The sequence below is a fragment of the Artemia sp. Qi Xiang Cuo genome, chromosome 10, assembly GCF_049724085.1.
Source record: "Artemia sp. Qi Xiang Cuo chromosome 10, ASM4972408v1, whole genome shotgun sequence".
Taxonomy (NCBI): Eukaryota; Metazoa; Arthropoda; class Branchiopoda; order Anostraca; family Artemiidae; genus Artemia; species Artemia sp. Qi Xiang Cuo.
In genome coordinates this window covers 39,832,032-39,895,546 of record NC_142803.1, presented here as the reverse complement: position 1 = coordinate 39,895,546, position 63,515 = coordinate 39,832,032, and the positions used below count along the sequence as shown (strand labels likewise).

Here is a 63,515-nt window from a genome sequence, read left to right as displayed (position 1 = left end):
AAATCCTGGGTCACGAATTTGAGAAAATGTGTTAACAGCCTTAGTTTTTGAAAAAAAATATTCATGTGAGTGCCGTCATATTTGATATGATCATGCATCTTGGCCTTATCATGTTGAATATTTCAGGTGGTGGTTCCAAAGAATCGTTATTTTAATTCTCATCGCTATAATTTTCAATTTTAACACGTTTTGATTCCCGCTTATCTTTTAATCCTGGTTTTCTTTCTTCTTCAGTCTGGATTTTGATTACTTCAGCCAATTTGCCAATGCCCTTTGCTTTAGCTACCATTATATGTCTAGTCTGACATGATAGTCTGGGTTGTAGATTTGTTCATTTTTTAGCTGGCGGGAAAAATATTTCTTTTTCTTCCAATGAATTATCATTTTTAACAATTGTAAATATTTTTTTGGGGGGAGGGGTCTTGGCTCATTTGATGGTCCAGGTTGTTAATTTTCACCCATTGTGAATTTAATGCGAATATACTTTGGTTTAGCTGCCCTTATTGGTGCCTGGATTATATAATGGTCCATGTTGTAGATTTGTCAATTGTTCAGGAGGTAGGGCAAAAACTGCTTTTTCTTGCAACGAATTTTTATTTAAAATACCTATAAATTTTCGTTTTCTGGATCTACTTTTAGATAAGTTTTTCATATTGATATATCTTTGCTACTGCACTCTTTTCAGGTCGGATTTCTAACAGCGATTGTCTATTAAGCTTCAAACTTTTGGTTTTATTTTTACAGGTTTTTGAATTATTGTGATCCCTTGATAAAATGTATACACATATTTTTGCAATTACAGGTTTCTGGCTCATTAAGCAATTTAATATCTTTTCATACTGTTTCCTTTTCAAAGATATTTGATTATTCAAGTAAGTCTGATTTCTAACAAAGATTTCTACTTAGCTTCAAACTATTTTTTCTTAAGGGTTTTGAATAGTTTTAATGGTCTCTTAAAGTATACACAAACATTTTTGCAATTACCCGTATTTCTATCATTTATAATAAATTGCTATCATTTGCTAAAGTATCCCAGTTTCATATTAACTAAAAACAACTTTCCAAAAAATAAATTTTTCAAAGAAAAGTAAAGGCCATTTTTAAATTTTTACTCCCAGAGTATAACTTATAAAGCCTCTTCCTGGGGGATTGTGTCGGACCCGGAGTTTTAATATCTCATGTTTAAACTATTTTTAACAAAATAGTCACCTCAAATTTTTATCAGATGGGTTTATCCATCCGTTAAACCAAAAGGAGTGGAGGGCGGGATGAGCTACTTGTCCTCTTATGTTTTTTACTCTGAGATATTGACCTAGAACTTTTAATGTTTATTCAAATGGTCCCTCTCTGAAGTTTATACGAGCATCTCTTTCATAAGAATCATATACGGTCCCAGGCCTTAGCTTACAATGCCTGTCACCAGTGCTCTGGGGGGTTGTGGCTACACCAGAGTCAGTTATTCTGACCTTTGAACTATTTAAGAAAATGACTAATAGGGAGTCTGTATTGAGAAGTTATAGATGTTTGGTCTCTTGACCTTTACGAAGAATACAAGTAAGCTATTATCTACATTCGAGTGAGATTATTTTTCCAGTAACCTAGTCCTTTACCCTCCAAAGACATAGTCAGAAATATTAGGGGTGACCCAAGTGCCTTTAGCCTAGAGAGTTGGTCGTATGAACTTTCAGTCACGTCACCATACCCTGGGTCTGGGTATACTGTTATAGGTTGTTAATATATTCTATAGCTACGGTACAATAGTGGTAACCGCGAGACACTCCATTGCAATATTTGCGTTAGCGAGGCTTTCCCCTCCAAATAAGTAGCGGACCAGCATTTCCGCACCAATATATGGTGACAACAGTGGTTACCAGTACAATAATCTCACATAGAGGTTTTTAAATACCCGCATAACTGAACGATTGAGACATAGCTGCTGTGTACTATACAACAAATGAGAATGCATAAAAGAATCGAAAGCAAAAGATATATCGTGAGCCGCAAGAAAGAGAAACGTCACTATTCTCTGTGTTCATAATGACGTTGGCAAGTATATAATGGACTTTTTATCGACATATCCTTCCTTAAATCCAAACTGGTTGTCTAGAGTTGAACAAGCCTTATTTACATCCTTAATCGCTGGTAACACCAGCAATTTACAGAAAACAGAAGAAACTGTTATAGGCCTATAGGAACAACACTACCGGCTATCTTTTTTTCATAACAGGAGTCAATGTACCATTACAAAACGAATCGGGGACAATACCAGAAATAAAAATAATTTGGTACAACAAATTTAGATAATGCAGCAGCTAATCACTTGCATATGATAAATGAAAACCACATAATTGATCATTACCGTGTGAATGATAGTAATGCACTCATAAACAGGCGAATGATAGCAATGTAAATATCAAAGGCCGTAACTACAAAACAAATATCTGATTCAGTATCAACTAGACTAACCACTAATAGTGATCCATAGTTGGGTTCTAACAATGGATTAATGGGAGCAAATTCGCCAGTGAAATAGCTGATCAAGTCACTCTCATATGAAAGGACTGAAGCAACACCTTTTGACTCCCCCTCCTCCATGAATCTGCATATAAAGTTTAAGTTAATTGTGAGACGCTTGATCCAGCATGCAATAATCTCAGCTTTTTGATTGGCAAGAAAATTAACAAAACAACGTTTGGTATATAACCGTAGGTCATTAACGGTACCAGATTTCGGCTGGTCGCAATCCTTCCATATTCGGTGCCAAACCTTTGAAGGTTTGCAATTTTGCTGTAAAAGCAGATTTATTGACTAGCCACTTATTTATTAACCCAGAGAAACTTTACGTACAGGGAAAGCACAACGCTCAGCATAGCGCATTGTATGTGTGATTTCACTGTAGTAGATGATGATTATAATTTTTTTTCCAACTCGGTGAGTTCCGAGGGTTGTTGCAGCAGTTGGAAAGGGATCTTAATTTGGTCAAGCGTGGCATCAAGCTATGCTTTATATACGACAGTATTTAATTTTTCCAGTCACATTTTATTTCCCACTTCCGTTTCTTTTCGTCTTTTTTAAAGAGAAAAATATTAGTAACAAAACAGTTGGAGATAAATAAATGATCCGATACCGATACGTGAAATTCATCTTGAACCATTCACAATCATGCCGTTCGAGCAGAGCATGAAATCAAAGAAACTTATCGCTCCGGAGTTATGGATATGCGTATACGAATGGTCATTTGGGACAACATACAGATTGCACAGAGCGGACAGAAGTATTGGAGATCTCAACTGATCAGGCACTGAGAGGTCGCAGTTCACGTCCAGAGTGAGGATAACACGATGAGATCCATAAACACACTAATGCAAAGATTTTGCAAGCTCTAATGTTGCACGGGAGAAATTTTCTTTGGAAGCCAAGTTCTTGTCATCACTTAGTAGGTAGCACCAATTTACTATCAGATTTGCAGCTTTTATACCAAGTAAACACTTGTTCTCGACAACTGATGCCGAAAGATGAGAACTGATAAGTACCGCCAGTCCATCGGAAGGTCTTCCTCTGCCTGAATGCTTAGCTGGCACTGCGAAAAGGCGATTTTTGTTATTCACTTTTAACAGGGAAAGCGAATCAGCTGATAGCAAATATTCTAGTAGACACAAAACATTGTTAAAACACATCAAGCTTTCAATCAGTGGTAGTTTATTGATTACACCGCCACTCAAATTCAACAAAGACACTTTTAGCTCAGATTTGGTCATTGCTTCATCATGACCTTTCTGGCTACGGGTCTTTTAAAACAGTAGCACGGATTGTCTGTCTGCTTACGGAGAGCACACTTCATTGCAGCATTTCAGGGTTTATCTTCATTGTTGAGGATTATCTTCAACTTGGGTAGGACTATATTCTTCTCGTCGCAAGTCCGGATGTCTCCTATCAGATTAGCAACTATTGCCCGGGGCGTAAAATGATCTGTAGAACGGGTAAACACAGCGTCGAAGTGCCATAATTCATCATTTGTCTCAATCAGAATATCAGCTTTGAAATACTGTACTGCCCTTGCAGCCATTTCATTATACTTGTTACCCGCTTTGATTGCTTCGAGGATGCAGTAATTATATATATATATATGATATATATATATATATATATATATATATATATATATATATATATATATTTTTTTTTTTTTTTTTTTTTTTTTTTTTTTTTTTTTTTTTTTTTTTATATATATATATATATATATATATATATATATATATATATATATATATATATATATATATATATATATATATATATATATATATATATATATATATATATATATATATATATATATATATATATATATATATATATATATATATATATATATATATATATATATATATATATATATATATATATATATATATATATATATATATATATATATATATATATATATATATATATATATATATATATATATATATATATATATATATATATATATATATATATATATATATATATATATATATATATATATATATATATATATATATATATATATATATATATATATATATATATTTCCTAATCTAACCCCTTTCCAAGATTATAAAAAGTAACTAAACTAAAATTTACCCTTATTTTTTACTAAAGCTTGATTTATAGAATCTAGTGTTAAAAATAAAGAAATTACCGATTTTCTGAAATTAGAGCATTTTCACCTACAAGTTCTACACAACAAAAAAAGGTACCAGTTTTTGAAGCAAGTAGGAACCCAATTTGACGCATGTCAAAATACTTGGGGAATACCTGTTGGCCAAACTTGGTGTATTTGATGCATATTGGTGTATTGAAATACTTGGGGAATAGGCTACCTGTGGGCGGAACCTGGTGTATTCAACATGTATAGAATAGAATTTATTGACACAAAAGCCCAAAGGGCTGTGGTCACAAAAACAAAGGCACTTTCATATAAACTTAAAATGGCACAAAAGTAGAATCTAGGCTAGTGAACTATCACCCTCATCCTAATCTTCAAAAAACCTTTTCTATGTTATATACCCATCGTCAGGTAGCTTCCAATACCTCCCATATCATTCCTTGCTAATAGATTTATTATGTCATCTCTCTCTGAAACCTCAAACCCAAACAATTCTTTTCTTAAATCTATTAATTCACTACACTTCCACACAAAATGAACCAAATCTTCCTCTTTCCCGCACATGGGACAGAAGTAAGGACCAGAAACTTGCTTAAAGCCTCCCAGATACTTCCAAATCCCACCTAGTGGTAAACCATCTGACCTACCACAAATAATAAACTTTAGCTGCCTCTTTTGAAGCCCCACCTTAAAATACAATTCTTCTCCCCACTGCTCCTTAGCCTTTGCATATAACTCCAGTGATTGGGTCTCATTCACTCGTACATGCCACATCTGGATTTAATGGTCCCTTATATTCTTGTTTCTTTGTTTTTCTTCAACTCCATTTAATGTATAAAACACTTCAAAAAGTAGAAGTAATAATAATAATAATAATATAATGCAAAACAAATAGGCCACAGGGCCTCTACAAAAGTCTTTTAAATCGAAAAAAATTGTAGGCACCTTCACCATAGTATTTGTCCAGTTCCTGCTTGAACGAGTTTAATGAGTTGGCATTGATGACTTCAAAGGGGAGCCTGTTTCAGTGCTGTGATACTCGGTTCTTAAATGCCCAACGGCCGATGTCCTTCTTGAACATCTCCTTTTGAAGCTTGAGATTGTGACCATGGAGGTTCGTGTGGCTGAAGCTGAGAACATCGGTAGCCTGGATGTTTTCGTAGGCGCGTAGCAAAGCTTGTATACCTCAATGAGGTCTCCTCGGTGCAGTCGATAAGCTAGTGAAGGGAGTTTGAGCTTCCGGAGCCTATCTTCTTAGGATAAATTTCTCAAAGTCGGACAGAACTTTGTTATTCGTCTTTGAACTTTTTCAAGAGATTCAATGTCTTTGTTGTCAAAGGGACGTGTAGTGCAATGACCATATTCAAGGATTGGCCGTACCAAAGCTTTGTAGAGAAGGCAAAGGGTCTTATCATTTCCAAAAGTGAAGTTGCGCCTTAAAACTCCTGCAACACGGTTTGCCTTCCCAATAATGCTGTTGTAGTGGGCCTGGAAGTCGAGGTTGCTGTCAATGACAACTCCCAAGTCGCGCTCCTCCTGGCATGATGTAATCGGTAAGTCTTCTAATCCATATTCATAATGGATAGTAGGGTTCCTTATTGTTAGCTCTTGGCTTTTGTTGATATTGATTTCAATCAGCCAGTTGGATATCCAACTATTTAGCTTGTCAACATCCTCTTGCAGAGATTGTGCATCGGCAGCTGTTTTAATCAAGGAGGCACACTTGTGCCTCTATAAAGAGGCGACCCACCACAATGTTAAGTGATTTCAGGTCCTAGAGGTCACAGAGAGACGGCGGTGATCGCATTTTGTAGCCCAAGCTCAAACTAAGAAACGTGCAAAATTTCATCCTCCTCCGACTTTATCTTCATGGGGTAAACTGGGCCGGAAGTTTCGACCCTCCCACCACAGCCCCCCTTTAACGTTGTCCGATTGGGCTGAGATTTAGAGGTTCAGCTTTCCTAGGGCCCGGGAGCTTATCCTCTAAATCTCAGCCCAATCCGATAACTCCTTCCCTGTTTTCAAAAAAACAAATAGAGCCACTTAAACTTCATTTCTCTTTTTTTTTTGTTATCCACGCCTACAGGACACAGTTGGCAACTGATCCGGGTGAATGAGGACTCATTCGAAGCAGAATTCGACCTGTTAGGGCCTTTTGATATTTTCAGACCGAAAAAATTATCCCCTGAATTTACATTTACGAAAAACCTCGTTTTCCTATAATAGCCCATGTTAATTTTTCCCATCCCAGCCCCCCTGTAGCGTCGTTGGATCAGGTTGAACTTTAGAGTATGGGTTTTCCTTAGACCTGGAAGCATATCCGTAAAATTTCAGCTCCATTCAATAACTCCTTCCTTGTCTTCCAAAAACCAAATTTCAAGTTTTGTGGGTATTTGCTTGCCTCAAAAATAGATTCTGCTTACTAAAAAACAATTAAAGTTGTGTCTCTTTAGTCCAATGGTCGAGACTCCTGACTGTCAGGCGGAAAAACCGGGTTCGATTCACCGTCAGAGGAAATTTTTTATATACTGAATTTAAAGTTTAAAAAAGAAACTCAGTTTCTTTTTTAAATGTACAAAAACGTGCAGAAATTATTTGAAAAAAACTACGTTTTCTAAAGAGTTAAGGAGGCTGAGTTACAAGGTCGAACCTTAAAACGTACAGGGATTAGGAGGCACAGTTGGGGGCTGCCGCCCCCAAACCCCCGCTTTCGCAGCCTTTAAATAAAAAAAAGTTTTTTAAACTGAAAGTAAGGAGCGACATTAAAACTTAAAACGAACAGAAATTATTCCGTATATGAAAGGGGCTGTGCCCTCCTCAACGCCTCGCTCTTTACGCTAAAGTTTTTTATTGTTTAAAAAAAAGAGTTGTGAGAAATTCAAACTTTAGCGTAAAGATCAAGGCGTTAAGAGGAGGGCACAGCCCCTTTCATATACGGAATAATTTCTGTTCGTTTTAAGATTTAATGTCGCTCCTCACTTTCAGTTTAAAAAACTTTTTTTTATTTAAAGGCTGCGAAAGCGGGGGTTTGGGGGCGGCAGCCCCCCAACTGTGCCTCCTAATCCCTGTACGTTTTAAGGTTCGACCTTGTAACTCAGCCTCTTTAACTCTTTAGAAAACGTAGTTTTTTTCAAATAATTACGTTATACAGCTTGGTATCGTCTGCGTGCTGTAGAATCTCTGAATTGATACCTTCTACTAGATTATTGAGATAAAGTTTCAATAAGAGAGGGCCAAGAACCGAGCCCTGGGGAACACCGCTGATTACCTCTACTTCAAGTGTGCTCAAAACTCCGTCTACTGATACTGTTTGAGACCTTTCAATAAGAAACTTCAATCCAATTAACTGTGGCTCCTAGGCCAAGGTTGCGGAGTTTTTATAAAAGGCAACGATGAGGTACTTTGTCAACGGAATTTTTAAGGTCTATGTAAATGGCAATAACTTGATAACGCTTATCTGCGTGTATTTTCCAGTTTTCCACCGCCATAAGAAGCTGTGACTCTGCAAACCTTCTCTTCAAGAACCCAAATTGCTTGCTAGTGATTATCTTTCTTTTACTCACGTACTCAAGGATATGGTAAGATATGATAGATCCCAGTATTTTGCAGGTTAGACTGATCGGGCGGTAATTTAGAGGATCTTGGTGGTTTCCCTTTTTGTGCAATGGTATCACCGTTGCCTTTTTCCAGATACTAGGGAGTTGGAATGTCTGGCTTCGCAATGTGTTTAGAATTTATGTGGTTCCAAAACATTCTGGGGTTCGTCTTGATAGATTCTGCAAGGTTTTGCTCTCGCATGCTAGCTGCTTGCCTGGTTTGTCGCCTCACCTTATTTTGTAGCTTTCGGTAGGCTCTTGCTTTGAGGGGGCTCGACTGGTCAGCTACATAATTTTTCCAACAGGCTTGCTTTTTTTTTTATGAGGTCCAAAACAGCGTGAGGTAGGGTTGGTCTTTTATAATGGTTGGCAGCTGGTAGCCTACTTGTTTCTCCTCCGCCTGAGACATGACAGAGAGGAATTTGGAGTACATTTCCTTACAGTTTTCAGTCAAACTTAACTCTTTTCCCCAATCCACTGTGCTGAGGTCATTGCGCATCGCAGCGAAGTCTGCTCTGTTGTAATTTTTTCTTGGTGTTTTTTTGTCTTTTCTGCCATTAGCCAAAACCTGGAAGCCTACTATACAGTGATCAGACTTTTCCACTGGTGCTAGTAGGCGGATGTCCTCTATCAGTTCTGAATCATTTGTCAGTAGCAGATCCAATATACTTGGTCTATCCCTACCTCTGGTTCGGGTGGGCTCTAAGATCAATTGGTTCAGATGAAAGTTATTCACCACTTCTAAGAATTTCGCCTCGGGTGATGTTGGATTGGTCGAGTGCATGTGCTGTCTAGTCCAGTTGATATTTGGTGGGTTGAAATTCTCAATAATGACTACATTCGATAAATTATCACTGCAAATCTCAGTGATTTCTGCAAGCAAGTGCGAGTCATTTTTAACACTTCTATTGGGACTTCTTTAGTAGATTCTTAGTTTGATATTTACTCTATCAGCTGTTGTTATATTTAACCAGATACTTTCTTGGGATAGTTTATTTCCTCTGGGACTTACTGGGGTAGCTTGGATGTCCTGTCTGTAATAGCAGAGAATTCCCCTTCCAGTTCGCTGTTCAATTTTTCTCTCTTGGACCTTGTAATTTGGAATCTGTAGCTCTGGGAGTGTAGGCAGGTATCTGCTATTTTTTGGTTTCACCGCAGCTATTCCGAATATTTGCGGATTTTCAGCACTGATAACATGTCTGACTTCATACATCTTGTTTAGTAGAGAATCAGAATTAAAATAAAGACATTTTAATTCCAGTCAAGGCCTTTTTCTGGAACCTGCGGCCTACGCCATGTCACTGACGACGTGGGCTGGGATAGCATTGAATGGCAACTAAAGAGCCTGCATCTGGTTGGTTGTCGGAGGACTGTGGTCTCTTTGCATGGCGTCTAGCAGCTTGTTCAGTTCTTTGCATTAGCGTGAGATCTGGATTCACATAGACGCATTGTCGGACATGGTTGTCAGTGGCTCTTCGGAGATTTGGTGCACCCTTCAAGATTTTCGATCGCTTTCTCCGGGTTTCTTCTGAGTCCTTGCACAGTTTCACGAGTAGGTGCCTTTGGCCTTGCTTGTTATCCGAGTCTGAGAGGGGGGGCCCAGTCTTGCTGTTTCTAGGATGTCTGTAAGTTGTAGTTGAGCACCAAGGTCATTGCTAGAGACCAGCCGCACAACTTTCTCAGCATCAGACTCTTTATCAGATTCTAGAATGCCAGATATTACAATGTTCATACTTTTCTCCCCTTGTAGTTTCCTCTTTTTCGGCTTGCAGTAGGACGCTAACGGTGACGGCGCTTGAGTTTTGAATTCTGTTAGTTGCTGGTGACTGAGATGGGCCGATGTTGATGTCGGTAGTTGGTTGCATTTCTGGCTGCTGCTGTTGCTGCCGTAAAGGTGCCATGCTACGGTTAGTTTGTGTCATTTGAAGTACTGCCAATTGAAGTTTGGAAACGCTTCGCTTACTACAGCATACACATTCGTATTTGAGTACTAGTGAGCTCTTATCATGGGCTTTCAGCGCTAGGAATAAGTCTAGGTGTATCCTTTGGCAAGAAACATGTTCATACTCGCTGCAGAAGAAGCACTTGAGTGCAGTTGAGTCTTCAGCTGCCAGGTGGCAGTAGCTGCATAAGCTACCGGTAGAGCCTTCTTGTGATCGGGATGATCCAGAAGTCTCTGAAGACTGGAATTTTTCAGGATCCAGAGCTTGCGGATAGGGAGACTGTTTTAACTCCTGTGAGCTGCTAGCGATGGTCTTCTTCGAGCCACCTTTCGATCTTGATTGTGGTAGTGGTAGTGGAGAGGAGGAAGAGCAGCTCCCATACTTCCAGTTCGCTGCAATTATTTTGGCATCATATGCGGTTATCTTGAGGCATTTCAAGTGTGACTGCTTGTTGCAAATCTTGCAGCAAAGAGCGTCATTTGGCTTTGTAGTCTGTTTGCAAATGTTACAGTTCATTCTGGTTTGAAGTGTGATGTAGTTAAGTTTGCGGATATAACTAGGGAAGTGTAAAGCCCTGTTTGCTTGTCTCCTACCCTAGAGCACTTGCCACAGGTACTTTCCCTTCTTCTGCTAGCTTTTCCACTCCTGGTGCTCAAATGAAAGTATTGTATTTCGTCGATGCTCAGAACGCTAAATTTATTGCCTTGACAATTCTCGAGGTAGACAGAATTTGGGAAGTGCAATACTCAAATCACCTATTTTCAGCAGTTTAAGGATTAAAATCCCGCTGGTACCAACTCTGCCTCTTGTTTGTTTGCTATTGCTCCCTTCTGCACAAATTATCCACCAAAAATACGCAAAAGCGGACGAGCCAACGTAATCAATGGTTTTTTAATATTTAGCGTTTGGCAACTGTGCTTTATTGCTGCCTGCAAATTCGGAAGAAGGAGAAGGACACTGAATTCAGCTTGGCTTTTATTTACAATTAAACAAACAGCTGTTTATTAGCAGACGAAGGACAAGTCCATTGGGAATAGAAAATAAAAGTTTTCTAACATAAAAATTCAGGTAAATAAAGTAACACACCAGGGAAAACCTCTTAAAATGACACTTAATATCAAATATAAGCAGATATGGGTAGAAATAAATTTTCTTTCTCACAAATTTGGTCAACAATCCTTTATTCACTTTCACACCTCCCAGTTGGTGTTGTAGACATTCAAGCTTTGCCTTGAAAGAAAAAAATGTTTAAAACTAAAATAAAACAAAAAAAATGTTTTAAGTATGTAGTAGCCTATTTAGCACAACAAAATTGGATCATTATAAGGAGTGTGATATTGTGGCCTAGATCACATAAATCTTCTTCTTTCTAAGTGTTGTATATATCCCACATGCATAGTATCTCCAAACGCTATCTAGAATGGACCACTTCCTGCCAGTTTTAATTGCCCCGCAAATATGTGTTCATTGCTGACTGTGTAAATCTCATTAACATTTGGCCATTTCAAAGTGTGATCTGCGATTTTAATCCACTTGAAAAACATTAGTTTGGACTGTCCTTTGTCAGGAAAGTCCAGAAACCTAACAGCAAAATATGCTAACAAAAACCATGCTTTGTTTGTTACTAAAGAAAACAGCATAGTATTTGTCAAGCTGCTGTTCAACTTCCAACCCAAATTGGAGAATTTTTTTTTTTAGTTTCATTGACAAGTGCTAAGGAAAGGGAAAAATGACTTCCATATGAACCTCTGCAATTTTTGGTAGTAGAGGGTACTCATAAATTTGACAGCTATATTTTTGTCAGTGGACCCTGGAATTTCGACACCAATTATTTCTCATTTTTTTACATGTTCAGTGAGGTTTGGACAGAGTCACCTATAGTTTGGCAGGGCCTGTTGCTGTCTGTTAAAAATTTTTACAAGGTTACTACAAGATATTTGCAAGAGAAATAAATCAATTTATTGAAGCCATTATTGACACTTGAATTTGACTAAAAGAACATTTTTAGTGCGCCTGGTATTCCACTACTTTAAACAAGAATTTTCAACACTTTGAACCTAGTTTTGACAATGTAATATTTGTTGCCATTTTAATTTTATGAAGAAAAAGCTAATGTGACTAAAATTCAGATGTATCTTGGCAAATTGGTGCTAATCCCAATTTTTTTTTGCAATAAATAACCAGGTAACAGCGGTTTGAACATTGCATACCTCAAAAATTATCGGGAGCTCCTTTCTTGTTGAAAACAGGAAACTGACTGAATTAAATGTTCATTTTCATCTGGGTGTACTGGATATTGCATCAATGTTTTCTATTGCTGAAATACAAAAACGGCTTCAAGAGATTGCACTCCAAGTCAAGGCTGAGCAGAGTTATTTTGTTTTGAAGGAAAGTTTTGACAAGGGTTCCTAAATTGCACTGTCAAATCATTGGTACCTTTACACTATTGTACATTTCTATTTCTTCTGATCTTAAGTGTAGTATGTCCTATACTTTTCTTTGAAAAACTTTCGTTTGACAATTTTTTTTAAAAATTAATTCTTTTGAAATATACTCATAAACATTACCTCAATCATATGAATTTATTTCCAAAATTGAAGCTCTGAACAAATTTTCTCAAACTTGAGATCTAATAGGTTGTTTTTGCAGGCCAGAAAATCCCAGGATACAAATTTTCCAAAATACTTTTGACAAGTTCTTATTCTCACTATAGCTTGTAATTCTTGCTGCCATTTAAATTCTAACCAGATATTTCTTTGTTCTTAATTTTCAATTTTGCCTCATTGTAACTGTTGTTGTTGCAAATATTCTTACTGTCTATTTCTTGTTACTTATTCAATGGTCTTCTTGGCATTATGAAACTGCATAAAACATTTTTAGCAAAAAGACTTATAATGCTTAATGTTGAATACTTATCTATGTTTCTCTTGTAATTTTTGCTACATCATAGACACTAAAAATGATACAACCACTACCAAGAAAATTATTATGTATGTTCTTGAAATTTGTTGATAAATATGATGTAATTCATGTGAATTTTTTTTTTAAAGCTAAGACTCTTAACAAATTTTCTGAAACTTGTTACCCAGACTTGCCAAAAGCTGTGTAGTATGGTCAAAGTTCTAATTGGCAGTTTTCATGGCCTTATAAAATTCGTCAGCAGATTTTGGCACAATATACAATCCACAAATTTCCAGGGATTTCCTCCTAAAATCTCTATTTCCCACCCCAAAAAAATTTGTTGTCTGAAAATAATTTTTTGCCCTTGGTAGCCATCCCTAAGGATTTATTACTAGCCACTATCTACCCCTAGTGACTATCACTTTTACTTTACTTGACATAGGGATGGCTTGTAATTATTCATTACTTTCCAAAATTTTTGTCCCAATTAATGTTTAACCATCAAAAACCAGACTAAGATCATGGAAATATAGAATTTTTTTCCTATGTTAGTAAAAGCATAATGCTCATAAGATTATTCCATTTTATTTCATATTCTCTTGAGACTTGTGGTAAAGAATTTTATTTGAAAGCGTTTATGTTCAGTTTAACTCTGAAGACTGATGCTAAGAGGGTTATTTAGACAGCTGGATTGTGAGTTTTAATTTTCTCTTCTTTTGCAGTTCTTTTTAATTTTCAAATGTCTGAAAATATAAAAAAATAATAAAAAATCATTCTGAAATGAAAAAGGTATATTTTATATGACTATTGTAAAATCAAAGGGTAGTACCTATTTAGAAAAGGGGAGGTGGGTCTTATGGTGAATTTAGAGATATTTTTATAACTGAGCTATGGAACATACCACTCAATGCCTTTTTTATGTTCTTTCAAAATATAATGGTTAGTTTACTTGGAAACTAAATGGACCCTATAAGATAATACCCCTTTCTCTTCCTTTTGGCTATAGAAAAGCACTAGAATATTGGTTAAAAACTTACTATCTGATTATAATTCCATTTTGTTGAAGTTATATTATTAAGAGTCCTTGATTCTTTATGAACAAATTGAAAAAAAACACAATTGAAAACTCTTAAATATTTTCATATTTACTTTAATTTATTAGCATCACTCTTGTTTAAACCTGTGTACCCATAACTGAACTAACTCTGCCAAAATCAAGAAACAGAAAAGCTAACAGGAAATATTTAATTTGGGTTTGGCCTATATATTGGAATATTAGGGAGAAAGGATGCTAAAGCATAGTGTATCTGCTGTCAAAATTTGTAACCACAATAATTTTGCATATTATGAAGTAAGAATTGTTCTCTTAATATGCTTTCTTCTCAATAACGCCAATTATCAGCTTTTACAAAGTTTTTTGTTTAAGAAAGGTAATTTAAGGTCCTTCAATTGAATTCAGAGCTTAAAATATCTCCATCAAAAGTGTTTTCAAGCTTCTACCTTTACCTCTTCCATATCTCCCTTCCTTAGGCTTCAGAAAATGCATGAAGACAAGTCTATACCTATTTTATCTTGGCAAAAAAAAATATTTTATGTAATCTTAGTTTGAGTCTGATTTTCTTTTACTCTAATTTTTGGACTTAATATATTAATTTTAAAACGCCTACATTACATTGGTTGTTCAAAGAATAAAGGAATAGATCTTTTTGCCAGAAATCCTCAGAGTCAAAAATTTTGATTAATTTTTTTATGTGAAAATTAGATATTTTTCTTTTTTCCTTGAGAATATTATTTTTCGTACAAACTTTTATTTTTAATGTATCCCATTCCTTCCTGAAAAATTATATGTTATAGCAAAAATTAATGATTTGGCTGCTAGTCAGGGGCGTTTCTAGCCAAAATGTTGGGGGAGGGAGAGCCAATAGATTTTACCAACTGGCCTGTCATTTTTACCAACTTTTTTTATTTTGTTAATAATTAGAAAAAAAACTTGAGTTTAACTTCTTATGCTTTGTGTTAATACCAAATCGCTATCATAGGAACTCTAACGGTTTTCCTGAATTAATTGAGCCCAATCCGCCCCAAGAGGCACATCTTTAATAGGCTATACTATCTTCTGATATAGCAAACCATTTTGCTCTTTTCTTGTGGAATGAAGCAATTGATGAGGAGAGGTATGATGATATTATGGTTTATATAAGCCAAAGTAAGAAATTTCGAATTTCAATTAGTATATATAAAAAGAGTCGGAATGAAAAAAAAAACTAACTTGAATTAAAAAGCCAACCGTCTTGGCTTGGCAGGCAACCAGACTTCTAGCAGTTTGTCAAGTTTCAGCTCGTCAGCAATGTCAGTCTTGCAGTACATCATGAGGAGATGATCCAAATGGTCGTGATCCATTGTTGCATGTAAACGTGTCATAACCAATTTTTAGTTTCCTGATACTTCTTTCTGCCATTGCTGCAGTTGGTGGCGCTGTTGCGATCCACTGGTAAACTGACCAGAGAGTTGGGAATATTGTCTTGACAGAATAAATTTCTTTAAATAGAGCATCAAAAATGGTCCGATCAATGGCTTTACTGCTTTCGACCTCAGTGCTGGTCAAAAAGCATTTGAAGGCCTTAAGCTCTAACATGAGTTCTGCAGGATCTAGGCCTCTTCCCGGAAACAGCTTTGCTACGTCCGAAAGGCTTTCTTAGCTGTCATCCATTTTGCCCAATAGACACTGGTACGCTGGCTTTAGAAAAGAGGAGTCGTCATGGATTGAATCTTCCAAGCCGTTCACAAGGATTCTGAGGATACTGCAGAGCTCCTTAACATAAAGCGATATCCAGTCATCTGACATGTCGGCTCCAGAATTAGGAATCACCTCTGAATAACGAGAAGGTGGATGTCGAGGACAGTGCTTAAGTTGGAACTCGTCTTTGGCTATTGAACCAAATTTTTCTGCTGCTGCTTTTGTTGCCTCAATTTGCTTCTTCTTCTTCTAATTCACAGCAGGCGGGCTATTCAGTTAGTACTATTTAGCCCTTTTCTTTTTGCTTCACTCTGTGGGCTACAGAGCTACTGGCTTGGTCGTCTCTTATTTATTAGATATTCTCAGATATCTTTCAGTAGATCTTTTGACTCAAGGAGTTCAAATATAAGATGATAGATATCGATTTCTGTGCTCTGTGTGCAGGCATAGTTGTCTAGGCTCTTGGCTGATAGTGAGATTTTGTGGTGTTTGAAGCACTTTAACAGTTTACAGTGCAAGGTATGTTTTGCAGACGTCAGCATATTACATTCAAATAGGCAATGGTCAATTGTTTCATTATTCATATTACAATGCCTGCAAAGAGGGGACAGGGGAATTGAACCACTAATTAGAAAACTTATATGAGAATGCAAGGAAATTTAGTCCATTTGTTCTAGAACGAATTCTATGATAAATTTTAGAAACATACTTATTGGGAAAGGGGGAAAGGATAGGGTCAATCTTATTAAAATTAATATCTGATAGCCTCCATCGGTAAATATCTCTAATTGGGATTGGTCTCCCACTTGGCTGGTCAATGTTTATAGCATTTTTTGCTATTTCATCAACCTGATGATTACCACTTATGCCAGAGTGGCTAGGAATGTACTGAAAATAAGTTTTTATGCCACTTGAAGCAAGATTATCTATAATACTGTGACAATGATAAGTGTCAATGTCCAACTTATATTGAGGAGCTGAGGCCAGCAACTCAAGGCTTGATAGAGAATCGGAATATATGATAATATTATTTGAATTTGTAATCAAAGGTTGGTTTTCCTCAAGGTGTTCTAATGCCATGATTATGGTATTTAACTCAGCAGACATTATAGATAAATTATTATATAATCTCTCGCCCATTGCAATTTTCAGGTGAGGAAGGAAAACACCACTTGCAACCTTCTCGTTCATTTTTGACCCATCAACAAATATATGGAAATGATTATTATAGGTCATAGTATGAAGTTTGGCAATTTTTTTCTGGACAAAAGTAATGGGGGTTAAATCTTTATTCCACTTTGAGAAGTCATTATTTATTATGGGACTTGACTAATTCCATGGGGGGGGATCGGGGAAAGTGAGTGCAATAGACTTTGCTGGTATGGGGAACTTCTTCTGAATATTGGCATACTCATCTGCAATGCCTCTATACATGGCTGGATTTCTTAACCAATTATGTAGTGTGTGTGAGCTATTTGATTCAATTTTTGTAAGATTTTTTGTCAAGAGAAAGCTACGTCTCTCCCTTTTTGTTGTTATTCCACTCTCCATAAGCAGAAACCTGGTGCTTCTGGGTTTCCTAAGACCAAATATGAGACGTATTATAACATTTTGTGTTGTTTCAATTCTTTGCATCTGGGTCTTTGCACAAGCACCATAGACGATGAGCCCAAAGTCAATATGGGGTCTTATATGTGATTTATAAAACTGGATTAAGGTTTTCTCCTTACACCCCAGGGTGTGGAAAGAAGTTTTTTTAGTATATTTGTTTTTCTATAGCATTTTTTTATTGTTTTTGAAATGTGGAGGTGGAAATTAAGTTTTTGGTCAAGCATGAGACCTAGGTAATTAATATTTTCTTCCTTAATAGTTGTTTTATTTAGAGTTAGTTTTGCATTAACATGGTTTCGCTTCCGGTGAAATTGGATTATTTTTGACTTGGTGGGTGCAATGGGTAAATCTGAATGTTGAGAGAATTTTTCAAACTGGAAAAGTGACTTTTGCAGATTTGACTGTGCTATATGAAAGGTTTTGCCAGATGACCATAGCACCAGAACATCAGCATATTGTAGATTCGTGTGGGATAGGTTCATGTCCCATAGATATAGGGCAAATAGGAGGCAACTGAGGACTGCTCCCTGAGGTAGGCCTTTGTTTATTGTCTTTTGGGGTGAAGAGGCTGAACCAACACAAACGATGAAACTTCGCACTTCTATGAAGAATTTAATAAAAGATACTAGCTTAGGGGGGTACTCCAAGGTTTGCAAGTTCGTTTAAAAGGATTTGGTGGTTCACATTGTCATATGCCCCTTCAAAATCTAGGAAAGCTGCAACTAGGACATTATTTTTTGAGAAAGATTCATTTATTGCATTTGTTAGCAAAATGAAAGCATCTGTTAAGGAGTGGTGTTTCCTGAATCCAGTTTGAGTGTGAGGGATCATATTATTTTTTCCAACAAACCAGAGGAGTCTGTGATTGATCGTTTTCTCCATTATTTTCCCCCTCACAGGAGTAATCATTATAGGCCTATAAGACTCAGGGTTATCTTTGGGTTTATTTTTCTTTAGGATTGGTAGGAGGGACGAACATTTCCATATATTGGGAACATAGAAGATGCCCAAGCGTGATTATAACAATTTAGCAGTTCTTGTTTGTATGAAGGTGTGAGATTCTTTATCCATGTAGGGTGTATATTGTCATGGTTGCCCCTAGTTTTGGTCCTAATATGATGTATTGCATTATTCAATTCCTGGATTGAAAATGGATTAGTTATGTACTCGGATCCTGGGCTTGGTTGGTAACTTGGGTTCATAGGAATTGGGGACAGTTTGCTTTGATTATTTGGTGTTAGCTTATTAACAAAAAGAGTTGAAAATGGGTTAGCTTTTTCATTATCATTGTCATAATGGGTATTATTATGTATAAGCTCATACAGGAGTGGGTTGGGGGAAGTCTTTTTCCCACAGATGTGGCTTATGACTTTATGTATAATTGGCTCATGTGTTTCTCTGGAGAGATTATTTGCAAAATTATTCCAGTATTTATATTTAGCATCTATTATAGTCCTTTTTAGATTAGATTCTGCTTGTAACTTTTTTAAATATGTAGTAGGTACTTTTTTAAATATGTAGTAGGTGATGGTTTTTTATGAATTTTGTCCTAGCTGCCTTTTTTATTCTCCATTTATTTAGGCACTCATTTGTCCACCATGCTTTAGAAATTTGTTTAGGGAATGTTTTCTTAGGTGTTGTCCTGGGGATAGCATGATTAGCTGTATTTATTAGACTTCTCTATCTGAGCTGTATCTTGGAGGAGAGCATCTAAGATGTCACGTGTTGACCAGAGTTTTGTATTTGCAGTCATCAGATTGAGCTGTTCATCCTGCAGCTTTTCTGCAAGAACCTTTGTCCTGAACATGACTTGTTGCATGAACATAAGTGTAACAATAAAATCAAAGCAACTAATTTGGCGATGCAGAGCTCGAGCTTTCTCTTTTATTATTTTGTCCTCATCTTGTTCTATTAGCTCTTCAAGGACTTCAACAATGGTGTCAAAGCTGGCCTACAACGCTGTCAAGCTCTTGGACCTGGACGTCCATCTTGTCATTGACAGATTTTTTAGCTTGAGCATCGACTCGGCTCTCTCAAGTGCTCGTTTGTAAGCTATAACTCGCTTCGTTCCACCAGTAAAGAAGACATAGAGCTCCTGCAAGAATTCAAACATTTTTTGAACTATGGAACTGCTACTGCAGGCAAGTTCAACAATAAGATTTTCTCTATGAGCCATGCAGCAAATATAGCGTACTTCCCTTCCCACTTCGGCTGATATATGTGCCTGGACCCCCTGACGAACACCAGACATGTTGTTCGCATAATCATAACTTTGGTACATGAGTGCCTCTTTGGTTACTCCTCCCTTTTCTAAGACTTCTAGGATTTTATCGGCAGTTTCTTTCCCTTTTTTTGATTCAACTGGTACTATGGCTAAAATTCTCTCTTTGATGGTGCCATCAGAACCAACAAACCTGACGCAAATCACAAGTCTTTCTTTGTGTGTGCAGTCCAGCATGGTATCTGCAATAATTGAACATGCGCCACTAGCATTCACAGCGGTTACAATCATGAGCTTAATTTCGTTACCCAGTACTTTAAGGAATTGGTTTTGCGAGACACCGCTAAGGTAGTTTACCGTGTTCTTCTTCATTGTTCTTTCACGCAACCAATAACTGAAATGTGGATCACAGCGAGCAACTAGGTTTACAATTTGAGGAAAGTTTCCATCATTGTCATCAGCCACACCACAAAGGGCTATCTGTTGTTTTCCCAGTGTCTTCACTATGTCCATTAGGGCCTTAACCCCTCGTCACTCTTCAATTGCTTCCTATTCTTGTTGCCTTTTCAAGGCCTTAGTTTGTTCATCAAACATTTTTTCAATTTCAATCGAGTTTGCTATAAACTGCCATGTCAATGACTGCTGACTGATGAGCAGCGCTTTCAAAATGTTCTTTCAGCTTGCCAGGGTTCTCAGCCCCTTTACTCATCATCTTGTTCCAAGAACACAGTCCACTTTTAGCCCGAGTATCTTCTGAATTTTCGCGTTTCGGTCCGAAAGGACACAACATGCATACAAAGCAGTAGTTTTGGTCCTTGCTGACGCTATATTCAAGGTACCTGTACTTTTTGTACCAACCAACGTTCATTCTCTTCTGATGTCTGGTGCCTATCGTTGTGTTTTTCTGCTCCGGAAAAGCTGCTAGATACGGCTGGTTACGACCCATTGTAAGTAAATAGCGTTTCTGATGCTCTTTAAGTGGGACTGGTTGCTTTCCAGGATCATGATCGACACGACAATCAAGAGGCAGATTTTCGAAAGTCATGCTCTTGTGAGTTTCAGCTTCAATTATAGCTGGTGACAAAACTTCAAGTTCTTTTGAGCTTTCACCTTCAAATTCACACATACTGGCAGTATCGATGGCAAGAGTTTTTATTTTATTGCCCGAGGCACTGTCAAAGTGAAACTTTGCTCGGCACTCACCAATTAAATCATACGCAACATCTATCAAGGCCATGCACTTTGTAAGTAGCTCTTTGTTGTCCTCCGACACACTAACGCTTGACTTTCTTGTGTCACTAAGAGAAGTAGAGTAAGAGGTACCATTTCCGTACCCTGTATAGCAATTTCTACGTTATTCTATGGAAACTTTTCACCTTTCCAAAAAGATTCAGAGCTCCCTCACATGGCCTTATACTATGTTCCATCTTTTGCTAGTTAGGACCTTGCATAATATGTTATGAAGGACAAGTTTTTCTGACATAATTTACGTAGACTAGATTTTCTACTTCATGATATACATATCTTTTAGGGTAAATCCGTGTCAGAAAACCGGCGCGTCTTGTTTAGCTGCCAATATATTCAATTATTTTTTTTTCGTATATATTCAAGTTTCAGAGCAAACAAGGATTCGAAAATTGGACACTATGAACGATATTAATTAATGTTTTGAATAATAGGAGTGTGAATGGTTCTAATTAGTGACTGGATTGTATGAAGGGGTAGAAAAAAAAGGATTAAACTGATTAGCAGTTAAGGTAACCCCGAAGGAGTTGTTAACTCAGGTAATTTGTTATAAATTTGAAACATCATCAGTCTATGAAATCAGTCTATGACCGTATTTTCTATAATTTCGTCTGAAAAATAGGAGTTCACACTTAAAAAGTTCTATTAGGAGCTATTTTTTACGGAAATGGTTTATTTTTGAACAAAAAATTACGCTTTTCTGACTGAAAATATACATTATAATCAGAGAAATGTGTTTTGATAGTATTTTCTATAGTCTCATTGGAAAAAATTGGAGTTCATGCTTAAACAGTTCTATTGAGAGCTATAGCTATGGAAATGATTCATTTTTTGAACCAAAACCACGCTTTTCTGTCTGAAGATGTACATTATAAACAGAGAAATGAGTGGGACCATCAAGCACAGTGCTATGAGCTAGACTCCTATTGCGCATTTTCATTTTAAATGTTATTACAGATCCGAGTAAAACCATTATCAGTATACCTCATTCTTTCATTCTAACTTAACTTGTAGGAATAGGACTTCATTCAAACAAGTAAATCAGTTTTATTCAATTTATAATAGTGTACAAAAAGACTATTATTTTTCCTCATTCTCCCCCCCCCCCCATGACCAGGTGCTATTGTCTCCATCTCGCTCGCGCTCAATTTTCTTCTTAATATACGGTAGAAATTGAGGCTAAGCCATTTCCATATTTCGTAATATCCATCATGTGTAATGTAGTGATAATCGTCCAATCTAGGTTCCCGATCTAAAAAAAAAATTAAAATTAAACAGTTTAAAATATATGGAATTTGTATATGATGTAATGAAAAAAAATTATTACTGGCAAAACCCCTATGCATTCCCAAGACCAGTGTGGGACGTTGGGGGTTAGGCGGGAGGTTATAAATAAATGAAACCCAAACAGAAAAGAAATTACAATAAATAATCGAGTCAAACTCAAAACGAGCAGAAAATAACATAAGTTGGGGGCAAAACCCCTATGCCTTCCCAAGGTCAGTGTGGGGGGTTAGGTGGGAGGATCTTTCCATGGAGGGGGCTATGGATTTCCCAGCTGGAAATTAAGCCTCTTCTTATCATTATTCTGCAATTCAAACACTTAATACCCCAAGCATATGCGAGTCAAATTTCACTTTAAAGTGCTGGCGTATCTGATGAAATAATTTAAGTCGTATGATCAATTTAGTAAGGACACTCGATATCCTTAAAATGTCCGATTCAGACTATTAAACCTAAGAAAATTCATATATTTGGAATCAGTATACAAAGCCAAGGTATTTTTTTGGGGGGGGGACAATGATAGAGTGGATGTCTTTTTTTTCTTTTTTTTATTTGTTATTTAAATTTTGAAATATATTCTTATGCATACCGATACTCCTATTGATGAGGACTGATGGTTCTCATTCAATATTTTTTCATGAAAAACAAACTATTTTTTCTTTAACTAAATTTTTTTTTTGGACTTCGACATTATTCAGCTTTTTGACTCTTTTGATTTAAATGTTGAAACATATTCTTGTGCATACCCATACTCCTATTGATGAGGACTGATGGATCTCATTCAATATGTTTTCATGAAAAACAAACTATTTTTTTCAACTAATTTTTTTTTTTACTTCGAAATTATTCAACTTTTTGACACTTTTGATTTAAATGTTAAAACATATTTTTGTGCATATCCATACTCCTATTGATGAGGACTGATGGTTCTCATTCAATATTTTTTTTATGAAAAAAAATTATTTTTTTTGTACGCGCGCGTACATAGGCTAACCTAACCTATGATTTTGGTATTTCTGTGCAATAATGTGGAATTTTGTAACATGTGTGTATGTTTGTTCGTGTGTCTGTGTGTGTTTGTGTGTGTGTGTTCCGACTCTTGCATAAGAAAACATTAAAATTTAGTAAATTGTCAAACGATGTCAAAATGTAACCTCTTAGTTTAACTGAGTTATTGGACCTTTCATCCATGCCGAACAAAAAAAAAAAACTAGTTGAAGATGTGTTTAAATTCTTCATCAACATAATATCAAAAACATGAAAATTAAAAATGTAAATGCGTATTTTCAATGAAATAATAGCCTTCTTAACAACTTAATGTCGATAAATAGTGGAAATAATATTGAATGAGAACCATCAGTCCTCATCAATAGGAGTATTGGTATGCACAAGAATATGTTTTAAAGTTTAAATCAAAAGTGTAATTCTATTTTTCTGATATGATTTAGAGATGTAAAAAAAAGTTGAATAATTTGGAAGTCCAAAAAAAAAATTTAGTTAAAAAAAATAGTTTTTTTTTCATGAAAAAATATTGAAGGAGAACCATCAATCCTCATCAATAGAGTATTGGTATGCATAAGAATATGTTTTAAAATTTAAATCAAAAGTGTCATTCTATTTTTCTGATATGATTTAGATGTAAAAAAAAGTTGAATAATTTCGAAGTCCAAAAAAATTTAGTTAAAAAAACAGTGTTTTTCATGAAAAAATATTGAATGAGAACCATCAGTCTTCATCAATACGAGTATGGGTGTTCACAATAATATGTTTTAATATTTAAATAAAAAGCGTCATTCTATTTTTCCGATATGATTTAGAGATGTAAAAAAAAGTTGAAAAAAATACCATGTAAACAAATAAAAAAAAGAAAAAAAGTTGAATAACTTCGAAGTAAAAAAAAAATAGTTTTTTTTAATAAAAAAAATATTGAATGAGAACCATCAGTCCTCATCAATAGGAGTATGGGTATGCACAAAAATATATTTTAACATTTAAATCAAAAGTGTCAAAAATTTGAATAATTTTGAAGTCCAAAAAAAAAAAAGTTGAAAAAAATAGTGTGTTTTTCATGAAAACATATTGAATGAGAACCATCAGCCCTCATCAATAGGAGTATGGGTATGCACAAGAATATGTTTCAACATTTAAATCAAAAGAGTCAAAAAGCTGAATAATGTCGAAGTCCAAACAAAAAAAATTTAGTTAAAGAAAAAATAGTTTGTTTTTCATGAAAAAATATTGAATGAGAACCATCAGTCCTCATCAATAGGAGTATCGGTATGCACAAGAATATGTTTCAAAATTTAAATAACAAATAAAAAAAAGAAAAAAAAAGACATCCACTCTATCATTGTCCCCACCCCCCCTCCAAAAAAAAATACATTGGCTTTGTATACTGATTCCAAATATATGAATTTTCTTAGGTTTAATAGTCTGAATCGGACATTTTAAGGATATCGAGTGTCCTTACTAAATTGATCATACGACTTAAATTATTTCATCAGATACGCCAGCACTTTAAAGTGAAATTTGACTCGCATATGCTTGGGGTATTAAGCGTTTGAATTGCAGAATAATGATAAGAAGAGGCTTAATTTCCAAGGCATAATGTATACTGATAAGAAGAGGCTTAATTTCCAAGATATAATGCTATAAAATGCCTTAAAAATGGGATGATGTATGTTCAGTTCATTCTTACAATTTGGAGCATGAAGTGGAACGCAAATAGACGATTTTATTTCGCTAAACTTGGTGAGTAGCTTTATGCATATTTTCAATGAAATAATAGCCTTCTTAACAACTTAATTGCGATAAATAGTGGAAATAATATTGAATGAGAACCATCAGTCCTCATCAATAGGAGTATGGGTATGCACAAGAATATGTTTTAAAATTTAAATCAAAAGTGTAATTCTATTTTTCTGATATGATTTATAGATTTAAAAAAAAGTTGAATAATTTCGAAGTCCAAAGAAAAAAATTAGTAAAAAAAAAATAGTTTTTTTTTTATGAAAAAATATTGAATGAGAACCATCAGTCCTCATCAATAGAGTATTGGAATGCACAAGAATATGTTTTAAAATTTAAATCAGAAGTGTCATTCTATTTTTCTGATATGATTTAGATGTAAAAAAAGTTGAATAATTTCGAAGTCCAAAAAAATTTAGTTAAAAAAAAAGTTTTTCATGAAAAAATATTGAATGAGAACCATCAGTCTTCATCAATACGAGTATGGGTGTTCACAATAATATGTTTTAATATTTAAATAAAAAGCGTCATTCTATTTTTCCTATATGATTTAGAGATGTAAAAAAAAGTTGAAAAAAATACCATGTTAACAAATAAAAAAAAAGAAAAAAAAAGTTGAATAACTTCGAAGTAAAAAAAAAATAGTTTTTTTTCATAAAAAAAATATTGAATGAGAACCATCAGTCCTCATCAATAGGAGTATGGGTATGCACAAAAATATGTTTTAACATTTAAATCAAAATTGTAAAAACGTTTAATAATTTCGAAGTCCAAAAAAAAAATTAGTTGAAAAAAATAGTTTGTTTTTCATGAAAACATATTGAATGAGAACCATCAGCCCTCATCAATAGGAGTATGGGTATGCACAAGAATATGTTTCAACATTTAAATCAAAAGAGTCAAAAAGCTGAATAATGTCGAAGTCCAAAAAAAAAATTTAGTTAAAGAAAAAATAGTTTGTTTTTCATGAATTAATATTGAATGAGAACCATCAGTCCTCATCAATAGGAGTATCGGTATGCACAAGAATATGTTTCAAAATTTAAATAACAAATAAAAAAAAGAAAAAAAAGCACATCCACTCTATCATTGTTCCCCATCCCCCCCCCCCCCCAAAAAAAAATACCTTGTCTTTGTATACTGAGTACAAATATATGAATTTACTAAGGTTTAATAGTTTGAGTCGGACATTTCAAGTATATCGAGTTTCCTTACTAACTTGGACATGCAACTTAAAATAGTTTTTAAGATATTCCATCCCTTCAAATTGAAATTTGACTCGCATTTGCTTGGGGTATTAAGCGTTTGAATTGCAGAATAATGATAAGAAGAGGCTTAATTTCCAGCTGGAAAATCCATAGCCCCCTCCTTGGAAAGATCGTCCCACCTAACCCCCAACCCCCCACACTGACCGTGGGCCGGCCTATTGGTTATGCCCCCGACTTATGTTAATTTCTGCTCGTTTTGAGTTTGACTAGCTTATTTATTGTAATTTATTTTCTGTTTTGGTTTCATTTATTTGTAACCTCCCGCCTAACCCCCAACTTCCCACACTGGTCTTGGGAATGCATAGGGGTTTTGCCAGTAATAATTTTTGTTCATTACATCATATACAAATTCCATATATTTTAAGCTTTTTAATTTTCATTTTTTTTTTAGATCGTCAACCTAGATTGGACGATTATCACTACATTACACATGATGGATATTACGAAATATGGAGATGGCGTAGCCTTAATTTCTACCGTATATTAAGAAGAAAATTGAGCGCGAGCGAGATGGAGAAAATAGCACCTGGTCATGGGGGGGGGGAGAATGAGGAAAAATAATTCTTTTTGTACACTATTATACATTGAATAAAACTGATTTACTTGTTTGAATGAAGTCCTATTCCTACAAGTTAAGTTAGAATGAAAGAATGAGGTATACTGATAATGGTTTTACTCGGATCTGTAATAACATTTAAAATGAAAATTCGCAATAGGAGTCTAGCTCATAGCACTGTGCTTGATGGTCCCACACATTTCTCTGATTATAATGTATATCTTCAGTCAGAAAAGCGTAGTTTTGGTTCAAAAAATTTATCATTTCCGTAGCAATAGCTCTCAATGGAACTGTTTAAGCATGAACTCCAATTTTTTCCAATGAGACTATAGAAAATACTATCAAAACACATTTCTCTGATTATAATGTATATTTTCAGTCAGAAAAGCGTAATTTTTTGTTCAAAAATAAACCATTTCCGTAAAAAATAGCTCTTAATAGAACTTTTTAAGTGTGAACTCCTATTTTTCAGACGAAATTATAGAAAATACGGTCAAAATACACTTCTCTGTTTCAATTGTGTACATTTTCACTTTTTCTGATTCAAATGTGTATCTTCAGTCAGAAAAGCGTAGTTTCGATTCAAAAATTAACCATTTCCATAGCAATATCTCTTAATAGAACTGTTTAAGTATGAACCCCAATTTTTTCCAGCGATACTATAGAAAATAATATCAATATACGATTTTCTGATTATAATGTATATTTTCAGACAGAGAAGCATAGTTTTGGTTCAAAAATGAACCATTTCCATAAAAATAGCTCTTAATAGAACTTTTTAAGCGTGAACTCCTATTTTTCAGACAAAATTATAGAAAATATCGTCAAAACATACTTCTCTGTTTCAATTGTGTACATTTTCGCATTTTCTGATTCAAATTTGTATCTTCAGTCAGAAAAGCACAGTTTCAATTCAAAAATGAGTCATTTCCATAGCAATAGCTCTTAATAGAACTGTTTAAGTATGACCTCCAATTTTTTTTTCCAACGAGACTATGCAGCTCAACTGCATTTACTAATCCCCATGTAACTGAATCCGCATGTAACTGAACCCCCATGCAACTGAACCCTCGTGCAAATCAACTCCCGCGCAACTCAAACCTCATTTGACTAAACCCCCGTGCAACTGAACCCCCCATGTAACTGAACTCCTGTATAACCGAAACCCCATACAACTGTACCCTCGTGCTACTGAACCCTCGTGCAACTTGACTCCATTTAACCAAAACAATTTGTCATCGCTCCATCCCCCCCTCCCAAAAAAAAAAATACTTTTCAGACATTTCTTGTTAAAACTTTATTTTCAACTAATTCATTTGGGTTTTTCTCAAGCGATTCGTACCACAGTACAGCACTATCACTAGTCTGAGACATTCAATCCGTCATCGCCCCCACCCCGCCCCTTGAGGCAGATCCCGTTTATTTTCGATTCTGAGTATTTTTGGTTTTCCCTCTGAAATTGACTCCCCCTCCCCTGCCCACAGAAATGGTGGAACGAAGGACCTCTGAGCTTTGCCCATGAGACAGATCCTGTTTATTTTCGATTCTTAGTATTTTTGGTTTTCCCTCTGAAATTGACTCTCCCTCTCCCTCCCCTGCCCTCAGAAATGTGGGAACGAAGGGTCTTTGAGCCTTCCCCTTGAGGCAGATCCCGTTTATTTTCGATTCTGAGTATTTTTGGTTTTCCCTCTGAAATTGACTCCCCCACCCCGGCCCTCAGAAATGGTGGAACGAAGGACCTCTGAGCTTTGCCCATGAGACAAATCCGGTTTATTTTCTAGTCTGAGTATTTTTGTTTTTACCTCCTAAATTGACCCCTCCCCTGCCCTCAGAAATGGGGGAATGAAGAGACCGTTAGATTCTATTTTAAATTGACAATAATTATCAAACATCACTTGTATATTATACAGACCATATCGGAAAGGTAAAGCTAGGTCAAGTCACAATGTCATTCTATCGTCGTTAGTCATTTTCATAGACTGATGATGTTTTAAATTTATAACAAATTACCTGAGTTAACAACTCCTTCGGGGTTACCTTAACTGCTAATCAGTTTAATCTTTTTTTTCTCTCCCTTCATACAATCCAGTCACTAATTAGAATCATTCACACTCCTATTATTCAAAACATTAATTAATATCGTTCATAGTGTCCAATTTGCGAATCTCTTTTTGCTCTGAAACTTGAATATATACGAAAAAAAAAAAATTGAATATATTGGCAGCTAAACAAGACGCGCCGGTTTTCTGACACGGATTTACCCTAAAAGACATGTATATCATGAAGTAGAAATCTAGTCTACGTAAATTATGTCAGAAACACTTGTTCTTCATAAAATATTATGCAAGGTCCTAACTAGCACAAGATAGAACATAGTATAATGCCATGTGAGGGAGCTCTGAATCTCTTTGAAAAGGTGTAGAGCTTCTATAGAATAACGTAGAAATTGCTATACAGGGTACGGAAATGGTACCTCTTACTCTACTAAGAGATTGTTCACTTACACTGATGTTTTCGTTGAAGTTTGTCTTTACAGGCTGTACTGGGTAATCTTGTTCTGGTAAAGGAGTTAACGGCTCTGATACAATCAACGAAGCCATATCTTTAACTTCTTTTATTATTTCTGCATTCACTTTGATCATATCTTCAACAATGGAACGTTCAACTTCGGTTCCTAAGGGATCTTTATTGGTGATCGATTTTGACGGCTCTACGGATACCTGCGCAACGGCTGATGATGCCACTCCATCATCAACTAAAAGTATAAAAATATTAAAAGTTTAAAAATACTAAAAGCTAAAAAGTTGATAAAAATATTCATTCACCCCCCCCCCATAGTCTGGAAGCATCAGGGGCGTAATTTCAGAAAAATTCTGGGGGGGGGGGAACTTAAAAAAATTTTGCCACGTCATTGCGGAAAACTATGCAAATTCCCCACAAAAAAATGGATTTTATATTATATTTACAACTTAGAAACAGTGGCAGATCCGAGATTTCAGGGGAGGGGGATTGACGCTCGGTTGCCCAATAAAATTATACTCTTGTCTCAAATACTTCTAGTTGTAGCCAAGGCCAGGGGCGTTGCTTGCAATTTTCCTTTAGCGATGGGGACGACGAAAGTGTACAGACAAAAATTGACATCGCACCGACGAATTTCTAAAAAAAAAAAAAAAAGGCTCGGATCATTTAACGTTTCTCTTTAATAATGGCAAGCAAATGATAAGAAAACAAATATTTCTGCTGCGAAGTGGCGAAAACTTCGATAATATAACTGTAATAGTTTGCCACAAAGGGTCAACATTTTATAAATTCAGGTCAAGAATATTTTCATTTTTGTTTTATTACTAGTTCCTCAATAGGCAAAATAACTGGTTGGTCTGAAGCAGCATGTTCAAGAGCTTATGGATTTGTATGACAAACTGCCTTTCTCAGTACCTTCAGGGGGGAGTACCCCCTTTGGAACACCCCGGACCAAGGCCGTCACTAGCCCTTTTCCTTTGGGAGCGGACAACAAAATGTGCTTCGAAAATCATAAACATGCCGACTATACTCTATTTAAAAAGGCTTTCGTCTTCCAATCTTATCATAAAGGCAAAGGTATGCTAAAGAAAAGCGATCTGTTTCTGTGGATGCTTGAATTCTGAAGGCTTATCTTAGTTTCGACGAGAGCTTCGAAGACGCAAAATTCCAGCAGGGGGGGGGGGTCAAGCATCAAGCTGGGGGGGGGAGGCAAACTGGGGTCTGGAGGGGGAAGTTGCCCCCCCCCCCCTGCCCTATAGCAAATTACACCCCTGTCCGGTATTAACCTTTGAATGTAAATCGCTGCGCTAGTCAAGTGGAATCGTGTAGGATATATGTACAGCCTACCCACTGGTCGATTCGTAGTGAACCATTTAATTGTATAGGCTTTGTCTCGCCTTTTTCTCTGTTGGAATGAACTGCCAATTTAATTTTCTTTGGAGCTTATGCAGCAAAGGCGTTATTCACTACCTTCTCAGTCGCTAGGATCCATTTCGGCTCAGGTTCATTTTTATGAAAACTGGCGTTATGACGCTTGCGGTAATCCTTATCGAAAATATTCTTACACGCCAAGCACTTTATTTTCACCCGATTTGTCCTTAAACTTGACATATTTTTTTATTGTTAATATGTTCTTTGCAATCGAAATCAATCTTAAAACTGAACTGAACTCCCGATGATTCACAAGCCGGAAGTTCTCAACAAGTTGCTACCGAATAAATTTTTATCGAGTCATCCATTGTTTCCGGTCGATTTTGCTGCTCCAATTACCGAATGAGATCGAGATAGCGGCCCCTTTCAATCAAATCTAAAAATTGAGTCGGTAAAATAGTCTGTCTCATTTACCGACTGACACCGAGGTTTTTGAGACTTAGGGAGGATCTAGATTTCAGTGGATGTCACGCCAGTGTTTTCATCTTCTTTCAGTAATTTCATTCATCTCATGTATTTATTTCAAAAATTGAGTCCATTAAACCGCTGCGCTTCGTTCTGCGGTTTTACCGACTCAATTTTTTTTACCGAGTCACCGAAAATATGGGGAGGGGCGTCCCCCCTCCCCCCATACGGGATGCCCCCGATGCTAGTACCAGATTGTTTTCTTGTGAAGTTTTAAATTATTTTCAGACTTATTTCTCATGAACTATTGCTCTTTATTTTGTACTCTGCTTCCTTAATTCTGTTTTAGAGGATATATTAAACAGTTCATGGTAAGGAACTTTAAGTAAAGAGCGGCTTGACTCAAAATAACTAAAATTCTAAAAAAAGTAACTGTAAAACAAAAAAAGAGCTGTTTTCGTTTTTGATGTTCCTTTTTTACTTAGTGACATATCTTACTGGAATACAGCCAAACTATTGAAAAAATACATTAAATAAAAAACATTGCAATAGGGTCTACTATGAAAAAAGTACATTACTTTGTAATTTAAATTTAAGCAGTAACTCAATAGACTAGGCTACATATTATGAAGGTCTGGTTAAATTCAAAGATAGTTTTTATATCTTAACATGTGAGAGAAAGGAAGGGGAGGGCTAATATTTTTGAAAAGTTTTGGTTTGTGATGTGTGGGAATGGAAAGTTTTGGCTCTAGGGTTTGAAAACATCAAATATAGAGCAGATTCAGTTTCAATCTCAATATTTAAAAATTTTGTTTTAAGTCATTGTTATTGATAGGTTTTTACTTAGCCAACTTGATTTCTCTTTAACTGCAAGTTAGTATTTGCTCAAGTATGGAACAAATTCTCTCAAAACTGTTTATTTGTCATATAGAAAGAGTCTAAAATGGGCTATTGGCTATCAAGGTGTACCTATAGTTAAAGCAGGAAATGAGAAAGCTGAAATGTGGAAGATTAGTAGCCTAAAACAGCAATAGGCTACTACAATTTAGCAGCACTTGTGTTTCTTTTGTTGATTACATTAGTGCAAAACTAATGTCACAGATTAAGAATACATGTGACTGCCTGGATGCCAATCAAGATGATTCTCCCAGAACATCTAGTTGTGCTTTTTGCAGTTATAGTGATCAATGAGTATCAAGCATGCTCTTGGGTATGCAATTGGTCAGCAGTCACGTGAGAGCAAATATCAGAAAGCGTCAAAAATGAAAGTGAAGAACAAAGAACTGTGCTATTAGAAGACCAAAGACTGTGAGAATAAGAACGAATCAAAAATGAAAGTGAAGGAGAAAAAAATATTGCGTTTTATTAACAATGCCATCACAATCATCAATATCACTAAACTCTGGTTAAAAACCCAGCTCAAAACTATTAAGATGCAGTAGATTACGCAAGTGTCAGTCAAGAATAATTTGGACCGTTCAGGTTTTTATGTATTCACTGTGGAGTCCTAAGTTTTCCCAAGGAAAGAGTAGCCTACAAAGGTGATTCATCTGGAGGCTACTGTTTGCTTGGTTGAATTGTATTGCCATCTCCACAATTTCAAAATGAATTGGCCTAACGTTCTCTATTATGTCACTTGATCACTAAAGAGTTCTACAAACAAATCAAAAATTTGAATTAGAAAGAAATATTTTGCAAGACACAAACAACTATGCCAAAGGTTACATGAAGATGTGAGAAGTGGAGGATTATATAAATGACAACTCTAGCTATAACCCACTGTTACAAAATATTGTGTTTTACAGAAAACGCATCAATTTTGCAGAATAGTGAATTTTTACAAAAATTGCATTACAGCTTGTATTTTTCCATATATTACAGCTTGTGCCAACAGAGGATGATACATCGTGTTGGATGATATTCAATATTAATATTGATCGATCGATATTTTGGAAAAGATATCGAAAACGATATTTGAAAATGTTTGACTATTTTTGGCTTTTTCTTCTATCTACCGGTAAATGTCCTGCAGAAAAGATCCAACATACAAAATTGTTAACAAAATGGCCGAAAATCAGAGTATACATGCTCATACAAAGCATTCATACCTGCATCCTTAAGTTGGTATAGCCTGTTCTCAAACTCAAATTAAGTTTAATGAGGGGGGTCTGTCAAATGTTACTGAGGACCTCCAAAAGGGTTTGGCTGTATAAAATGCCTTCTAGGCTTATAGACCTTGCTCATATAACATAAAATCGGTTTTTTATGCTGATTCTAAATATATAAGATTCATTCAGCTTAGTGTTCCTCTCAAAAGATACAAACCTGAGAAACTGTTTTATTTAAAAAAAAAGAAGGAGAAAACCCCAAAAAGTCAAGGAATCTTAATGAAAAGCGCACCATCAGTTTCAGCATATCATGGAACCCTACTTGCTAAGATTTCAACCTACCATTTGCAAAAACGTGGAATTTTTTATTTTTGTCAGAAAAAAGATGTGTGTTTATTTATTCTTTTTTTTCTTTTTCTCCTGGGTGATTGTATCAAAATAATGGCCCAAGAACATTACAAAAGGGCTCATTCGAACAAAAATAAAAGTTTTAGCGCCCTTTTAAAGTGACCCAAGACATTGGAGGGAAACTAGCTCCCCTCCCACGCCCTTTTTTACGTGAGGTAATTGGATCCAAAGTCTCAGATATTTATTTTATTAACAATAGCTGCCGATTCAATTTTTCATGTAGAGATATTCCGAGGAAATTTTCATGATCTCCCTACAATACCTGGTGGAATGGCTCTGAATTTTGCCTATTGTTTACATATAATAGTTGTTATTTGGAAGTAAACAGATATTTTTTAGGAAGAAGAATTTTCTGCAGGGGGATTCTCCACGGCTAGAATTTTCCATGGACACGGACGTTTCCGGAGATAAGCCTAAAAGGGAAAATATTACACCGGAGAATTTTCCAGAAGAAATATATCTTATTTTGTTTTTGCTGATTCAATTTTACATCTTGAGATGTTCCAGGGAAATAGTTTGGGGGAAATTTTCAGATAGGTTAAAATTGTCAGGGAGATTTTTTTGTTGAAGGGGAGGATTTCACACGGGAGAAAAGTAGTGTAGGTATAACAGTTTCAAGCAGTGTCTCCCCATATGGCTATAACAGTTCCGAGTAGACAGTCCCACCATATAGCTATAATGATAAGCAGCGGACAGTACTCCCGTCATACAAGCAGACAGTACAATGACCGGATTCAACCTACCATGAAAATTCATGCTGTTCACGAAACCCTGGTTTTGGGTCATGGCCGTTCACATATCTAATGTTAAACATGATTCTTGATTATGGTGTGATTATAGGCGTTGACAGAAATGAAAATGGTAAACGATCTGAGGGAATGCTAACTCCTATTCAGAGATACATATTTTTTTATTTGTGTGATTCTCAACTGTTCTCGGTATAATACACAACTACCATTTGAACAGTGTTGTTAGGTCCCCAACCCCAAGGACCCCTCCCCCCCCCGCTACTTTTTGCCCCCCCCCTCCAACTTTTTGCCCCCCGTCCCAACTCCTGCCCCCAACTCCCCCTCTCCCTCCCTCAAACCCCTCCCCCTCCTCCCCACCCCCAGCCCCAACTTTTTTTCTTTTTTTTAACATGATATATCTTTTTAACTTTTTTCTATATCTCTTAGAATGACATGTAACATACTTACTACATAAAAAAATTACATTTAATATTTTCTGAACTCAATGAAAATCATATAGAAATGTTAGTCGTGACTTTTACTAATAGAAAAATAATATTTGCAGTGACCATTTTTTTTGACAGTTTTTTTTTTAGTTTTTTTTCGACTTTTTTTTACATGACTAAAAATCAGCACTCTACATATTCGATCTACAAATTGTTTTCACGAGGAAAAAATAAAAAATCAATGTACAAAATTCACGAAGAAAAAAAAACAACATGCAATAAGTTTCACAAATAAAAAAAATTAACATGCAACAAGTTCCATGAACAAATCCAGTTTCATTTGGATAAAAATCAATGTATAGGTGTCGCAAAGATTAACATCAATATGTAACAAGGTTCATGAAGAAAAACCAGCATGCAACAAGTTACACATACAACAAAAATCGGCGCGCAACAAGTTCCATGGAGAAAATCAGCTTCAAGAGGAGAGAAATCAATGTGCAGGTTTCTCAATGAGAAAAGTCAACATGCAACAAGTTACACGAACCAAAAAAATATGCAACAAGTTCCATTAACAAAATCAGCACGCAACAAGTTCCTTGAACAAAAACAGTTTCATGAGGAGAAAAATCAATGTACAAGTTTTGAGAAGAGAATGAACAAAATCACACTGCAACACGTTTCAAGAACAAAAGATCATCACTCCACAAGTTCCACGAACATAAATCAGCGTGCAACAAGTTCCATGAACAAAACCAGTTTTCTCAATGAGGAAAATCATGAAGAGAAAAATCAACATTTAACATGGATCACGAACAATGTAATATGCACGCAATAAATTCCATGTACAAAATTAGTTTCACTAGGTAGAAAAAAAAAATCAATGTACTTGTTTCACGAAGAGAAAAAATAAACATGCAACAAGTTTCAGGAATAAAAAATCAGCACGCAACAAGTTCTACGAACAAAATCAGTTTAACTGGGAGAAAAGTCATTGTTTAAGTTTCGCTAAGAGAAAAAAAATCAGCATGCAACAAGTTTCGCGAAGAAAAATCAGCACTCAACAAGTTCCACAGGCATAAATCAGCACGGTCAAATTCCACGAACAAAATGGGCTTAGAGAGAAGAAGAAAAAAAATCAATGAGCAAGTTCCACGAAGAGAGAAATCAACATGCAACAAGTTTCATGAACAGAAAACAATCCTGCAACAAGTTCCTTGAACAAAATCCGTTTCACGAGGAGAAAAATCAGTGTACAAATTTCGTGAAGAGAAAAAAAGCAACATGCAAGAAGTTTCACGAACGAAAAAAAATCAGCACGCGATACAAGTTTCACGAAAAAAAACAGTCAGCACACAAAAAAAATCCACGATTAAAAAATATGCATGCAGTATGTTCCATGGGCAAAATTGGTTTCAGGAGGAGAAAAAAAATCAATGTACATGTTTCACGAAGAGAAAAAATCAACCTGCAACAAGTTTCACGAATAAAAAAACAGCAAGCGAAAATCATTGTAGAAGTTTCATGAAGAGAAAAATCAACATTTAACATGTATCACGAACAATGAAATATGCCTGCGATAAGCTCCATGAACAAAATTAGTTTCACTAGGTAGAAAAAAAATCAATGTACTCGTTTCACAAAGAGAAAAAATAAACATGCAACAAGTTCAGGAATAAAAAATCAGCACGCAACAAATTCCACGAACAAAATCAGTTTAACTGGGAGAAAAACCATTGTTCAAGTTTCGCGAAGAGAAAAAATCAGTATGCAAAAGGTTTCACGAAGAAAAAACAGCATGTGACCAGTTCCACAGGCATATATTAGCACGGTCAAGTTCTACGAAAGAAATTAGTTTCAAGAGAAGAAGAAAAAAAAATAAATGAGTTAGTCTCACAAAGAGAAATATAGCCATGCAACAGGTTTCCCGAACAGAAAACCATCAAGCAACAACTTACATTAAAAGAGTCAGTTTCACGAGGAGAATAATCAGTGTACATATTTCACTAAAAGAAAAAAAGCAACATGCAACAAGTTTCACGATTGAAAAAAAAAATCAGCACGCGATAAGTTCCTTGAACAAAATCAGTTTCACGAGGAGAAAAATCAGTGTACGAGTTTTGCAAAGAGAAAAAAAAATCAACATGCAACAAGTTTGACGAACAAAAAAAAACAGTCTGCACAAACAAAAATCACGATTAAGAAATATGCATGCAGTATGTTCCATGAACAGAATTGGTTTCAGGAGAAGAAAAAAAAATCAATGTACATGTTTCACGAAGAGAAAAAATCAACCTGCAACAAGTTTCACGAATAAAAAAAAAGCAGCAAGCAACAAGTTCCACGAACAAAAAAAACAATCAGCACGCAACAAGTTCCATTAATAAAATCAGTTTCACGAAAAGAAAAATCAATGTACAAGTTTCGAGAAGAGAATAAACAAAATCACACTGAAACACGTTTCCCGAACAAAAGATCATCACTCAACAAGTTCCAAGAACATAAATAAGCGTGCAACAAGTTCCATGAAAAAAACCAGTTTTCTCAATGAGGAAAGTTATTATGGAAGTTTCACGATGAGAAAAATCAACATGTAACATGGATCACGAACAAAGAAATATGCATGCAATAAGTTCCATGGACCAAATCAGTTTCACTGGGTAGAAAACAATCAATGTACTTGATTAACGAAGAGAAAAAATAAACATGCAACAAGTTTCAGGAATAAAAAAATCAGCACGCAACAAGTTCCACGAACAAAATCAGTTTAACGGGGAGAAAATCATTGTTCAAGTTTCGCGAAGAGAAAAAAAAATCATCATGAAACAAGTTTCACGAAGAAAAATCAGCGCTCAACAAGTTCCATAGGTATAAATCAGCATGGTCAAGTTCCATTAACAAATTTGGCTTCAAGAGAAGAAGAAAAAAAATCAATGTGCAAGTTTCACAAAGAGAAAAATCAACATGCAACAAGTTTCATGTACAGAAAATCATCATGCAACAGGTTCCTTGAACAAAATCAGTATCACGAGGAGAAAAATCAGTGTACAAATTTCGCAAAGAGAAAAAAGCAACATGCAACAAGTTTCACGAACAAAAAAAAAATCAGCAAGCAACAAGTTCCAGAATCAGAAAAATATGCATGCAGTATGTTCCATGGACAAAATTAGTTTTAGGAGGAGAAAAAAAAATCAATGTACATGTTTCACGAAGAGAAAAAATCAACGTGCATCAAGTTTTATGAATAAAAAACTGCATGCAACAAGTCCCACGAACTAAAAAAAAAATCAATCAGCACGCGACAAGTTCCATTAACAAAATCAGTTTCACGAGGTAAAAAAATCAATGTACAAGTTTCTCGAAGAGAAAAAAACAGGCTGCAACAAGTTTCACAAACCAAATATAATCATCCCTCAACAAGTTCCACGAACATAAATAAGCACGCAACAATTTCCATGAACAAAACCAGTTTTCTCAATGAGAAAAATCATTGTAGATGTTTCACGAAGAGAAAAATCAACATGTAACATGAAACACGATTTTAGAATATGCATGCAATAAGTTATATGAACAAAATCAGTTTCACTATGGGAAAAAAAAATCAAGTTTCATGAACAAAAAACCAACATGCAACAAGTTCTAGGAACAACAATCTGCACACAGGAAGTTCCTTGAACAAAACCAGTTTCACGAGGAGAAAAATCTGTGTACGAGTTTCGCGAAGAGAAAAAAATCAACATGCAGCAAGTTTCACGGACAAAAAAAAACAGTCAGCACACAAAAAAAAATCCACGATAAAAAATATATGCATGCAGTATGTACCATGAACAAAATTAGTTTCAGGAGGAGAAAAAAAATCAATGTACATGTTTCACGAAGAAAAAAAAATCAACCTGCAACAAGTTTCACGAATAAAAAAACAGCAAGGAACAAGTTCCGCAAACAAAAAAAAACAATCAGCATGCAACAACTTCCACTAACAAAATCAGTTTCACGAAGCGAAAAATCAATGTACAAGTTTCGAGAAGCGAATAAACAAAATCACACTGCAACACGTTTCACGAACAAAAGCTCATCACTCAACAAGTTCCACGAACATAAATCAGCGTGCAACAAGATCCATGAACAAAACCAGCTTTCTCAATGAGGAAAATCATGGTAGAAGTTACACGAAGAGAAAAAATAAACATTTAACATGGACCACGAACAAAAAATATGCATGCAATAAGTTCCATGAAAAAAATTAGTTTCACTAGGTAGAAAAAAAATCAATGTACTTGTTTCACGAAGAGAAAAAATAAACATGCCACAAGATTCTGAAATAAAAAATCAACACGCAGCAAGTTCCACGAACAATATCAGTTTAACGGGGAGAAAATCATTGTTTTAGTTTCGCGAAGAAAAGAAAAACAACATGCAACAAGTTTCACGAACAAAAAAAAATCAACAAAAGATCATCATTCAACAAGTTCCACGAACATAAATCAGCGTACAACAAGTTCCATGAACAAAACCAGCTTTCTCAATGAGGAAAATCATGGTAGAAGTTTTACGAAGAGAAAAATCAACATTTAACATGGATCACGAACAAAGAAATATGCAAACAATAAGTTCCAAGAACAAAATTAGTTTCACTGGGTAGACAAAAAATCAATGTACTTGATTCACGAAGAGAAAAAATAAACATGCAACAAGTTTCTGGAAAAAAAATCAGCACGCAACAAGCTCCACGAACAAAATCCGTTTAATGGGGAGAAAACCATAGTTTAAGTTTCGCGAAGAAAAAAATTCAGCATGCAACAAGTTCCACGCAGAAAAATTCAGCATGCAACAAGTTCCACGAAGAAAAATCAGCACTCTACAAGTTCCACAAACATAAATCAGCACGGGCAAGTTCCTCGAACAAAATTGGCTTCAAGGGAAGGAAAAAAAATCAATGTGCAAGTTTCACGAAGAGAAAATCAACATGCAACAAATTTCATGAGCAAAAAACCAACATGCAACAAGTTCCATGCTCAAAAATCAGAGCGCAACAAGGTCATTGGAGAAAATCAGTTGCGCAAGGAGAAAAATCAGTGTACAGATCTCGCGAACAGAAGAAAAAGCAACATGCAACAAGGTTCAAGAAAAAAAAATCAGAACGCATTTAGTTCAAGAATCAGAAAAATATGTATTTAGTATGTTCCTCAGAAAAAATTAGTTTTAGGAGGAGAAAAAAAAAATAAATGTACATGTTTCACAAAGAGAAAAAATAAACATGCATCAAGTTTCACGAATAAAAAACAGGATGCAATATGTTCCACGAAACGAACAAAACAATTAGCACACAACAGGTTACATTACCAAAAATCAGTTTCACGAGGTGATAAAATCAATGTAAAAGTTTCGCAAAGAGAAAAAGAACAGGATGCAACAAGTTACACAAAAAAAAAATCATCACTCAACAAATTCCACGAACATAAATCAGCATGTAAAAGGTTCCAAAATCAGCATGCATCAAGTTTCACGAAGAAAACTAAGCAGTCAACAAACTCCACAAATATAAATCAGCACGGTCAAGTTCCATGAACAAAATCGGCTTCAAGACAAGAAAAAAATCAATGTTCAAGTTTCACGAAGAGAAAAATCAACATGCAACAAATTTCATGAACAAAAAACCATCATGCAACAAGTTCCATGAACAACAATAAGTTTCACAAGGAGAAAAATCAGTGTACAAGTTTCGCGAAGAGAAAAAAGCAACACGCAACAAGTTTCATGAACAAAAAAAAATCAACACGCAACAAGTTCCAGGATCAGAAAAACATACATGCATTATGTTCCACGGACAAAATCAGTTTTAGGAGGAGTAAAAAAAATCAATATATGTGTTTCACTAAAAGAAAAAATTAACATGCAACAAGCTTCACAAATAAAAAACCCCAAGCAACAAGATCCCCGAACTAAAAAAAAAACAATAAACACGGAACAACTTCCATTAACAAAAGCAATTTCACGAGGTGAAAAATCAAAGTACAAGTTTCGCGAAGAGAAAAAAAACAGGATGCAACAAGTTTCACAAACAAAAAAGTTTCACAAACAATTCAAGTTAGGTTCAATTAGGTTCAATTGGCGTGGCGCGCCAAGCCAAGTGGGGGGGGGGCAAAAAGTTTGGGGGGAGGGGGTCCTTGGGGTTGGGAAAGGGGACCTAACATCACTGTTCAAATGGTAGTTGTGTATTATACAGTACACAGTTGAGAATCGTCCAAATAAAAAAAAATATGTATCTCTGAATAGGAGTTAGCATTCCCTCATATGGTTTACCATTTTCATTTCTGTCAACGCCTATAATCATACCATAATGAAGAATCATGTTTAACATTAGATATGTGAACGGCCATGACCCAAAACCATGGTTTCGTCAACAGCACGAATTTTCCTGGTAGGTTGAATCCGGTCATTGTACTGTCTGCTTGTATGGTGGGAGTACTGTCCGCTACTTATCATTATAGCTATATGGTGGGACTGTCTGCTCGGAACTGTTATAGCTATATGGGGAGACACCCTGCTTGAAACTGTTATACCTAGACTACTGAGAAATTCTCCATGGAGAAGATTTCAGCTGGAGAAATTCTTCATGGCGAAATTTCTCGCAAGAGATATTCTTCATGGGGTAATTTTCCGCGGGAAAAATTCTTCATAGGAGAATTTTCCGCGGGTGAAACTTTCCTCTCAGAAGATAAATTTCAAGGAAAAATTTTCCTTCGAGGGGTTTTTCAGGCAAGATTTGAAAAAAAAGATTAGAAATTATATGAAAAACATATTTTTTCTAATTAAGTAGGCCAAAGAGAATTTTTTAGGAAAAAATATTCACAAGAAAAGCTTTGTGGGGAATTTTCAGTAGGGACGGGGTTGTCTCGGGGGAGGGAGATTTTACGCAGGATGAAATTACAAAGAGTTGGTTTTTTTCGGTGGAAGGGGAATTTTCCACGAAGGACAGAAGCAGGTCTGCCGGCATTATTTGACAACGATCAAAAATAAAAAAAAAACGACCTTTTTTTTACTGAAACTAGGGAATATACGCTACAGTTTGACTTTTTGTCTTAATTCTGTTAAAACAACTCCTGAAACACGGGGTTGAAACAAAAATTCAAATGAATTAACTGAAAAAAATATGCATTGTCATTTAAATACGCATATGCTAATATTTGTTTATTAAAATCTTAATTAATGTTTGTTTTCTTAAAGTTATAAGTGAAAACAGTTAAGAAAATTTTTTTCCAGTAAAGTGCAAATTATATTCTGGCTTTTAGAAAGCATAGGTTTTAGAACCCTACTCAGATTATTTTCTTTTCGTTTTGAGTTTGACTTATTTTAATTTTTGTTTGTTTTGGGTTTCATTTATTTATTGATGCTGATTTGTGGTAGTTGTGTGCTTGGTAGAATATTTGATTCTATTTTTGATCATTTTTGGTTTAAGGGAGTTCAGTATTTTTTTTTGAAAAACTTATTTCGTGCAAAACGTTTTTGATTAATTTCTGTTCGTTTTATATTGACATAATCTTTTCCAGGGAGAAAGACTGAGCCTTTTCTGCAATTAAACAACCACCCCTTCCATAAAAACCTTTAATGCCCTCTGGGCATAACTTACAACCCTTGCCCTAATCTCTGGGGTTTGTTTCAACCCTAAAAGCCTTGTTATATGATATTTAGTCTATTTTGAATAGAATGGCTATCTCAAAATTTCTATTGGATGCATTTCGGGATAATTCGACGTGTGTGTTGGGGTGAGAGGGTAACTGCCCTCTGATCAATTTAACTTTTGAAAAGAGCAAAAGAGCGTCTTATTGGCAATCCAATGAGTCTCCTTTGAAGTTTATGTGACCACACTTTCTATAAGAAAAACCCTATATGTCCCCAGAGCACAACTTACACTACTTACTACTTACACTACTTGGCACTAACCCTTGCCCTCAGGGCTGGGGTGATTTCTTATCCTCAGACATAATTTCCAGACCTTTCTGATAGGCTTAACAAAAAGGCTATATAAAAATTTTGATTGGAAGTGTTTGGGGAAATGATAGGCGTGAAGGGAGATATTTGCCCTCTGATCACTTTTGACTAATGAAAAAGGCACTAGTCCTCTCAATTTCCAATCAAATGGGCGTTTTTTGAAGCTTCTGCGACAAAACTCTCTATAAAAACGTTTTATGCCCCTCTTGCATAACTCACTACCCTTGTCATGAGGGCTATGGGGGGAGGGTTGTCATGCTCAAGGACATAATTTCCAGACCTTTCAACTAAGTTGAACAAAATGGCCACATATGAATGTTGATTGGAAATGTTTGGGGAAATGATGGGCGTTGGGGGGGGGGATTCTCCCTCTGATGACTTTCGACTATTAAAAATGGCAATAGCCCTCTCAATTTCCAATTGACAGATCCCGTTTAGAAGCTTTTACGACAACACTTCCTACATGACATTATATTCCCCTAGGGCATAACTAACAACCTTAGCTCTGAGGGCTGTTGGGGGTTGTAATACACAAAAACATAAGTTCAGGACCCTTCAACTACGTTCAACAAAATTGCTATATCAAAATGGTCGGAAGGGTGTGGGAAAATGATGGGTATAGGGGGGGAGCATTCGCCCTCCGATCCCTTTTGACTATTAATAAAGGCACTAACCCTCTTAATTCCCAATTGAATGAGTCCTTTGTGAAGTTTCTACACCAACGCTGGCAAAGACCTAATTTCCAAAACTTTCAACTTCGTTGAACAAATTGTCTATCTCAAAATTTTGATTGGATGAGTTTGGGGAAATGGTAGGCTTGAGAGGGGCGTTAGTTGCCCTCAAATCACTTTCCTATCGAATGAGCCTTTTTTGAAGTTTCTACAACGACTCTTTCTATAAAACCTTATATGCCCCCAGAGCATAACTTACAACCCTTGCGCTGAGGCCTTTGGGGGCAGTGTCATCCTCAAAGACATAATTTCTGGACGTTTCAAGTACGTTGAAAAAAATGGCTATCTCAAAATTTTATTGGATGTTTTTCGGGAAATGGTGGGCGTGGGAGGTGTGTTAGTTTTCCTCCAATCACTTTTGACTATTAAAGTCGGCATTAGCCCTTTGAAGTATTCAAAGTTTCTATTACAACGCTCTATAAAACCCTTACTTGCCTCCAGGGTATAACTTACGACACTGGCCCTGAGGGGTGGGGGGGGCTTGATCATCCTCAAAGACATAATATCCAGAACATTCAACTACATTGAAAAAAATGGCTATCTCAGAATTTTGATTGGATGTTTGGGAAAAATGGTGGGCGTGAGAGGAAGGTTAGTTGCCCTCCAATCCGTTTCGACTAGCCTATTAAAAAGGGCACTAGCTCTTTCAATATCCAAATGAATGAGCTTTTTTTGAAGTTTCTATGACAACATTTTCTACAAAAAACCTTATATGCTCCCAGAGCAAAACTTACAAACTTAGCCCTGAGGGCTCTAGGGGGAGTGTCATCCTCAAAGACTTAATTTTCAGAACTTTCATCTATGTATAACAAAATGGCTATCACAAAATTTTGATTGGATGTGTTTGGGGAAATGGTGAGCATGACAGGGGGCCTTGTTTCCCTCCAATCACTTTCTACTATTAAAAATGGCACTAGCCCTTATAATTTCCAATAGAATGAGCCCTTTTTGAAGTCTCTACCAAAACGCTTTCCATAATAATCTTATATGCCCCCATGGTATAATGTACAAACCTTGCCGTGAGGGGTTTGGGGGGTTTGAATGTTTTTGGGGAAATGGTGGCCGTGAGGGGGGGGGGGTAGTTGCTCTCCAATCACTTTCGACTATTAAAAAGGGCACTAGCCCTTTCAATTTCTAATCAAATGAGCCCTTTTCGAAGTTTCTATGACAACACTTTCTATAAAAAAAAACGTTATATACCCCCCAGGGTATAACTTACAACCGTTCCCTGAGGGCTTTGAGGGCGTTGTCATCCTAAAAGATCTAATTTCCAGAACTTTTAACTAAGCTGAAAAAAATGAATATCTCAAAATTTGAATTGGATGTGTTTGAGGAAATGGTGGGCTTGAGAGGAGGTTAGTTTCCTTGCAATTTCTTTCAACTATAAAAAAGGGCACTAGCCTTTTCAGTTTTCAGTTGAATGAGCCCTTTTTGAAGTTTTACGACAACGCTTTCTTTAAAAACCTCGTATGCCCTTAGGGTATAATTTACAACCCTTGTCCTGAGGGCTGTGGGGGGATCGTCATCCTCAAAGACATAATTTTCAGAACTTTCAACTACTTTGAAAAAAATGGCTATCTAAAAATTTGTATTGTATATGTTTGTAAAAATGGTAGACGTGATAGGGGAGTGAGTTGCCCTCCCATTACTTTCAACTATTAAAAAGGCTACTAGCCATTTCAATTTCCAATGGAGTGAGCCCTTTTTGAAGTTTCTACGACAACGCTTTCTATAAAAACCTCATATGCCCCCAGGGCTTAACTTACAACCCTTGCCCTGAGGGCTGGGGGGGGGGCTCATCCTTAAAGACCTAATTTCCAAAACTGTCAACTACATTTAACAGAAGGCCTATCTTAAAAATTTTGATTATACTTGTTTGGGGGAAAGGTGGGCGTCAGAAGGGGTTTAGTTGCCCTCCAATCACTTTCGACTATTAAAAAGGGCTCTAGCCTTTTGAATTTCCAGTCGAATGCGCCCTTTTTCAAGTTTCTACAACAAAGATTTCAATAAAAACCTTACATGCCCCCAGGGTATAATTTATAACCCTTGCCCTGAGGACTCTGAGGGGGTTATCATCCTCAAAGACCTAATTTCCAGAACTTTCAACTACGTTGAACAAAATTGATATCTAAAAATTTGGACTGGATGTGTTTGGATAAATGGTGGGCTTGGAAGGGGTGTTATTTGCCTTCCAATCACTTTTGACTATTAAAATGGGCACTAGCCATTTCAATTTCTAATCGAATGAGCCCCTTTTGAAGTTTCTGCGACAACGCTTTCTATGAAAACCTTATATGCCCCCAGGGTATAACTTGTAACCCTTACCCTGAGGGCTGTGGGGGGGGGGGGGCTAATCCTTAAAGACCTAATTTTCAGAACTGTCAAATACGTTTAAAAAAATGGCTATCTCAAAATTTTTATTGGATGGGGGTGGGGGAACTGGGGGTGTGAGAGGGGGGTAATGGCCCTCCAATCACTTTCGACTATTAAAAAGGGCTCTATCCCTTTGAATTTCCAATCGAATGAGCCTTTTTTGAAGTTTCTACGACATAATAATCTTATATGCCCCCAGGACATAACTTACAACCCTTGTCTTGAGGGCTGTGGGGGAGTGTCTTCCTCAAAAATATAATTTCTATCTGGAAATCAACTACGCTGAACAAAATGACTATTTCTAAATTTTGATTTTATGTTTTTGGGGATTTGGTGGGCGTGGAAGGGGTGTTAGTTTCCTTCCAATGACTTTCTACTATTAAAAATGGCAATAGCCACTCCAATTTCCAATCGAATAAGCCCTTTTCGAAGTTTCTACGACAACTCCTTCGATACGAAGTGCCCTCGTCTAAAACCAAAAATAATGTTTTGTACCAAAATTGTTCTTTACTTAGGCAGCGCAATCTTGCGCTGCCTATTATAACTGAAAGGTTGAACTAATTATTAGGGAGAAATACTGACATGTTGCTTAGTTTGAATAGCCAAAAGTAGCCAGTAGGTTATCTTTCTTTATCCTGAGCCCGAGAAATTTCAAATCTAGATTTTTATTATATTTATTTATGTACCGCAATCGAAGTTTGTTTTTATTGCCTGATTTTATATTATTCAAAGTTTGAAAAAAATTGTACAAAATACACTTTTATTACAACTTTTGGTACTTATCTCATAGCCAGTACTCACTCGAGAATTTGGATCTACAGGTACAGGGTTGAAACAACTGAGATGCTAGATAGGATATATTTACTTTGGGCTATATATTTGCAGATTTGGGTGTGGGGGTTTGGGGTTAAGTATAGCGGCGCTGCATGCAAAATGTAACCTAATATGACCAAACTTCCAACTAAATATTTATTAGAATATAGCTACAATGTAATTTCCACTGAGCCGAAACTAATTGTCTCCGTATACAAACAGTAATAAATCGGTTATTGTCTGATTTTATAGATCCAAATTCTCTAGTTTGTAGTGGCTAAAAGATAAGTACCCAATTTTTGTTTAACTTTGAGAAAACCTAGAGTTAATCTGGATGAAAAACTGATCAGAAATATCGAAATCAATATATCAATTATCGAATATTGAAAGCAAAATTATCTATATATCGTTAAATCAAATTATCGCACAAAACTAGTAATATAATTTTTTTTTTGCTTTATTTCGCATTTAGAAGTTCAAAGCTTCTCTTTTTGCATTTATATACCAAATTCACTTCTTGGAGTACCAAAAACTGTTACTCATTTGTCCAAACAATTATAGGCCTATTACAATAATATCACCTGTTTCTAAAGTTTTGACATAATAGTAAAGAGTGCTTATACTTAATTTCTTATAAAGAATATTTTTTTTTTCTAACAGTTGTGTTTCTTGAGTGGTCAACAGAGCAAACAGTAGCTGCTTTACATAATTTCTTATCAGAGACTACGGATGATAATTATCTGGCGTCAGCTATATTTTTTTTACATTAAAAAAGCTTTTGATATAATAAACCTTGCAATTCTTCTTTATGTGTTGGAAAAAATTGGAATTGGTGGAATAGCTCTTTAGTGAGATTGTATTTATTTAAAAGAAGTTTTAAAGTCCAACTAAAATAGCTCTTTGAGAAGTCAGAAGTTATTGTGTTTGGAAGAAATTTGAGTTTGTCATTTTAAACTATTAATATTGAAATTTCTCCTTAAAATAAAGTGGATGTATTTAGATATTTAGATATTTATATTGATTCAGCTTTGCGGTTTAAAGCATATATTATTAAACATATTTCAACAGTGTCCAGGAATTTTGGTCACTTGCTTTGATTAAAGCCTATGTTTCCATACCAGATTATGATGACTTTATAGTTTTTATTAGTTGATTGCTCTTTTCAATATTGTCCCAAAATGTTCAAAATAAATGAATAAGAATCTAGGGCCATTTTTTAACACATTCTAGTAAGACAGAAAATTTATTTGAAACTGAAATTTTCTTTTTTGTTTCAGGATATTCTTGATTTACAATAAATTTTTCACTTTAATTTAGGCATATGGTTTTAAAAAAACTCATCGTTGAGATTATTTTCTCGACAGCATGAAACCTTATGTTGGAAATAAACATAGCCATTCATCAAGAGCTATAAAGGCAATAAAAAAAATTGACAATGATTCTCCTTTCTTCCTAAAGTAGCGGCGATTCAATGTATTATTGATTTATTCGTTTTTTGTTTTTTTTTAATGAATTCTGATTCTTGAAATTGGTGTTAGTGGAAACTTTGTGTTATGTGGAAATGTTAAATGTTAAGTGTTAGTGGAAAGTCATTTAGTCTTATAAAATTAGGAAAAATGGAAACTCAATTTGTAATGCAAAAGATATTTAATGCAGATATGCATTTTCAGCACCTATTGAGTACTCAAAGGGGGATCTAGAGTAAAATATTGAGGGGGAGGGCAATGAACTAGGGTGCCATTAGTTTTCTGACAATATTATGATTTCAAAACTCGTTTTTAAACATTAATATCAACAGCGTTTAGTTTATCTTTAGTTGGTTCCTAAAAGAGGTTAGATGGGGGAACATTAAAAAGGTTGGACGGCCAACTTTTGGCTACTTTTTCTTTCAAATCCACGCCATTTAAGGGGTTTGTTTACTCTGCCTTAGGTTACAGCTGTTACTGCAACCAAGGTATATAGAAAATCTATTCAATTTGGATATTTTTTGTTCCCATTTTACATCAGTATATCCTTTAAAGTGTAATTAAAGAGTTTTAGTAAAAAGGTGAAATTGATTTCTTAATAACATTGGCATATATGCTGAAACAATATTTGGATAAACAAGTCATTGAAGGCAAATTTAGACCTTGTCATAAGTAGGCCCCAGGAAGATGGTTCTCCTTAGTTAAACTAAACAATGGATTGATTTTTCAGAACTATTTTTGACAAACATTATTACATTTTAGTAGATATTAAAAGTTTTAGTAGATATTATGTTTCTGGAAATATTTCTTAATTTGCTTGAGTTTCACTTTAGATTTGAATTTTAAATTGCTTTGGAAGTTAGTTACTGAATTTTTAATAAATTATTTTTTTATCAATACAATGGTTTCACCTATTATATTTTTGGATCTAGTTTTACATGTGTTGTCGCATTTTTGAAGCCCTAAAAGTAAGAAATACATTATTGCCCCTATATAATAGGCGTACACTGTTTAGTGTTTTAAGCATTAAAACCATGAATAAAGATTTCATTTCAGGAGTTAAACCAAATTTTCCAACCTAGTAGTTTTCGGATTGGAAAATTTAAAGGCAAAATGTAGCTAACAGCCACCACAGCTAAAAGAATAAGCTAGCTGCTTTATTTTGCTTTTTACCGTAAAAGTTTACTTTAACTTAAAATCAACAACTGCACTTTGAATATAGTTTCATCAAAAAGGCAGTTTTTGAACTTTAGCACCCTTTTCTTAAAAAAAAATAATCAGATTTCTAATGCCTTTACTGGCCTTTACTAATAAAAATGCTTTGCAGTGGTTAAAAGTCATTATCAGTCATCAATCATTATATCTATTGTATTTCAGGCCTCTCTTGACGAAAATCTGTTTCGTATCCAAGTGGCGATGATAGGATTATGCTTCTCATAATTTGAATTAATTCCGTCCCAAGACCTATGGACTTGCCACAAATTCTGAAAATGTCTGATCTCATCACCGTTTCTCAGGATTCTTTCATTAAAAACGGTAAGATATACAGTTTATTTTCTGTTACAGAATAAAAGAAAAGCTACTTTGCTCTTGAAAAAAATTGTCTTTTTTTGCCTCCTTGCTCAGTAAGTGGTCTTTAGAAAAAAATTTAATTGTATATGTTCTTGGATCTAACAATTAAGAGCTGAGGGGTGATAACGTGCCATCTATGTTATATCCAGAGATATTGTGGCTGAGTTTGTTTCTTTGCTGTTAATGGGATAAAGCTACTGCATTACTTTGAGGTTATTTTCATGTTGATCTCTACCCTCTAAAGATAGGTTTTTAGTTAAGTAATATTTGAGAGATCTTCATTAATTCCTAGTATAATTTTTTCTTTGTGGGTATTTTCACCAGCGCCATCTTTTTTCTCAGGTAGACTGGACCCCCATCTATATTGCCAATTTCATATTGTACCATCTTTGTTTCCATATCATTAAGGTGTATATGATTTTTTTTCTGGGAACAACCAGAAGAGGGGAAGGAGGCAAGTACCGTATTATACCAGCCGATATTCAGTTACCCGCAAATTGCAGGGAAAAGGTGAGTCCTTACACTTCCCTTGTTCTTGGGTGATTTCAGTAGTCTCTGACGACTATTTGCTCCGTCCCTGGCCACTCTAATTGGAATATTGCTCTGTGATTTTGCATCTGAATTGGACCAACCACTAATTTTGCTTACTGCGTCAGAAGCCATTTCACTCTAAAAGGGAAATGAGTAGTTTGAAGCTAGACTTGGTTTTCTAGCCCCGTTTTGAACTTTGTCGTCCAAGCAATCAAAGCAGGTAACAACTATGATGAAAAGATGGCGAAGGCAGTACAGAATATCAAAGCTGATATGCTGACTAAGGCAACGGATGAATTATGGCACTTAGCCGTTATGTCTACTTGTTCTACAGATCCTGTTAAGCCCCAAGACATAGTTGCTAATCTGAAAAGAGGCAGTTTGACTTGTGACGAAAAGAATTTAGTCCTCCCCAAGTTTGTAATCTATGAGCCTGACGAGGTACTCATTCTCTCAGGAGAGGTTACAGCCACCCTCACCCCTAGGCCAATGGGCTTCACTCTAGAGTTGACGATCTTATTGACTATCTGAGCTTCTTCAAATCAGCACAAAATATCGTTAGTGCGACTGCGCGTCGGACTATGGAGTATCTTCAGGGCCTCGTTGGTGATTGTTGTTACCATATAGTGAACCTGAGACCTCTTAGCAAAAGTGGTGCGTGATACTTGATGACGAAGATGCACCTTAGTCTCTTGCTGAAGTGCTCAACAGTGCTACAGACACTGATGCTCGACTGAAGACTCCCGCTCATTGTGGTATTATAAGACATGTTCCTGATGATGTCTTGCCGAATGATCTATGTTTAATGATTAGGAATTGCACGAAAGCCGAGAGAATTCGGCATATTTGCTCTTGTAAGCTTGTCTTTGAAAGTAAGGATTATTTGCAAGTAGCAATGAATAACCTTATAACTCTGGGCTATGAGTACTTTCGAATAGACAGGTATCGGTATTGTCGATGAAGTATTTTCAATGCCAAGAGTAGCCTACGGTCACGCTGCTAACGACTGTAAATACGCTATTCGTTGTTCCTATTGCAGTGGTGATCATGCGAACAATGAAGATAAACCCTGTAATACTGCACTGAAGTTTGCTCTCTGCAAGTAGACAGACCATCCGTGCTACAGTGTTTAGCGCCTCGTAGACAGAAAGCTCATGACGAAACCATGACCAACTTGGAGCTAAAAGTGTCTTTGCGGAATGTGAATGGCAGTGTAATAAAAAAAACTACCACTGATTGAAAGCCTGATGTCTTGCAAAGATGTTTTGTGTCTACTATAAAATTTCCTATCAGCCAATCTTCTATCCCTGTTAAAAGTGAATAACAAAAATCGCCTTTTCGCAGTGCTTGCTGAGAATTCGGGCAGAAGAAGAGCTTCCGACAGACTGGCAGTACAAATCAGCTCTCACCTTTCGGCATCAGTATTTGTTGAGAACGAATGTTTCCTTGGTATAAAAGCTGCAAATCTGATTGCTTTGTATAATGTTTCCTTGGTATAAAAGCTGCAAATCTGAAAGCCGCAAAATAGCCTGTAGTACTACAGTTAAAGCAAGTTACTTCTCAGTTGATTGCTGCTACTTATCAACAGATTACAAGAATATGGCTTCTGAAGAAAGGTTCTCCCGTCTGACAATGAAGCTTGCTAAATCTTTACACCAGTGTGCCTATGCGTCTTATCGTGTTATCTTTGCTGGGGACGTGAGCTGCGACCTCTCAGTGCCAGATCAGTCGAGATCTCAAATACTTCTGTCTGCTCTGTCCAATCTGTATGTTGTCCCAAATGACCATTCGTATACGTATATCCATAACTCCAGAGTGACAAGTTTGCTTGTCTTCATGCTCTGCTCGAACGATGTGACTGAATGGCTCAAGCCATGTTGACTTTAGCGTATCGGTATCGGATCATTTAGTAATCTCCAACTGTTTTGTTACTGATAGTGTTCTCTTTAAAAAAGACGAAAAGAAATGGAAGGGGAAATTCGAATGTGACTGGAAGAAATTAAATGCTGTTATATATATGGCAGAGCAAGATAGCACACTTGACCAAATCAAATCCCTCTCCAACTGCTGCAACAACCTTCAGAACTCGCTGAGTTGAAAAAAAAATCTTATCAACATTTACTATAGTAAAAGCACACATGTAATGCGTTGTGCGGGGTGTTTTTCCGTTCCTGTACGTAAAGATTGTCCTGGTTCAGGAATAGCTTGTCAATAAATCTGCCTTTACAGCAAAGTTGCAAATCTTCGAAGGTTTGGCACTGAATATTGAATGTTTGCGACCGGCCGAAATCTGGTACCGTTAATGACACACGGTTATATACTAAACGTTGTTTTGCTAGATTTCTTGCCAATCACAAAGCTGAGATCATTGACAGCTGGAGCGAGCGTTTCGCAACTAACCCAAATTAAATCTGGAGATTGATCGGGGGAAAAAGTCAAAAGGTGTTGCTTCAGAGCCTCCATTTGAGAGTGACTGGATCAGCTATTTCGCCAGTGAGTTTTCTCCACCTGATCCAGTATTAGAAACCCGCTATGAATCCCCACTAGTGGATAGACTAGTTGATACTGACTTAGATAGTGGTTTCATAGTCATGGCATCTGATATTTACAGTGCTATCATTCGCCTTCGAAAAATGTTCTTGCGTGGTTATGATCAATTATGTGGTTTTCATTTATTACACGCAAGTGATTAGCTACTGCAGTATCTGCATTTTGTTTTACTAAAACTTTTTTATTTCTGGTATAGTCCCCAATTCTTTTTGTGTTGGTACATTGACTCTTGTTCTGCAAAAAAAGATAAAGATAGCTGGTAATGTTGTTTCTATAGGCCTATAACAGTTTCTTCTGTTGTATGTTAATTGCTGGAGTTACTAGTGAATAAGGACGTAAATCAGGCTTGTTCAACTCTGGGCACCCAATTTCGATTTAAGGAAGGCTATAGTTGGGAACACATACATTGTATACTTGCCAACGTCCTGATGGACACAGAGAATAGTGGTGTTTCTCTTCATTGCGTCTCACGATGTCTCTCGTGCTTTTGATTCTGGTTTATATTCGCATTTGTTATATAGTGTGCAGCCGCAAAGTCTCAATCATTCAGTTGTGCAGGTATTTAAAAATCTGTATGCGAGATTATGCATTTTTGTGAAAGTACCTACTCATCATGGCTACATAATGTTTTGAGCCGCAATTCGATTAAGGAAAGGACTCTGTTAGGGTGGGTTAACTTCGCCACCATTGTATTATAATAGTGTGGTTGCACCCCAGAAGAAGGTTAGAATTAATTTTATTTTTTTATGGTTTGGACTTATCCATACTGAATTACGCCGAAGACATCCTGAATTTAAGTAGAACAGTATTGTCTGTTGAGGGGTATTTTTCTATGCTCAGTAGGGAATATGCCGAAATTGGTCTCAAATTTAATTCTTCGAAGAGTGAAATCCTTGCTATTGGCAAATCTGTCGGTAATGTTGGATGCGTATAGTTCGGAAATCTGGCTGTATTAAGTATCTCGGCACTCTGATAGGGGATAGTGTAAGAATGACAAATACTCACCTTATCTCTGATCTAAGTGAGAAACTTAGAAAAATGTTGGGTATGCTAGTTTGCTGTAAAGCTTGCTACAGCAGGCGTATTCTCGCCTGTGTCTATAACGCTTCTGCGATGTCTCATGTCTTCGCAGTGACTCTATTTTGGAATGTGTTTAGGGCTACTGATTAGTAGACTATTAGAACTGTATATTTTTGTTTTGCAAAATTTCTCTTGTGTATACCTCTATGGGCTAGAAACAAAAGAATAGTGTCAGCCTACGGTTTAACTGAGCAACTAACAGTGGCTGAGCAGCGTCGCGGTCGCTATTTTTCTAAGCTTGATAGGAAAAACAGCCAGCATCCAACTATTTGGTAGTATAAAAAATTTATTCAATTCTTGGTTGTATAGTGGCTTTTGTTAGTGTGTTCTGCTTTCTTTTTTTTTCTTTTTTTTTTAATTTTAATATAATTCCTAATTAATACTTGTGTATTTTTTTGGGGCAATAAATATATTGGTTGATTGACTGATTGACTGATTGTGCCGCAAAACGCATTTAAATATGATTTATTAGCTTTTATTTTTAAGCTTGGTGAGACAAGCAATCATCCGGTAGAGAAATTTTCTGTCTATCTTTTCTTTGTGCAGATATGATGAACGAAATATTACCAGCAAAGCATGGGTAGTTATGGGTCCTCGGATGGGTTAAGCAAGTTATAAGACATGTTAGAGACGATTAAAGTTAATTGAATTCAGCTGTTAAACTTTGGGAGACTATTATTTTTTTTGAACTGATACAGAAAATTCCCCATTGATTGGTATTCTTTCACATTTAATGTTTTAAATTTATTTTTATTTTTAATCTATAAAATTTTTGGTTTTTGGTTATATATTTTTTTCATTCAATATTTTTTTTTTAATTCAGTACATTATTCTAAATTTACATTTTTTTTTCAGCTATATATTATGAATTTTGCTTTATGAGTTTCAGGTTTTTACCCGTTCTATGCTAATGAATTTCGTTAAATGTTTCAGGTTTTCTTTTGCTTTATAAAAAGTAGATTTTAAAAACTGTATTTGAAAAAACATGCATATACATCCGATTTTTTGTAAATATATAATGTTTGTATATTTACATTTTTACACGCTATTAAAAAGAAAAAGCATTTCGATTTTTTTAGTAGTCCTTACTTTTAAATTATTCTATATCTGTTCGGGTGTGCAGACACGGAGGAGGGGGGCTGGTGTTTTAACGGGGCCTTAGCCCTCCCCCCCCCTCACAAATTATCATGTTGTTTAAATACTATTTAATGTGCTCAGTTTTATCATTCATTCCGTAGTCCCCACTCAAAATTTGCATTCAAAGAGCTAAAATAAACTTTAAGAAATGCCTTAAAATACCATTTTTTCTAAGAAATTTTTTAAGTTTTCCGTTTTTAGGTCCAGGGACCACCAGTCAGCCCCCTCCCCTCATAGTTATTTTATGAGAGCGCCACTATGTCTGTTCAATTTATTATTTGTTTTAGAAATCGAAGATGCTTTACCAGGTGATAGTGAGAAGCCCTTTCACTTTCCAAACCATCTTTTGTCATCCAAACGTGAAGATGTTCCTTTGCTTAATTTACCTTGCATTTCAGGATCTTGTAAATTTGAATACGACACCCAGGAATCGGAACCCAAATTTTCTAACAATGAAGGTATATATGAAACATTGTCATTTTGATGATTGAAATGTATTGGATAATATTTTATTAGATAAAAATAAGACTGAGGGACTGAATCTTAAAATGAAACTTTTTTTTTATGTTACTCCACTGTGCAGGTGTTTGCCAAACCGTGATTAAGCATGGGCACTGTTCTGTTTTTCTGAAAAAACAGAAAAAAATAAACAGGAGTTAATGAAACAGAACAGAAACAGAACAGGTCACCAAAAATACAGAAGACCTGTTTCTGTTCTGTTTTTTGTTAACAACAGAAAACAGCTGTTTTTGTAAAAAAAAACAGCTGTTTTTTGAACACCTAAACATAAAGAAAGAAAAATTCTTAATGATAAGTTTTGGCTTATTATTGTTAAGCTAACTATAACATCAGTTGTTCAAGCCTTTAAGCTTATCATTTAAAAATTGTGCTTTCCCCTTGTTCAGACATTGTCTGGGCATACTGCTTCCGCACGAAATAATATGCACAATAATCAAAAATGTCTGTTCGTTCAATACACTACTAGCAGTACACTAGAGGCTTTAGAGCGATTTCTGGCAGCTCCGGAAAGATCTCTTGGTTGGAGTCCATAAAATATATGGGCCTCCAATATTGAAACATTAACCTTTTAGTCTCTCATTCTCTCTTTTAGACTTTTTTTCAGTAATGACACTTGACACTGGTAGCGCTGTTCTCTGGTGGTAACACTTGAAAGAACTAAAATTTTAAAGAAGAAAAATGCATGGGAAAAATGACATTACTTACTGCCAATTATAAATTTTTCGATACCTCGCGGCTTAAAACAGCCTTTTAAGATTATTTATTTCCTAGCCAATTTGTGTGAAAGTTTTTCAAAAGAAAAACTATTGGTTTATGGGTACTTCGCATATTTGACGGTGCTTTGCGCTAGAAAATATTTTTCTTGGTCCTCGACCAACTTCATTCTTAAGTAAATAAGTAATATGACATTTCTCAAATTCTGAATTTCAAAGAAATTTAGACTCTTTGCTACATAATACTTTTTTTAAGTATTCCCTTCTCTTAAATAGGTTTTCAAAGGGATGCAAATATAGGTAGCACTTAGTAATATAATACTTTCTAGACTAATAGAATCTGTTTCTATAGAGAGATGTTCTAGACAAAGTTATAAGATAAGAACAGTGCGGTTTTAGAAAATGTAAGATGTGTTGACCAAATTTTTACTCTTAGGTTAATAATTGAGAAGTGCCTGAGTTATCAAACACCTTTGGTCCTCAGTTTTATAGATTATCAGCAATCGTTCCATTCTGTTGATAGAAGAGCTTTAGCGAAGATCTTATCCTTCTATGGTATACAAGACAAATACACAAAAGTGATTAGTGCTAAATACGAAAATCACACCGCTGTGGTCAAGGTATGAACTGAGGTTCGCAGCTGGTTTTGTTTTCAATCACGAGTTAAGCACAGTTGTGTTCTATCCTCCTTCATATGGATCATTTTGATGGACTTTGTCTTAAGGAGCATAAGAAAGAGAATGGGATAGCACGGAATCAAATGGGGAGGGAAAAAAGCCATGGACTTAGATCATGCTGACGATTTAAGCATCCTAGATGAAAGTGTGAGCAAAATGAATGATGTTTTAGAGGTTTTGCGAGCTCAGAGAGCAAAAATAGGTTCAAAAATTAATGTTAAAAAAAAGTCACTAAGGCTTGGAATAAGTGAATATGAAAAAGTGACGTTGGGTAACGAAAAGATTGATATCCTGGACAGCTTCACTTAGTTTGGTAGTATTATTAGTAAAGACGGTGGGAGCAGTGAATATTTTAAAAATAGAATAACCATGGGTAAGGGTGTTGTTTTTTCACAGTTAATAAAAATTTTGAAGAATAGGAAGATAAGTTTGCAAATAAGATTATAATTTTGAAAGATACAGTGACGACAGTGGTCAGATATGGCTCTGAAGTACAGGTGTTCAGAAAAGCGGATGAAGATTTGTTAGATGTTGTCACGAGAAATTACCTACGGATTGTTCTGAGTACCAGGCTGACTCACTGTATTTCAAACCCTAGGCTGTACGAAAAGTGATTTCGCTTTCTAGGGCTCTAATTCGAGAAAGGTTGAGATGGCTAGTAGGAGTATATGTACTTGGATCTAACAATTAAGAGCTTAGGGATGATAAAAGCGACTTCTTTGTGACGCAAAACACATTTAAATTAAATTTACTGGCTTTAATTTTTAAGTTTGGTGAGACAAGTTATCATCCGGTGGAAAAACTTTCTGTCAATCTTTTCTCTGTGTAGGTACGATCAACAAAATGTTTCTACCAAAGCTGGGGTAGTTTTTAGGGTTCAAATGGGAATATCTATTCATGATACATGTAAGAGAGGAATAAAGTTAGTTGAATTCAGCTGCTAAACTTTGGGAGGCTATATTTTGTATTTTATGTTTGCAGAACTAACACAGATCGATTGGTATTCTTTTACTTCAATTTTTTTGTGATTGTCTAGCTGTAATTTTTTTTTTATTCAATACATTATCTTTAACCAACACTTATCAAGCAGCTCGTTCTATGATATGAATTTGTTTTGATATGAATATCAAGGTTTTAATTCGTTCTATGTTAATGAATTTTGTCGAATGTTTATGGTTTTCTTTGGCTTTATAAAAAGTAGATTTAAAAAAAGATCTATGAAAAAACCTGCATATACATCTGATTTAATGTACACATGTAATGTCTGTATATTTACATTTTTACACGTAACTAAAAAGAAAAAGCTGTTAGGTTTGTTTAGTAAGCTTTACTATTAAATTTGTCTATGTCTGTTAAATTTAAATTTCTTTTTAGAAGTTGAAGATGCTTCACCAGGTGACAGCGAGAAGCCCTTTCATTTTCCAAACCATCATTTGTCACCGAAGCGGGAAGATGTTCCTTTGCTTAATTTACCTAGCATTTCAGGACCATGTAAATTTGAATACGACACCCAGGAACCCAAATATTCTAACAATGAAGGTACATCTGAAACATTGTGTTCTTGTTGATTGAAATTTATTAGATAATATTTTATGAGACAAAAATATGACAATGGGACCTAATATTAAGATGGAACTTTTGTTTTATCTTATTTTAATCTGCATATGTTTGCCAAACCGTTTTCGTAGTCTTTCAAGAACATTTTTAAATTTTCACTCGAAAATGGTTAGGTAGGTTTTATTATTTTTCAATAAGCTTGATATTAAGCCTTAAAACTACTTGAATATACAGATTATACATTTTATATTTATAGTGTAAATATTTCTTTATAAATTAATAGATAATTCTGTCTATTATTTTGATTTCAAGTTGAATTTGAAAGAAGCAGAAAATTGTTTTTTTTATCTGAACTGTCTAGAAGCTAGATTGAACTGCCTATCTAGCTAGAAGAAAATAGTGAGTCTTATTATTTTCGAAACCTGAGGAAATTAGCGAGACCTGAGGAAAGAGTCACTTTCATTGTTTTTTTTAAATCCAAAGCTTTGCGGCTACCCCTCAAAAAATTCCTTCAACAAATGATTTGTATTCTATTGGCTTTTCCTCTTTTAGTTACAATAAGTCCTAATATTTGTTGTAATATTTTATTATTTTTTCAATTAGAAAGACTAATTTTAAAAGCTAGTTATACTATCATCTCGAGGGAGTGAATAGGAATCGAAAATAAAATTATTTGTTAAAACCTATTGAAAGATGTACTGTTTTTTTTTAACTAGGCTATGTAGGCTGTTAGTTGTTAAAATATTTTGTAAGATTTGTTTTTTATTTTGAGTTTTTTTTTACTTTAGATATTTGGTTTTATGTTTTGTTTGAGTTCTAACGTTTGGTTTTATTCCTTTTTTTTGATTTATAGTATTTAAAACATTTTGAAAGATTTGTATTTTTGTTTTACGTAGAGTGGGTTAGTATTTATTGTTTCAATTGTTTTTTTTTCTATATACTCTTTAATTTTATGTCAAAATTCACCACACATATCTATGCTACACTTACAGAAAAATACGTCATTAGCCGTTTCAAATAATCCCTCTTCGAGCGGTTTCTCACATGGTTGTGCATCTGAGTCGGAAAGAAAAGGCTTAGAAAATCAGAAAAGAGGTTTGATAAGTTGCCTGCAAAGTAAAAAGTATGAAAAATTGAAAAGATATAAAAAAAACTCATAAAAAGACATTTAAATGTGAGGTATGTGATAAGACCTTTTCTCTAATGCAGCATTTGAAACGGCACCAAAGAGTGGATATAGGTGAGAAACCGTTTAAGTGTGATTTTTGTGGCAAGACCTTTTCTCAAGCATGACATTTGAACATACATCAAAGAATTCATACAGGTGAAAAACCATTTAAGTGTGATGTGTGTGACAAGACGTTTTCTCAAGCAGGAAGTTTGAACATACATCAAAGAATTCATACAGGTGAGAAACCGTTTAAGTGTGATGTTTGTGACAAGACCTTTTCTCAAGCAGGAAGTTTGAACATACATCAAAGAATTCATACAGGTGAGAAACCGTTTAAGTGTGATGTTTGTGACCAAACCTTTTCTCAAGCAAGATATTTGAATATACATCAAAGAATTCATACAGGTGAAAAACCGTTTAAGTGTGATGTATGTGACAAGATGTTTTCACGAGTGGACATTTTAAACCAGCACCAGAGAGTACATACGGGTGAGAAACCGTTTAAGTGTAATGTTTGTAACAAAACATTTTCTGACTCATAAAATTTGAATAGACACCAAAGAATTCATACGGGTGAGAAACCGTTTAAGTGTGATGTTTGTGACAATACCTTTTCTCAAGCAGGACATTTGAACATGCATCAAAGAAGTCATACAGGTGAAAAACCATTTAAGTGTGATGTATGTGACAAGACGTTTTCACGAGTGGAATTTTTAACCCAGCACCATAGATTACATACTGGTGAGAAACCATTCAAGTGTAATTTTTGTGACAACACATTTTCTGATTCATCAATTTTTAATAAGCAACAAAGATTACATACGAGTGATAAACCGTTTTAGTGTGAAGTTTGTGACAAAACCTTTTTCTGATTCATCGTATTTGAACAGTCATCAAAGAGTCCATACGGGAGAAAAACCGTTTAAGTGTGATGTTTGTGACAAAACCTTTTCTCAGTCATTACATTTGAACACACATCGAAGAATTCATACGGGTGAGAAACCTTATAAGTGTGCTGTTTGTGACAAGACCTTTGCTCAGTCATCAAGTTTGAACAAACATCAAAGAATTCATACGGGTGAGAAACCGTTTACGTGTGAAGTTTGTGACAAGTCCTTTTCTGACTCATCAAATTTGAACAAACATCAAAGAATGCATTTTTGACTAAACTTTTCCTCAAACAGTTAATTTTAACAAAAACCAAAGATGGCATACGGATGAGTAGCCAATTACATGCAGAAAAGTATTTTGCAGTTTTACTTCAGACGCAAAGTACTATAGTGAGAAGATTCTTGTAACACAAACTTTATCCTCCTTGGTTGGTGGTTATTATTCTCACAACCAATTAGTAATACATCGAATTAGTTTTTTGTTCAATGTTTTTTTATGTGTTTTATGCAATTTCATCATCATCCTGGGAAAAGTAGTGATACATATTTGCTTTATTGTAACAAATGTGATATATGTAAGAAATGCATGTCTACATCAAGATTTTTGATGAAAAATTAATTCAGTTCCATGCTAGTTAATTCTTATATTTAAATTAGCACTGGATATTTGTATAATTTTCTCGTAATTCTGTTTTTTTTAAAGTGGAGATTGTTTTTTTTCACCCATCCAATGTGGAACCACACGAACCGAAAAAGGCAAATCCTTATCTTATGAAAATATTTCCTCTTAAATATATAATCTCAATAGAAACAGAAGTTTACATTGTCCAAAACTTAGTTGATAATAGTTGGAATTTTAAACAGCCAAAAACTTTACACCAGAAGAAAGATACAATTAGTTGTCATTTTTTTTCATTTAGTTCCATAAAAAGAAAAAAATGAAAAGAATCAAAAGGCTAAAGAAACAGGAACCAGGGATCAATTGACAAAAACAAATTTTTGGCTTATTTTTTCTTTTCTTCTTTATATTTTTCTTCTCATCATCTTTTTCTTCTGATCGGTTTCGATTAAAAGAAAAGAAAACCCTGTAAGATAAATTTCAACAACAGGTGCAACACTTTGTTTTTTGTATTGTGCATATTTAGGCTTTGTGTCTTTGTACAAAGAGACATAATCTAACAAAAAAAAACACCTGGGGGGATGGAGGTTACACCTGGGGCTGTTACTAATTATGAGTAAGTTTCCAATTTGTTAAAAAACTTTTGTTTTGATTTAATATTATTAGGCGAAAGGCTTAAAATTACCAAAGCTCCAATAACTCCTTAAAAATCTTGTTTTATTTGGGAACTATTTGTTGAGCCCAGTAAACCTGTAATCTGAAAACAACCTTGGAAACCTGTAGCTCCTGCTCTCAGATATAGTTACTTCTAAAGAAAGAATAAATTGATCAATTTTTGCTTTTCCAGAGAATCGAGTGTTGTAAGTATTAGTTGAACTGATCGTAATAAACGTCTAACTGGTTGCCGAAAATTGGCCGTTTTTCTTAGGTCAAGCAAAAAGCCAGATGCTCTCAAATTGATTTTCTAAGATTACTTGCGTCGTTAAAACAAATTTATACAGATTTGGATTAAAAATAAGGCTAGTTAATTTTATTTATCTATTTTGAATTTTTGGCAAGTTAAATTTGTAAAAAACTACCAATTTGCAACTTCAAACTATGTACACAGATTCCAACTGAATATGTTTCACTAGCTTACCTTTTCTCAAGTATATGAATCAATCCTAAATAGTCTTAATAATTATTTATGCAATTTACTGCTTTGTATAAAATATTTCGGCAGAAGGGACCCTGAAATCATTTCTTATACAAATTATCTAGACCTACGTTCCAAGTTCTGATAAAATATAGACCACTGACAACTATTTGTTATTATGTGTTTTTTTGCTTGTAATTAAGTTTTTGTTTTGGTATCAGTCATTTGATAATTTTTAAAAGTTTCCTCGGATTGTCTTTTGAAAGAAATAAAACAGTCTCCAAGACAATAGTCTTGAGATCCTCACTTCAAGAATGACTAGTAAGCCTACCTTTCGTCAAATGTTTATTTATAAACCCTTATATTCGTAATTAGCGAGTTACCTAAAATTTGCTACCATTATTGATACCAATATTTGTTTTGGCTTCTGAGATCCTTGAAATAAAATTCTGAAATAATGCTTTTTTGTTACTACAATAGACACAGGTAAGAGAAATAGTATTGGAGGTAGCCTAGTTGGAGCCTTCAGACCTCTCCCTGGAGACTATACGGCCCAAAATCTTCAAATACACATCCTCTAGTTTGGCCTTTTTAGTTATCATGAAAACTGTTAATTCACAAGGACTACATAACATCCAAATTAAGCCACGACTACCAAAACTGCACAACAGCAAATGGAGGTATTTTTATTGAAATTTAATTCTTTCTTTTTTCTAAATTACCAAGTAGTGTATTCTTGTGCAATTTTTTAGTTTCTAATTAGGAAAAAAAATATCTTTGTTGGTTTTCTCACTGCTTTATATTCAGGGATGTTTGAATCCACAATCTTGTTACCTTTTATTTTAGATAAATTACACATAGAAAAACAGTTTTAGTTATTAACTCTAGAAGAAAATAACAACAATAAAAAAAGCAGACACCCATAAATTAATATTACAATCAATGAGATACTTACTCTTTCTAATGAAAATAAAGAGTAATATTGAAATTTCAAACAAATTGAAATTATTATCTGCGTGAGGTGGGTCTTCCATCCTCAACCCCTGTGTCTTTACGCTAAAGTAAAAAAAATTCCCTAAATTCTTTGAGAGGTTTAAACAAAACAAAAGAGAAGGATTTACAATTCTTGTTCTTTTTAATGTTGCTCCGCAATTTCAATTGGACTAAATTTTTTTTTTA

At 35.2% G+C, this 63,515-nt stretch overlaps 1 protein-coding gene across 1 annotated transcript; it reads left to right on the top strand.

Moving 5' to 3' along the window:
• The first annotated feature begins 11,155 nt into the window (after positions 1 to 11,155).
• LOC148947756 (uncharacterized) lies at positions 11,156 to 58,583 on the top strand. The gene is made up of 4 exons (XM_089095416.1): positions 11,156 to 11,261; positions 49,563 to 49,721; positions 55,343 to 55,513; positions 58,339 to 58,583. The coding sequence occupies exons 2-4, from the start codon at positions 49,652 to 49,654 to the stop codon at positions 58,530 to 58,532; spliced, it is 435 nt and encodes a 144-aa protein (XP_088951542.1). The 5' UTR covers positions 11,156 to 11,261; positions 49,563 to 49,651; the 3' UTR covers positions 58,533 to 58,583.
• The last annotated feature ends 4,932 nt before the right edge of the window (positions 58,584 to 63,515 follow it).

What these genes read in the sequence shown, in the direction of transcription:
- LOC148947756 (XM_089095416.1), top strand. Translation starts at nt 49,652, where the DNA reads ATGGACTTGCCACAAATTCTGAAAATGTCTGATCTCATCACCGTTTCT. An exon ending in GGATTCTTTCATTAAAAACG is followed by an intron (nt 49,722 to 55,342) that starts GTAAGATATACA and finishes TATTTGTTTTAG; the next exon opens with AAATCGAAGATGCTTTACCA. An exon ending in CAAATTTTCTAACAATGAAG is followed by an intron (nt 55,514 to 58,338) that starts GTATATATGAAA and finishes ATTTCTTTTTAG; the next exon opens with AAGTTGAAGATGCTTCACCA.